This window comes from Eubalaena glacialis, chromosome 5 (genome assembly GCF_028564815.1).
Source record: "Eubalaena glacialis isolate mEubGla1 chromosome 5, mEubGla1.1.hap2.+ XY, whole genome shotgun sequence".
In the NCBI taxonomy this organism is placed as follows: domain Eukaryota; kingdom Metazoa; phylum Chordata; class Mammalia; order Artiodactyla; family Balaenidae; genus Eubalaena; species Eubalaena glacialis.
The window spans coordinates 20,741,716-20,813,804 of record NC_083720.1 but is presented as its reverse complement, the minus strand read 5'-3'; the positions used below and the strand labels follow the sequence as shown (position 1 = coordinate 20,813,804).

Sequence of the window (72,089 nt, the reverse complement as noted above, 5' to 3'; positions counted from 1 at the left end):
CAAACAAAGGAAATATTGTAGAAAAAAGCCTTTTAGTAGCAATCAAAGAACAGCCTCTGTAACTTGCTGTGTGACCCTGGGCAACCTGCTTCATCATTCTGAGACTGTCTTGTTACCTTTAAACTTAGGATGTTTGGATTAGCTGAGAGACCTCTTCTAGGATTAATTATCTATAGTGGTCTCTCTGTGGTTTTATGACTTGCTAGAAATTACTTGGTGTGGAGGGGTGAGATTGTTTCCACTCTGTTTCTGGGTTGTTGACAGGGTAAATTGTTCATTTCTCATCATTTGAGCCCATCTGCTTCATAACATTGCAGTTTTACAGCCCTTGTTTCAAGGCACCCACATTATCTATTTTGTAAATGTGGAGGATCACAGAATGTTTTTAATAAGTGAGGACTGAAACAGCAGGACCATTGCATAAGCTTCTTAGAACAGGCATGTGTTAAAGAAACTAATCACAGAAGCTCAAGTCATGACATTAAGCAGACCCAGAAGAGGGCCATTTACCTTTTATTTGCAAACAGACATTTTTCATTGGCCCTTGGTAGAGTATAAGGCTTGGATAACACATTTAAATGGTAAGGTTTACCAGCTCCCGATACATAGATTATTACTAACACACACTTTTTCTTCCATTATCAAATTAATAAATTTTCTATGGTTATTTTGTGATATAGGCAATGGGAAGTCATTGAATTTTTAGTTTCAAAATGTGTGTGCTTTCCAAGACTGTGTTATAGCTGTGTTTTTCCGGGACTCCATTCTGGTTTATAAGTAGGCAAAGGCAGTATAAGAGGAAACCTTAGTAAGACTAATGTCAACAACAACAAAAATTGAAGGCTAAGGTTTTCTTATCTGAAATCAGGTTTAGTTTCAATGCAATTTCCTCTTTTGATCCTGATGTCTGCAATGGTGTCAGCAACCTTGAGTTTATTTATGGCTCCTTGGTATAATCTAACTATGTGTGAAAGCCTGGTACCAGGCTTCCCTAAATGTCTGGGTGATAAAGGTCAGGCCAGAGCAGAATTATGGGGGGGAAGCAGCTACCTTTACTCTGTTCTGTTTGACCTAGCAATAAAACATCTAGCCAGAGTTGGAAGTGGGCTTCTACAAAAGATGAAAATTTAGAGGTGGATATATAGACATGTATTTTATAGATAGATACATACATACCTAAATAGGCATTCAAATATCGTATTTGAATTTGGGAAGAGATGGCTGAGGTCAAAGTTAGTAAAAATCAAAGGATTTCAATGTCCCCAAAGCAGCAGTTTTCAGTTGTATCTTTGAATCTGCTTTCGAGGCTAATGTCATAACCAAGGAAAGAAATGCAACAACATCGAGGTAGTTTCCACATTCTTAACTTTCTGGCACTTAGATTCTATACCTAGTAGAAAACTCAACTGACTCTCTTAAAATTTTGACTTAATATTTGTAAAATTTTCTTAAACAAGAGTCTTTACCTAAACTTGAAGATCAAATATTAAGTACAGTTGAAATAATACCTTTAAAGGTTGTTTTGTTTGGTAGCATCTTTCTTTTATCCATTGAAAATGATGAGAAGATACTTGTTGGGTTTCTGAATCCCATTTGTTCTGCTAAAACAACATTGCAGCCAAAAGACCCTAACGAAAGTTTCCCTGTGACAAGGCTAAACAATGAGCCAATAGGAATGAAAAACCAAAATAATAAGAAAATGATGTAAAAGCCCAGCTTTCTACTCTCCCCATAAGGATTTTAATTACACAGAAATCAACAGCTGTGAGAGACCTTCAAGATGGCGGAGGAGTAAGAAGTGGAGATCATCTTCCTCCCCACAAATACATCAGAAATACACGTACATGTGGAACAACTCCTACAGAACACCTACTGAACGCTGGCAGAAGACCTCAGACTTCCCAAAAGGCTTTTTTCTTTTGCCCTACTCACCACGTACCTGGGTAGGGCAAAAGAGAAGAGAAAAAACAAAGACAAAAGAATAGGGACAGGACCTGCACCTCTGGGAGGGAGCTGTGAAGGAGGAAAAGTTTCCACACACTAGGAAGCCCCTTCACTGGCAGAGAAGGGGGTGGTCTGGGGGGAAGCTTTGGAGCCACGGAGGAGAGCGCAGCAACAGGGGTGCGGAGGGCAAAGCGGAGAGATTCCCGCACAGAGGATCAGTGCCGACCAGCACTCGCCAGCCCGAGAGGCTTGTCTGCTCACCCGCCGGGGCGGGCGGGGGCGGGGAGCTGAGGCTCAGGCTTCGGAGGTCAGACCCCAGGGAGAGGACTGGTGTTGGCTGCGTGACCACAGCCTGAAGGGGGCTAGTGCGCCACAGCTAGCCGGGAGGCAGTCTGGGAAAAAGTCTGGACCTGCCTAAGAGGCAAGAGACCATTGTTTCAGGTGCGCGAGGAGAGGGGATTCAGAGAACCGCCTAAACAAGCTCCAGAGTCCAGCGCGAGCCGTGGCTATCAGCAGGGACACCGGAGATGGGCATGAGATACTAAGGCTGCTGCTGCAGCCGCCAAGAAGCCTGCGTGCAAGCACAGGTCACTATCCACACCTCCCCTCCCGGGAGCCTGTGCAGCCCGCCACAGCCAGGCTCCCGTGATCCAGGGACAACTTTCCCGGGAGAACACACGGCGCGCCTCAGGCTGTTGCAACGTCATGCCGGCCTCTGCCGCCGCAGGCTCGCCCCGCATCCGTACCCCTCCCTCCCCCCGGCCTGAGTGAGCCAGAGCCCCCAAATCAGCTGCTCCTTTAACCCCATCCTGTCTGAGCAAAGAACAGACGCCCTCAGGTGACCTACATGCAGAGTCGGGTCCAAATCCAAAGCTGAACCCCGGGAGCTGTGCAAACAAAGAAGAGAAAGGGAAATCTCTCCCAGCAGCCTCAGGAGCAGCAGAGTAAATCTCCACAGTCGACTTGATGTGCCTGCATCTGTGGAATACCTGAATAGACAACGAATCATCCCAAAATTGAGGCGGTGGACTTTGGGAGCAACTGTAGACTTGGGGTTTGCTTTCTGCATCTACTTTGTTTCTGTTTTTATGTTTATCGTAGTTTAGTATTTAGAGTTTATTATCATTGGTAGATTTCTTTATTGATTTGGTTGCTCTCTTCCTTTTTTTTTCTTTTATATATATAGATATATATATTTTTTCCTTTTTTCTTTTCTGTGAGTGTGTATATGTATGTTTCTTTGTGTGATTTTGTCTGTATAGCTTTGTTTTTACCATTTCCGCTAGGGTTCTCTCTGTCGATTTTATTTGTTTTTGTTTTTTAGTATACTTTTTAGTGCTAGTTATCATTGGTAGATTTGTTTTTTCGTTTCATTGCTCTCTTTTTTCTTTCTTTCTCTTTTTTATGACTTTTTAATTTTTTTTATTTTTAATAATTAGAAAATTTTTATTTTAATAACTTTCTTTTTTTCTCCCTTTTCTCCTGAACCGTGTGGCTGAAAGGGTCTAGGTGCCCTGGTGGGGTGTCAGGCCTGTGTCTCTGAGGTGGGAGAGCTGAGTTCAGGACATTGGTCCACCAGAGGCCTCCCAGCTCCACGTAATACCAAACAGCGAAAGCTCTCCCAGAGATCTCCATCTCAACGCTAAGAACCAACTCCACTCAATGACCAGCAAGCTACAGTGCTGGACACCCTATGCCAAACAACTAGCAAGACAGGAACACAACCCCACTCATTAGCAGAGAGGCTGCCTCAAATCATAATAAGGTCACAGACACCCCAAAACACACCATTAGACGTGGTCCTGCCCACCAGAAAGATAAGATCCAGCCCCATCCACCAAAACACAGGCACCAATTCCCTCCACCAGGAAGCCTACACAATGCACTGAACCAACCTTAGTCACTGGGGGCAGACATCAAAAACAACAGGAACTACGAACCTTCAGCCTGTGAAAAGGAGACCCCAAACACAGTAAGTTAAGCAAAATGAGAAGACAGAGAAACACACAGCAGATGAAGGAGCAAGGTAAAACCCACCAGACCAAACAAATGAAGAGGAAATAGGCAGTCTACCTGAAAAAGAATTCAGAATAATGATAGTAATGATCCAAAATCTTGGAAATAGAATGGAGAAAATACAAGAAATGTTTAACAAGGACCTAGAAGAACTAAAGAGCAAACAAACAGTGATGAACAACACAATAAATGAAATTAAAAATTCTCTAGAACAGATCAATAGCAGAATAACTGAGGCAGAAGAACGGATAAGTGACCTGGAAGATAAAGTAGTGGAAATAACTACTGCAGAGCAGAATAAAGAAAAAAGAATGAAAACAATTGAGGACTGTCTCAGAGACCTCTGGGACAATGTTAAATGCACCAACATTTGAATTATAGGGATCCCAGAAGAAGAAGAGAAAAAGAAAGGGTCTGAGAAAATATTGGAAGAGTGTATAATTGAAAACTTCCCTATTATGGGAAAGGAAATAGTCAATCAAGTCCAGGAAGTGCAGAGAGTCCCATACAGGATAAATCCAAGGAGAAACATGCCAAGACACATATTAATCAAACTATCAAAAATTAAATACAAAGAAAAAATATTAAAAGCAGTAAGGGAAAAACAACAAATAACATACAAGGGAATCCCCATAAGGTTAACAGCTGATCTTTCAGCAGAAACTCTGCAAGCCAGAAGGGAGTGGCAGGACATATTTAAAGTGATGAAAGGGAAAAACCTACAACCAAGATTACTCTACCCAGCAAGGATTTCATTCAGATTCGACAGAGAAATTAAAACCTTTACAGACAAGCAAAAGCTAAGAGAATTCAGCACCACCAAACCAGCTTTACAACAAATGCTAAAGGAACTTCTCTAGGCAGGAGACACAAGAGAAGGAAAAGTCCTACAATAACAAACCCAAAACAATTAAGAAAATGGTAATAGGAACATACATATCAATAACTACCTTAAATATAAATGGATTAAATGCTCCAACCAATAGACATAGACTGGCTGAATGGATACAAAAACAAGACCCATATATATGCTGTCTACAAGAGAGCCACTTCAGATCTAGAAACATATACAGACTGAAAGTGAGGGGATGGAAAAATATATTCCATGCAAATGGAAATCAAAAGAAAGCTGGAGTAGCAATTCTCATATCAGACAAAATAGACTTTAAAATAAAGGCTATTACAAGAGACAAAGAAGAACAATACATAATGATCAAGGGATCAATCCAAGAAGAAGATATAACATTGTAAATATTTATGCACCCAACATAGGAACACCTCAATACATAAGGCAAATACTAACAGCCATAAAAGGCCAAATCGACAGTGACACAATAACAGTAGGGGACTTTAACACCCCACTTTCACCAATGGACAGATCAACCAAAATGAAAATAAATAAGGAAACACAAGCTTTAAATGACACATTAAACAAGAGGGACTTAATTGATATTTATAGGATATTCCATCCAAAAACAACAGAATACACTTTCTTCTCAAGTGCTTATGGGACATTCTCCAGGATAGATCATATCTTGGGTCACAAATCAAGCCTTGGTAAATTTAAGAAAATTGAAATCGTATCAAGTATCTTTTCCAACCACAACGCTATGAGACTAGATATCAATTACAGGAAAAAATCTGTAAAAAATACAAACACGTGGAGGCTAAACAATACACTACTAAATAACCAAGAGATCACTGAAGAAATCAAAGAGGAAATAAAAAAATACCTAGAAAGAAATGATAATGAAAACACGACAACCCAAAACCGATGGGATGCAGCAAAAGCAGTTCTAAGAGGGAAGTTTATAGCAATACAATCTTACCTTAAGAAACAAGAAACATCTCAAATAAACAACCTAACCTTACACCTAAAGCAATTAGAGAAAGAAGAACAAAAAAACCCCAAGTTAGCAGAAGGAAAAAAATCATAAAGATCAGATCAGAAATAAATGAAAAAGAAGGAGACAATAGCAAAGATCAATAAAACTAAAAGCTGGTCTTTGAGAAGATAAACAAAATTGATAAACCATTAGCCAGACTCATCAAGAGAAAAAGGGAGAAGACTCAAATCAATAGAATTAGAAATGAAAAAGGAGAAGTAACAACTGACACTGCAGAAATACAAAGGATCACAAGAGATTACTACAAGCAACTATATGCCAATAAAATGGACAAGAACAAATGGCAAATTCTTAGAAAATGACAACCTTCCAAGACTGAGCCAGGAAGAAATAGAAAATATGAACAGACCAATCACAAGCACTGAAATTGAGACTGTGATTAAAAATCTTCCAACAAACAAAAGCCCAGGACCAGATGGCTTCACAGGCGAATTCTATCTAACATTTAGAGAAGAGCTAACACCTATCCTTCTCAAAGTCTTCCAAAATACAGCAGAGGGAGGAACACTCCCAAACTCATTCTATGAGGCCACCATCACCCTGATACCAAAACCAGACAAAGATGTCACAAAGAAAGAAAACTACAGGCCATTATCACTGATGCACAGAGATGCAAAAATCCTCAACAAAATACTAGCAAACAGAATCCAACAGCACATTTAAAGGATCATACACCATGATCAAGTGGGGTTTATCCAAGGAATGCAAGGATTCTTCAATATACACAAATCAATGTGATACACCATATTAACAAATTGAAGGAGAAAAACCATATGATCATCTCAATAGATGCAGAGAAAGCTTCTGACAAAATTCAACACCCATTTATGATTAAAACGCTCCAGAAAGTAGGCATAGAGGGAACTTACCTCAACATAATAAAGCCCATATATGACAAACCCACAGCCAACATCGTTCTCAATGGTGAAAAACTGAAACCATTTCCACTAAGATCAGGAACAAGACAAGGTTGTCCACTCTCACCACTATTATTCAACATAGTTTTGGAAGTTTTAGCCACAGCAATCAGAGAAGAAAAAGAAATAAAAGCAATCCAAATTGGAAAATAAGAAGTAAAGCTGTCACTGTTTGCAGATGACATGATACTGTACAGAGAATCCTAAAGATGCTACCAGAAATCTCCTAGAGCTAATCAATGCATTTGGTAAAGTAGCAGCATACAAAATTAATGCACAGAAATCTCTTGCATTCCTATACACTAATGATGAAAAATCTGAAAGAGAAATTAAGGAAACACTCCCATTTACCATTGCAACAAAAGGAATAAAATACCTAGGAATAAACCTACCTAAGGAGACAAAAGACCTGTATGCAGAAAACTATGACACTGTTGAAAGAAATTAAAGATGATACAAACAGATGGAGAGATATACCATGTTGTTGGATTGGAAGAATCAACATTGTGAAAATGACTATACTACCCAAAGCAATCTACAGATTCAATGCAATCTCTATCAAAATACCAATGGCCTTTTTCACAGAACTAGAACAAAAAATTTCACAATTTGTATGGAAACACAAAAGACTCCGAATAGCCAAAGCAATCTTGAGAAAGAAAAACGGAGCTGGAGGTATCAGGCTCCTGGACTTCAGACTATACTACAAAGCTACAGTAATCAAGACAGTATGGTACTGGCACAAAAACAGAAATATAGATCAATGGAATAGGATAGAAAGTCCAGAGATAAACCCACGCACATATGGTCACCTCATTTTTGATAAAGGAGGCAAGAATATACAATGGAGAAATGACAGCCTCTTCAGTAAGTGGTGCTGGGAAAACTGGACAGCTACATGTAAAAGAATGAAATTGGAACACTCCCTAACACCATACACAAAAATAAACTCAAAATGGATTAAAGACCTAAATGTAAGGCCAGACACTATAAAACTTTTAGAGGAAAACATAGGCAGAATGATCTATGACATAAATCACAACAAGATCCTTTTTGACCCACCTCCTAGAGAAATGGAAATAAAAACAAAAATAAACAAATGGGACCTAATGAAACTTAAAAGCTTTTGCACAGCAAAGGAAACCATAAACAAGATGAAATGACAACCCTCAGAATGGGAGAAAATATTTGCAAATGAAGCAACTGACAAAGGATTAATCTGCAAAACTTACAAGCAGCTCATGCAGCTCTATGTCAAAAAAACAAAAACCCAATCCAAAAATGGGCAGAAGACCTAAATAGACATTTCTCCAAAGAAGATGAAAGGATGCTGAACATCACTAATCATTAGAGAAATGCAAATCAAAACTACAATTAGGTATCATCTCACACCAGTCAGAATGGCCATCATCAAAAAATCTACAAACAATAAATGCTGGAGAGAGTGTGGAGAAAAGGGAACCCTCCTGTACTGTTGGTAGGAATGTAAATTGATACAGCCACTATGGAGAATAGTATGGAGGTTCCTTAAAAAACTAAAAGTAGAACTACCATATGACCCAGCAATCCCACTACTGGGCATATACCCTGAGAAAACCATAATTGAAAAACAGTCATGTACCACCATGTCCATTGAAGCTCTATTTAGAATAGCCAGGACATGGAAGCAACCTAAGTGTCCATCGAAGGATGACTGGATAAAGAAGATGTGGCACATATATACAATGGAATATTACTCAGCCATAAAAAGAAATGAAACTGAGTTATTTGTAGTGAGGTAGATGGACCTAGAGTCTGTCATACAGAGTGAAGTAAGTCAGAAAGAGAAAGCCAAATACCGTATGCTAACACATATATAGGGAATCTAAAAAAAAAACCAAAATGGTTCAGAAGAACCTAGGGGCAGGACAGAAATAAAGATGCAGATGTAGAGAATGGATTTGAGGACACGGGGAGTGGGAAGGGTAAGCTGGGACAAAGTGACCGAGTGGCATGGACATATATACACTACCAAACGTAAAATAGATAGCTAGTGGGAAGCAGCCATGTGGGAAGCATGCAGTCTTAGCCGGAGGTAACTCCTGGAGGAGACAGTATGTCTCTCACAAAAAGCAAAGCCCTTACCTTGGAATGCACTCTTTTTCTCAGGCCTGAGGAATGTAAAAGAGATTAGCAAAGCTATCTCAAGCCAGGAGACCTCAGGGAGCTGAGAGTCCTGGTTGTTCCTTATGGCTGGGGGCTGTGTGTGAGCCTGGTTAAGGGAAGATAATGTTCAAGGATAGTTGTTGTAAACTTGTTGACGTCCGTGGTAGTGACTGAACTGATACGATAAGCAATTCCATGGGATTATTGTCTAATAACGAGTTCCTCTTCTGTCTATATAAGATTCAGTAAATTCTAAATAAAGTACCTTGCAACCATCAGTTGTCTTGGTCCTTCTGACCCCATACTCACGGTGCTATTCAGTCCCTTACCCCTCTCCGTCGGGACCTGAAGACCCCTTGCGGTGGCTAGACCATTGCAAGCCGCATAGCACAGGGAGATCAGCTCGGTGCTTTGTGACCACCTAGAGGGGTAGGATAGGGAGGGTGGGCAGGAGACGCAAGAGGGAGGGGATATGGGGATACATGTATACATATAGCTGATTCACTTTGTTATAAAGCAGAAACTAACACACCATTGTAAAACAATTATACTCCAATAAAGATGTTAAAAAGAAAAAAAGAAAGATTAGGTCATGAGCCCACGTGACTGGGATTAGTGTCCTTTTAAAAGAGGCCTCAGAAAGTTAGCTCATCCCATGTGAGGACTCAGCAAGAAGTTGGCAGTCCGCAATCCTTAAGAGGGCTCCAGAACATAAGAGCCTCCAGAGTTGTGAGAAATCAATTCAAGTTGTTTATAAGCTACCAAGTATGATATTTTGTTATAGCAGCCCAGACAGACTAATGTTACCGAAACTGGGGTCTGGCTGCTCGCTGCTCAAAAGCCAATAAAGAGGCAAAGTTGGTGGAAAGGAAAGTTGCTTTAGTTCAGATGTCGGCAAGAGCTTTTATCGATGGAGGGAGGGGGCTATATACAGAAACAGCACAGTCAGCTCTGACAGTCATCAGAATCGTGGCAGCTTATGTCATGGCTACAGTCTGGTCATCATGCAATTAACTTCTTCCACCTGGTGGGGATTTCAGTATCTATACGACAGCTCACAGGATGTGGCTCGGAATATTATCTATAGCCCTTGAGGAGGAACAAAAAGGCCTTGACTATGCTTAATGACTAAACTGTCAATATTATTATTTAGTCTTGTTGGACTGTTTTCTTTTGTTTCTGCATTATGTCACTTCTCTGATTAAACTTCTTCGTTGGCTAAAGTTTTTCCGCTGACAAAAGGCAGGCTGAGGACGTGGGGGGCAAGGACCACAGGGTCCTGTTCCATTTCATAAACTAGGCAGAGGAACTCGGTTTTAGTTTCCATTTTTGTTTCAATTTTTCCCAGCTCTTTGAGGGAATGGGACGATGACCGCTCTGGCTAATTTCTGCTGAAATGGGGGGTAGTGCTGCCTAATTGGGGAATGGACACAGAGTTGGAGCAAATCTCAAGTTCCACGCTTAGTGTCAATATTTTCTATTCTGAAAACATTACCTCTCTCTTCGATTACTTTGTCATAGTACCTAGACAAACATTTGAAAATGAGTTGACCTATTACAATGAGAATAATAATCAAAATTCATCTTTGTATTGTTCTCTGAATTTTTTTTTTTCTTAATGGTTGAAGCAGGTGTACAACGTATGCTTAATAGGCCACAAACAGGATGTTTTCGTTAGCCTAAAGTTCAAATTAAATCATGTATAAGCCAGAATGACTTCCCCATACCTCAATATGTGAAAATTTCCTCCATCATTTTCCCCTTTTAATTGTAAATCTTTTCATAGAAAGCACTGATAATTAATATATTTTTCCAGCATTGCCAGAGTGGTTCAGTTTCCACTCAGTGGCTCCATTCCTGTCTGTCAGTACTAGGTCTACTTATTTGTTTCTATGTTTGCCTAGTCATCTATTTTGGGGGAAAACTAATCAGACATAACATACAAGTATAAAGAGGTATGCTGATAGGGAAACATTTTATAGGCTATACATTTTATCAGTTATACCCAATTGTCACACAGACTTTGTACATGTGCTTCAAGCAGTAAACTTAAAGCCAGCAGTGATACACATCATAAGTAGTTATACTCTGTGAAAACTTCAGTAGACAATTTTTTCATCTTGAACACTGGAGTCAAAAGTATGGTTAGAAGTAAAACAATAGCTTTCCATTAGAGTTCTTTAAATTTCTTACTAATATTTTTCTCTGAGATGCCTCAGGGGCCCTCTGGAAAACTCAGCTAGAGAAAGAAACTTACCATCTGTTATCAAAAGCATCTCAGTATTCCAGGAAAACTTTGTTTTCTTCCCATAGAGAGAAAACCAAATTCAATCTTGCATTAGTTTACTGTTAGTAACAAAATTCACTTACCTAATTAAATTCAATCTAATCTTAATCCTGACAACATACAAAATTCTTTTCTCAAAGTTCCTTTTTCACAAACATTTTATGCTTTCTGGATCCATATTAACTTGTCCCTATTTTCTCTATACATAAGTAACCAGACCTAGGACAAAATTATTCTCCTTCTTTTCCCCCTCAACAAAAATATCTCCAGTCTTTATATCTTCTCTCGCCGGCAAAACATGTCCTATTTGCTTTACATACGGAAATGCTTCCCTTATCATTTTTATGTAGTACAAATTTTAATCCTTGAAAACCTTAACAAAACCAAGAAACAAGTAATTGAACTGTCATACCAGCACTTTTTGATTGGCAAACTTAAGGACATATTTTAAACCTTTAAAAACGTACATTTTTCTCAGAGCACAATATCTCTTTTTAATGTGATACAAGATACATGTTTAATAAACCCAAACCCTCTTTCTTCTTCTTCTTCTTTTTTTTTTTTTTTTTCTGGCTTGACGTTCTAGTAATTAACCCAAGGTTGAAGTCTCAGGCAAAGTGGGTTGTGTTTGTATTTCAAGGACATGATGAGAGTTAACTTTAAGCTTTCTCCTAGGAATATTTTTATTCTCTCAGAGTCAGAATTCTGCAAAAAGTACTTTATCAAGCCAGCTTTCTATAACTGCATATGCAAAAAGAACCAGTTTTGGAGTTTCAAAAGAGTTTCAATTTAACCAATTTTCTCTGGAGTTGGAAAGATAATGTTGGTGGCCACACAATGCTTAAAAAAAATATCTTTCTTTTTCTTTAGTCATAGTTCCATAGCTAAAATCTTTCTCATGAACAGAAGCTGAATTTCTCATTTTACAAAATGCAACAAGAATACCAACCACACAAACGGAATACACATTCACACACCAGAAGACAGAACTGTCACAAATCCTCTAAGACAGTGGTACCCAACCTTTTTGGCACCAGGGACTGGTTTCCTGGAAGACAATTTTTCCGTGGGTGGGGCGGGGCGGGGGCAGGAGAGGGGGGTGTGGGTAAGGTTCAGGCTCCAGAACTTAAGAGCCTCCAGAATTGTGAGAAATCAATTTAAGGGTGGGGTGTGGGTGTGGTAAGGTTCAGGCGGTAACGCGAGCGATGGGGGGCAGCGGATGAAGCTTCGCTCACTTGCCCTACACTCGCCTCCTGCCGCGCAGCCCGGTTCCTAACAGGCTGCGGCCCGGCACTGGTCTGTGGCCCGGGGCTCGGGGACCCCTGCTCTAAGAGGAGTCCCAAACAAACACCTCCCCAACACAAATGGCCTTCAAGGTCAGACACACGTCAGAACCAATTGGCAAAATGCCCAAATAGCAGTTCAGGGCTCACAAATGGCCCTCAACGTCAGACACAGTCAGAACTAATTGGCAAAGTGCCCAAACGACACTCAGGGCTCAAAAGTGAAGTTTGCCCGGATGCACACCGGTGGACTTACTCGGTCTTGGAGCTCAGCACCTCGTCCAGATGCACGTTTCCGTTCCACCAAGGAAAAGTGTAAGAAGTTGGCAACCAGTGCCGAGCCAGGGAGAGACAGGGAGAATCCCGGAAACAAATGGTTTCTGCAGCTCCTACGAATGCCCCCCAAAAGCTCCCTCTCGGGGCCAGCTAGCCACGAGCAGCGGGCTCCTCGCGGCCATCCGGTCCAGGCGTGTCGTCATGGCTGCGCTCTACTCGGGAAGCCCCCGGGGAGCCAGCTGTCACGAGAGCGCGGCAGCCCCACGCCGGACTCAAAAGCTGTTCCTGAAAGTGGGGTCTGGCTGCTCGCTGCGCAAACGCCAATAAAGAGGCGAAGCTGGTGGAAAGGAAAGCTGCTGTAGTTCAGATGTCGGCAAGAGCCTTTATCGATGGAGGGAGGGTGCTACATACAGAAACAGCGCAGTCAGCTCTGACGGTCATCAGAATCGTGGCAGCTTATGTCATGGCTGCAGTCTGGTCATCATGTAGTTAACTGCTTCCACCTGGTGAGGGGTTTCAGTATCTATAAGACGGCTCCCAGGATGTGGCTCGGAATATTATCTCTAGCCCTTGAAGAGGAACTAAAGGCCCTTGACTATGCTTAATGACTAACGTATTATTATTTAGTCTTGTTGGACTGTTTTCCTTTGTTTCTGCATTTTCTCACTTCTCTGATTAAACTTCTTCTTTGGCTAAAGTTTCTCCACAGACAAAAGGCAGGCTGAGGACATGAGGGGCAAGGACCATAGGGTTCTGTTCTGTTTCACTAAGACAGAAACCAAGATCTGGGTGAGAGCTGTGTTTATTGCTACTGGGGTGTCACGGCTTCCACACTCTCTCATTGACAGAGCATAGAAATACATGTGTGTATACTAATCCATGTATATACATGTACTGATAAACTTTTCTATACATAACCATCTGTATTTATATTATTCTAAATATGAGTTTATACTGGCATCTCCAACTCTATTTCATCACCATCACATGGATCATTCTAGCCTCCTCTCCTTGTTTATCAGTAATCTCCCATTCCAACGGTGAAAAGCCAGCTTCCCCCATCTGCCATACATTTACCCAATTGTCCAATTCCAGTATATACTTATAGCAGTACCAGAATTGTTAATACTTACCCCCACGGGAAACAACTTTGTCAACTGGACTATAGTGCTCATGTAAGTTTCTTTTGCTCTTAGTTTTACAAATTCCATTTCATTTCCAAAGTTACTTAGGTCAGCAATTCCCTCCCCTCCCGCCCGCCCCCAGCAAAACCATCCCCTTCAGTGGTGTGGTTTCACATACATTTGTAATACAATTAGATCTTCTGGCCAAAATCTGTATTCCGTTTTGGGATCCCCTGGCCTCCTAGATGATTTCTTAAAATTTGCATACATTAAACTGTACAGTTAGAAAATAAAAAAGTGAAAATATATAAGCTAAGTGATCAACTCATGCAATTAAATGCAAAGAAAGCAGAAGGAGGAAAGCAATAGAGATAACATTAGAAATTAACAAAACATAAAACAAAGAAACAATTTAAAAGAGTAATAAAACCAAAAGCTGCTTTTTTTGAGAAAAATAAAACAATTGACAAGCTCTTGGCAAGATTTAAGAAAACAAGACACAAATAATTTAAAAATAATAAAGGAAATAAAATTAAAAGTATGTAAAATATTTAAAGAACACAATACTATGAATAAATTTGGAGCAGTGCATTTGAAAATTTAAGTAAAATGACAAATTTTAAAGAAAATATAAATTAAATTTTTGATTTAAGATAAAATAGAAAACTTGAGAGAATACTATCAGTAAATAAATAGAATAGTCACAACGCTCCAAAGGATAATAGAACCAGATGGTTCACAGGTGTGTTTTATCAAATATTCAAGAAATCAGTAACTCCTAATAGTATACAAATTGTTTCTGAGGATAGAGAGAGAAGGAAAGCTTTCCAATCAATTTTGTGAAGCAAAGAAAACCTTTATAAGAAAACCAGACAAAGGCAGTCTGAGAAAGAAAAATTAGAAGACATTCTCATTCTGGGACATGAAAGCATAAATCCAAGACAAATATTTTATGGTTATAGTCTATATATGGTTTTGTAAATAACTTTATATTCTCTGTGTATTTAGATAAAATATACATAATGTTTTGTAAATACATATAAAATCAGGACTTGTACAACAAACCAGATGTTGGCATTAACTTTGTATTTTGTCTTACCCAAAATGCAGATGCAATAATCATTTTTATTATATAGTCTTTAAAAATACTTTCCAATTCTTAGTTCAGTCCTCTATAGATCCCTTGAGAGTAGTTTCAGTTTACTTTTTATGGTTACTTCATTTAACCTGAATTTGTAATGAGCATGAAATGGGAATTTTAAAGGTATTTGCTCAAGCTCTTGTCAGAGAAGAGTGTCACGACATTTAACCCCGAGAGGATCCAGATACTGAACCAGTCTCTGCCCTCGTTGGTGCCTGCCATTCAGTCCCCTACCTGAACGCTCCAAAGAGCTGCCTGCAAAGGAGAAAGCCTCAAGGTGGCTTGAAGATGTGTGTCGTTTTCATCTCTGACAGAATTGTTTGGGAGCACTGGGTAAATAGATAAGAGACTTTCCTTCCTCACTATTCTCACCCCTCCCGGGAAACTGATTACGATCCAAGACACATGGAGACTGAAGAACTGCTTTGATTGAAAGGACTTGGTTCCTTGCTCTCATGGTATTAAGTGGGTGGGGTGGGGTAGAGGTTTATGAGGGTGATCATAAAAGAGAAGCCAGGGAATGACCTGCTTTTAACCCAACCTCTGCATCACGTGGACTCAGGGACAATTTCTACGTAGAATCTCAGCTTTCCTTGCCAATGTCAACTTGAGTAGTGTGGATCAGAAACACAGATCCTCCCAAGAGTGTTAAATATAAATGTTAATATAACAATCATGTCAACTGGGCTTTAGAAACATTTCCTTTGAACTTACATTTGAATATATTTGCCTGATTGTGGGTATCATGTGTGCATGAACCCCTAAGCAGTATCCCACATGGTGGGTGAGCACTCCCACAGAGACACCAACAAGGCTGAAGATGAAGACAAGGTCTGGAAGTAGTTGTGCTAAAAAAATGTATTCTGACACTTGTTCAGATAGGAAGGTGGACTGTATTCAGGACGGTTGCAATAGGTGTAGGGACTGCTGCAATGGGGTTTTGCAGCAAGGAGAGATTGGGCTTAACTCAGGATACAACAAAGAAAAGTAGGGATTTACAGCCAAAGAGCAGGGTGGGAGGAGGGGGTCAGCAGATGAAAAATTATGATGAGAGTATGGTGATTCTTGCTAAACTGACCTAATGGGATTCTTGCTGAAGGCAGGCTGGGGTGATATGATATTATCTGGGGGTGGGGGGGGTAGGGGATGAGAAATTTGGCCAGATGTCCAGAGTCATCAGATTCCAGGGTGGGGGATTCGGGCTAAGCTGACTTAGCAGGACCCTTGCTAAAACTGGGCTATGCAGGCCCTCCCAGGATGGACACTGGAGATCCAAGTCTAGGCAGCTCAGACCAGCCTGACTACAGGTCAAGGAGAGAGTCTGTCACTTGTTGGGAGAGGACGCCCGTATGCAACAATGTACACAGGAGAGGTCAGCGATGGTTCAGTCCTGAATTTGAGGATGGTTTAACATGTAACTGATGGAGACCATCATTGTGTGTTCATATGGATACACATTTTACATATCTGAGGAGAATGGGAAGAAAGGATGTTTGAAAAAGAATGGGATCAAGCTGACATGGAACGTGGGCCCAAATATCAAACTCAATGAAAAAAGCCAGTTGCAAAACTGTGTGTTTAGTATAATTCCATATTTGGTAAAAATGAATGGTAATAATAAATAGTAGTTTATATACAGGGAAGGAAAAAGTATTGGAATGTAAACAGAATTGTTAAAAATAGTTTTCATTGGGGAATAGAATTAGAGTGAAGGTTCAAGTTTCATGGTATAGGTTTGAGTAATTTTTTAGTTGTTGTAGTTTTCTTTTTATAAGAAACACTACCTTCGCAAACATACCTTACCTTAGGAAAAAAATATTTTTTAAATGGGGGAGGGGCTAAAGGGGCAACAGAGCCCTCGCCTCTCCTTAGCACTGTCTAGGAAAGAGTTCAACCAAAGAAGTCATATCAACTAACCCCCTGGCCCCAAAGGCGATGCTCGAATCCTGTCGTCAGCTGCTCTTTCCCCAGGCAGGACACAGAGTTCACCAGCTTTCAGCCTGCGACTCAGGCAGTGGCTGTGTGAGCTTCTTCAATGCCAGGTACATAGGAAAAATTTATATGGGAACAAAGGTATAAGAGAGCGAATCAGGAGAATGTCAATATCAAATACTCAGTGTGCCAACAAAGTAAGTCCTTAGTAGAATGAGCACAAGTCCAGCAAACTTTAAAAGTAAATCTGTGCCAGTGGGTTCCATGGGAAGTCAGAGGAGCTTTCCCAAAGGCAGGAAATGAGAATCACCCCTTCCAGCACTGGCTTTATCTATAACCCTGGATTTGACACTGAGTTGTACCCCTTATTAGCTGTGTGATATCGGGGAAGTTACTTAACCTCTCTGACCCTTGGTTTCTTCATCAGTAAAATGTGGAATAATAGTATCTACCTCATAAGACTGTTGTGTGGATTATCACAATATGCCTCAGCTCGGGGGCTGGCATATAAATGAAGGCCCAGTAAGTATCTGCAATTAAAAAACCTATAACAAAAGAAAGTAAATATGTACAAAGCAAAATCCCAAACAACCACAGACAACTCTATATGCTAAAACACAAAAGCATTAAATAAAGGTTTATTGGCATCATATTACAGACACATTTTATCTTATGCAAGCATTACAGCAAATTCTGTATAATGAGATATATAAGCAAATAGCAAGAAAGGTTGTTGTGATATAGTATAAGACATCATTAAATGGAGAAATCCTACACAGTAAAAGGAACTTAGTGATCCTTTGTGAATTATTTCTCTTTTGTCTCTAGGTCTTCATATTTATCCACGTCAAAGATAATTTGTTGACAAATGTCCAGGCCAACCTTTGAATATGTTTTAAATTTTCCCCATTTTAATCAATTGTCTCCTCATGTATTCTACTCTGTAAGTTCATTAATAAGCACTAGAGCTCACACCACACAAATGGAAATAGAAAGATGCATACATTTGGAGTCAGATGTATCCATTTTTTATTCAATTTGTGACCTTGAGCACATTATGTAATTTCTTTGTTCTTTGGGATCTTTGTTTGTTCAATGAGACTGCAATAATGTCTTCATCTCAGAGTTGTTATGGGGATTAAATAATTGTATCTCACATGCCTGGCACTCAGTATGTGCTTAAAGGTTGTTAGTTTCCCTGCTTTACCAAAAGGAATCTTAAGAGATCATCACCCTTCTCATTTTACAAATGAGAAAGCTCAAGACCACAGACGTTAAAAAAACCACACATCCTGAGTCCCATTTCTACACTCTTTCCACTGCTGTCCTTTCTCTTATTAGCTTGTTTATCTTCAATAGAGAAGAGAAAACTCAGTGGAATCAAAAAGTATTGTTTTCTTTTTTTTTAATATAGGTAAGCCACCAAGAGACTTTTAAAGGAGGTATAAGTTTTATGAAAGGTAATAAGTAGTCTAAGAATCGTTTTAAATCCTCAGAGATACTAAAAACAGAAGTTCTGTTCTTCCAAGATTTCCATAGCAGAACATAAGTATTCTGTATGCTTTGGCACCAAAAACTCCAGCACTGAGTATTTATCTGCACATTTGAACTCAGGCCTTCGGAATGCTTGCCCATGGAATCCGCAAAGGAATTGGAGTTCAGTATTCAGAGCAGTGACGTTTGCTCAGCACACAGCTGTATTTGAAGCCCAGCTCTCTTCCATTAGTCAACGGAACTTGCACAAAATGCAAGTAATTTAAATGGAAGTGCTGGGATCTTACCCTGCTTTCATAGCTTTGTCATCTTTTTCCATACCTGAAGATCACCTTTGGATAAGCCAATAGAACCCGTGATCATGTTCATGATGGAAAAAGTCAAAACTGGGCAACCTGTAATTTAGACCTTGGCCTCTTTATTTGAGGAAGAATGGCAAGCTTTATTTGGCAGGAAGGAGATATTCAATACTACCATTAAAAAGAGCTAAAAGAGTATGTTATTTCTTTAAAAACATGTTTTTAAAATGACATTTTACCATAGTAAAATTGGTTGAATTTTATTTGGTTATTTTAAAAATATTTGTACCTTTATTTGTCTCTCTCAGTTGTTTCACTTGCCTCTTTGCTGGTCTCAAGTAAAGTTCTTACTACATCCAGAAGCACCAGGAAACTTTAAATGTCACTAAGGCTACTTGTGGCTGCTCTGATACTTGGAAACACAACCATTGGAAATGGGCCATATTTGTGACTACACCAGTTGCTCTTAGCAAATTGCTCACACAGCAAACTATATCTGTGGTTATAACGCTTAAATGGTTCAGCCACAATCCAGGTATTTTAACCATATGGATCCACAGAAGGGCACAAAATTGGTCAGTCAAATGCAGAGGCCTATGTGACATCTCTGTGGCTTTTGAGGGTAACAAACTGCTTCCAAAAACTGCTTGTTGATTTGGCATTGGGGAAATTTTCCAACCTGCATGGTAAAAGTAGCAATATGTTAATTTTATTTAATAGGTAAGAGTTCATTTTATAGGAAGGGATGAGACTGAACAGTCAAACTTCTAACCCTGCTATGTATTAATGTACTTGGTTCCGTTTATTACAAATAATTTTTCTCAGAAGCAAAATCCTGTCAGAATTATAATTAAATATGGACATTTGGGAGTCTTGTCAAGTGTATCTTAAAACAACTGTTTATATAATTCTGTGCTGCCTTATTTACACAATGTAGAAAGATTATACCAAGGGCTAACCATAGACAAGAAATGGATATTTGCTCCTTTCCAAATTATGACAATCTGATTGGATATTAATATTGGCAAGTATTTACACAAGCAGAGAGAGACTGGAAACATTTTGAAATTGCTTCTTAAAGCTCACTTTCTGACAATAGCACTGGACTCAAAAACAAAGCAATGCATTCATCACTTCTCTTAGTTGTAAGATGGTTATTATTATTATTTTTTTTACTGTTCTGTCTGGATCTCATCACCCATAACAAGAACCCATCTGCTGTGACTTCTTTGTTTTACACCTTAGTCTCAATTCATAAAATTATTTCAAATTCTGAAGTCTTGGGACATGTCCACATCCTGGGAGCCTGCTTGACATGCCCCTGCTTCAAAGTTTCTAGACTCTAAGTTTCTAACAAGTTTCCAGAAAACCTTACACTTTTCTGAAAATTCTCCCCTGTGGGGCAATGGGATGACAAGTTACATTCATTCTTCTCTCTGTTTTCTAAGGGGTCCTTTACTAGGATGCAATGTCCCTCCCGGCACTACTCTCTTCCCCCTCTAACACTTGATGCCACACTATCTTCATTAGAATCTGAATAATGACAATATAGCAACATAACTACCCCTAAGGCCTTGCACTCTTCCATCTTGGAACCAGTTATTTTTCTGTGACGGCGATCAATAGCCTTCTATATATTTTATACTTTGAAAGGATATTGTAAAATATCTTTGAAAGAGGTATAAGGGTGGATATGAAAAGCCATTCTAAGTAATTTCATCTCGAAACTTTGATTACTAAGTTTATTTCTCAAAGGTTGAGGAAGGGGAATGCAAACAAACAGAAATGAAGGAAATCTCACCCAGATACATGATCAACCATTCCTAGCAAATAGCGGGATGCAATTTTAATACAGTGGATGGTGATCTATTAAATTTTCCAGGGTCAGGTTGTGTGTAGAACAGAATCCAAAACCTTAATAAAATTAAGCTGTATTAGATCTCTCACTTCCCTTGATCTCTCAGACCACTTTGAGAAAGAAATTAGATAAAACTATACTTTCCTCCATGCTCCATTTCCTCTCTCTGTTCTCCTCTCTCCCATTTCCCACCTTCACAACAACAACAAAGACCCAAATCCCAAGGTACTGCATATTCTTCTGGCCAAAACTCTCGGGAAAAAACACAATGCTGAGTGTGCCCTGATTTCTCCCAGGTCCTGCGGACAACTTCAAACAGAGGACAGCTGAAATCTGGCTGCAGTCACTTTGCTTGGTCCTCGGGGAAGGACCCAAAGGCAAGTTCCCAGCTGACTTTATCTCTATTGCACCATATCTAAGTGGGGAAGGAAGTGGCTGGAGAGCTCCAAATGACCTTGTTCTTCAAGTCAGATGCTGGTTTTTGTTTTGAAGCCAGCCAGTGAAGAGAGACAAAGGTGCATGGTCTGGGTGAGCGGCTGCATGCCTTCTGGAGTGAAGAAGTGTTTAAAATGAACTCCTGGAGTGAACATTAAACTGGGAGTACAGGAATCTGGGTTCTAGTCTTAGCTGAGCCTCAATTTCCTCATCTATAAATTGATATAGTTGAACTAGATGATCTCTAAGAGGCGTTAGTAATGTGTTGGAAGAGATTCCTATTGGTTTCAGGTCCAACAAATTCCTTGAACTGTATTCAAAATGTGTGTGTGTGTGTGTGTGTGTTTTCAGTGGTGTCTGGACCTCCCAAACTATTAAAAACCATTAAAACTGATTTCAAACTCTAAAGTTCATCTAAGTGATTTTTTATTTGAAGTCGCTTCATTTGGCTTTTCAGGATACAAAAATCATAACTTTTCCAACTGCATTCTGAGTAACTAAAATAAGCAATGCATATCTCCTTTCCAGCACTAATCCTCTGATACATGTTTAAAAAATTAATCTAGACATTGATTATAACTTAACCAAGAAAATCATCTGCTATAAACTTTTATAGATTCTGAATAGTTTTAGATTAAAATAATTGACTAACGAACTTAACAGCCTCAGTTTGTGTGTACATGCAAACCTAGATTAGAATACTTTCTGTCTCTAAAAATAATCATAAATTTTTTTTCTTACAAGTTTGAAGTCGTCAGTTATAGGTTACACACACAGTCTTAACGAAATTTGAAATGGTCTTTAAGAATGAGTTGCTTTGAAGTCATATATAAGACAAAAATTTTATTTCCTTTTGGAAAATAATCCATAAGTGACTTCTTTTCCCTAAGAATTGGTGATTTATATTCTAGTAAGGATTTTGGAGTCTAAGCAATTCTATTGCTTATTTGTTTCGACTATGAGAACTGACTTTTTATTTCTCTGGTATTCAATTTCCTTTTGCACCTGAAAAATAAAGATAGTGAACTCAAATAAAATGTCCTTAGAGATTCTTCCCTCCTCAATGATACTATGGCTATACTTGGTATTCTAAATACCCTGTTCTCAATATAGCTATCCCGGAGCTTAATGGAGAAAAGGTGGTGCTTTCATATTAGCTTTCTAGTTCTTTTGTTAATTAAGAACAAATTTTTCTTTCTTGTCCTCAGTTCACCTGAATGCTCCTAAAATCTAAACACATTAGTAAATAAGAGAGCTTTATTTTTAATAGGTTTCTCTCTTCCTTTATGAGTGATAGAAGTTTTACAATGTGTGTTTAATTTTCCCATAATTTTTAAAAGGCAAATTTCACTGGGACCATGCAAGAATTCTCTGGTATATCCAGACTACATAGAAACTACCATCCCAGTTGGCTAAAAAATAAAAGCTTGGTTAAATTGACTTGGCCTGGCTCCCAGCGTTTCCCAGGCATTATCAATATCTGAGAGTTAAGTCCATCACCTTCAGAAGCTGCAATAACTCTTTGATTCACTGTAGTCCCGTTTAGCCCATTGCTCTGTAATAATATATTTGTGAGTAATACGAGAAAGTTGATTCTCCTTCCAAAGGCACCGTATTTATAACTTAGGATAAGAAGGTCTCTGGGATACTGTCAATTCTAAAGTTCTCCTTCCAAGTTGGTTGGTTATGTGGCCACTGGGGACATGCTCTTTCTTCCTTTTAAAAAATTATTTCAGGTGTCATAATGCTTCATACAGATATGATAAATTTTGTTTTGATATCTTAACACTGATGAATTGGATGACACATTTTTAGGGGGGATATTTTCTCCTACGGAGGTCTTTTCATAAGGACCACCACTTATACTCCCCAAGCCATAGTGACTTTATACTCCATAAGAATGCTACTCATGTACGCCCACCTATATGAAAGGTGGTGCCAGCACATAGGGGAAATGTAGTGGTTAAGGAATTACATCTGCCCCACTTGTAGTTACAGAAACACTTTCTAATTTAGAATCATAGAATTCTACAAAAGACAACGTCTCATGATAGAAGGTATCCTATAATATCATCTTATCCAAATCTATCACCACCTAATTTTATAAATGGGAAAGAGGAACAAGGGGAGGTAACAGATTTTCCTAAAGCCACATAGCCTAGTTGACTGTAAATCCCAGACTCTTCTGAATCCTCCAGTGTTTTCATGACACATCATGTATAGAACCTGTGGAGAATGAAACTATCTAAAACTGCCCTCTGTAAAGAGTTTTTGATAAATGAAGGTTTTTTTTATTATTTGCCTAAATTTTATCTTACACCTAAATTACTTTTTGAAGATTCATGAAAAATCAAAGCTAAAAGTAACAGACTGTTAATGTTACAAAACAGCAGCTTCCATATTTTTCTCATTACTAATTACAGTCCTAATTCGTGGTTGCTTAGTTGCTCCCAGTAGAAATCAAAACAATTATTCTGCTAATATTCAAGCAGCTGGAAAATATTTGGCATATCCCAATTTTGTACTTAAAATAGATGCTTATTTTTAAAATAGAGGTAATATATTTTAGGTTAAGGACGATTTGTTGAATACTTATCGAGCTACAGTATTTTGAGGCTTGTCTTATTCTAAGTCCATTGGTGCGCTCTCAATTCTCACAACAGCTAGCTCCTATTCAATGTCAAAATACAAATTTCAATAACTGTCTCTAAGGCCACAGTAACTTTAGAGAGATGCAGCATGCCTTTTAACTATTAAAAAAAGGGTCAAACCTGGTGCAAAATTACATAAAGGCGCAGTTTGGGGGACAGAATAGAAATTGAATACACCAAGGTAGCTGCTTGGGAAAATTAACAGTATATAATCTAATATCTTTAATTTTATATACATGAATATAATGTATGTCAACTTTGTACATGAGATACATACAGTATTTAAACATTTTACTCAACAGATAAGAATTTACAATAGCAATAGAACTGACTAAAGGGCTGTCCACTTAATATACTTAGATTAGATCCGTACTTTAACAGGAAAAGAATTTAATAGTTTACAATCATAGAAACACTGACATTTAAAACGAGACTTTATAAAATAATTTATATATATCCTAGCATCTATTGAGAGGAATAATTTGCATTTGTGGATGTGTGCAATGAATGGCATATTCAAAATTTTTAGGTGATAAAATAATTTAGAAGCAGTTCATGCAGTGGTCAAAGCAAGGGATGGCAGTTCCTTCAAGATGTCCTTTCTCTTTGACATCAGTGGATATCAGATGCACACTAGGTACCATTGGGGCACACTAGACCAAGTCTCCTCCAACAGTTACTTATATAAACATCAATATACACCAGTTGATATCCTTTCTTCCATAGTACAAGTACAGGTCACAACTTCTCTCAGCTGTGGGAGTAGTCAGTTTATACTTAAAGTGATTTAATGTCTCTCCTGGAGTTCTAAGTGATATATCTCTATACAAGGTAACTAACAGAACTTCCTGGTTTTCACAACTTTACTCTGATACTTCACAGAGTGCCCCCCATGTCCTGTGACATAAACATCCAGCAGGTAAGATTTTCCAGGCTGAAGACCTTTAATTGTTTCTGTGGTCACTGCTTTTTGCAGGTTTTGACTGTGGAAATATTTACAGAGGACCTTCTCTGATTTCTTCCTTGTATCTGGTCCAAGGCATTGGTTTTGCTCTCTTTTCTTCTGGTCTTCACTGTAATTATCATCCACTTCCTTTTTGTAGATGCAAAACTTGTTCCTTTCCTGGGTGCCTAGCCAAGCCACGGTGGCCGAAGAACAGGTACGGAGCTTGTCGAAGGCTTTGATGCGTGTGTCTTCAGGAAGAGAGGGAAATGACTGCTTATTGGGTCTGGTGGTAGCTAGTATTTTCAACATAGCCGCTCCCTTCTTGTTTCCTTTCAGTCGAATGAGATATTTGGCTTTAGGCTTTCCTCTCAGCTGAAACTGCCGAATGCCTTCCACACTCTGAGACAGAAGAAGTTTCCCATCTCTTCTCACTTGGATTTGGACAGCGTCCAGACAAGAGTGAATAAAGAAGGTGACTTTTTGGTGAGACGAGACCGGAGCAAACCGTAGAAACTTTGCCCCCTTCCTTTTAACAAACACATCCGTAACTTTCCCATCTTTCAGCCCAATTGTCTTCTGTTTCGCTTCTTCCTTGGTCCTGGCAAAGGTGCCCACGTAAGCAGTGCTCATGTTGCTGTCGCTGTTGGCCACGAAGACGTCGAAGTAGTACTGCGTGTCGGGTTTCAGATCCGAGACGGTGAAGATGTTCTTGTTTCCCATGCAGATTTTCTGAATGTCGGCCTTGGGCCTCGAGTAGGCATGCCGCCCCAGTTTCGGAGACGGCTTTGTCAGGAAGCTGCGCTCTTTAGCTGAAGCATCCGAAGCAAATCCGAAGTGGGCAAAGTCAAAAGGGCTGAAGTCCAGACCGGGCTTTGGTGCCATCATGAAAGCGTCGTCCGCACTCAGCTTCGCTTCCACTGCGCAGAGACTTTTGAAATTGTGCTCCTTGTTGATGACCACACAGTACTGAATGGGCTGTTTCAGCAAAGAGGCCGTGGGGCTCGGTTTCCAAGCCAAAGTGACCGTGGTGCATCCCAGGGAGGTAACGTCGACTCTTGGGTCGTAAGGTAATTCAGGGTAGGGCTGGTCAGACTCTGGAGTTGTGGTGGCATATACTTTGAAATGTGTGTCTTTCTCTGTTGAAAGAAGCTCCAACTGATATAAACCAGATGGAGAACTAGAAGATATGAAATATTCCACGTCGTTGCCTTTGTAGGAGAATAACTCTGTGCCTTCCACATTAATGATATGCTGCTTCTGCTGATCTAGAGGCTCTGGATCCCCTAAAAGACACAAGAGAAGCACAGCCTACACGTCAGGGCATGTGCTGTGGCTTGCCAACCTTAGCTCGTGTTCTTAAGACAATTTAATTGAGTTTTTCTCAATTATTATAAAAGGAATACATGTTCCCAGTAGAAAACTGGGAGATAGAGAACAAGATTAAAAACAATCACCCATTCATACAAGATCCAGATAATCCTTTATTAATAGTTTGGTCTATTTCTATCCGTCTTCCTTCTACACATGTGTATGCAGTTGGTATTATTTTCTCTTATTTTTCTCTGCAACTTTATAACATTTATTATCATGCATATACGTACCTAGAGAAACCTCCATTTTTCTCACTTAATATCATATCATAAAAATAAAACTGTTGGTTAATTTTTGACCATTATAATAATGCTGTTATATATGTAAGGCTTTTCTGATTTTACATTATTTCTTCAGGATAGATTCCAGCTGGTAGAATTTTTAGGTCAAAGACTGCAAACCTCTTAGAGACTAATCCCTACTGTCAATCTGCTTACCAGAAGGATTCTATCAGTTTGCACTTGGATGGCTAGCCATTTCACTAATTTCACTTTTGTTAGTAGGACTGGACAATCTCATTAAAATATAGAATATAAAGCACCAGTAAGAGGACCTAATTTTCAATGTGTAGAACACGTGCTCAGGAGGAATATAGGGAAAGTACTGAAACTAAAATAATGTTTTCCATTTTTTGTTACTATTAATATCAGATATCACACAGATATCAGTGTTAGAAGACCCAGAGAAGGACTGTGTAGCTAGAGTGGGAATGGATCTTTTCCAGCTGATCACTGCAGGTTGAGAGTGAGGTATGTAGAATCTCATATTCCTAAACCACGCAATTAACACAATCATCATGTGACTATTCATTCTATCTCAGTCTCATCACTTCCCATGTGCCCTTTCAATATTTTCCTAATTACAGTGTTCCCACATCACTGTAAGTATCCAGCTTGCTAACATCCTGTCATGGCACCAATCTCAAGCCTTCACTTTAAGCTAGGATGCCTTTGCCCCTTAAAAGGAGGCAGCATCAACCCAGGGCCTCATACAGACTCTACTCTTTTCTTTGTATCTGTTATTTGCTTTCCATCATCTGCATCTTCTTTAAATGCCTGACCTATTCCTCCTGACTTTCTTCTCATCCTGGACTTTCAGTGGTGCTCAATGCCCCTTTGTTCTCTCTTTGTGGCTACCCTTTATTCCCCGGAGATCAGAGGCTCTTCTCCTTGGGTGCATATTAGATTCACCTGGAGGGGAACTTTTACCATCCCAATGTCCAGACCCCACCCCAGGGCAATTAAATCACAACCTCTGAGGTAGGATGCAGTCGTCAGTAGCATATACAGCCCCCAATGGTGAGTCCAATGGTTAGGCAAGACTGCAAACCACAGCCAGGGAAGCTGATCCTCACCTCTTGCCTTTCCTCACTCCTTCAGACCACACACCTGTCTCTCTCAACCTTTTATTTCACCAAATCACCGCCATCTGATGTCATCCTCCATTTCCCTCATCTCCATCCCCAAATCTCCAGCTCCCCCCATGCATCCATGCTGGTTTTTCTTACTAAGAGAAGGCTGTCCGTCTCATAAGCCTTTCAGCTATCCATCCAGAGGTCTGGGGCCAGATCTGCCGCGCCGCTTACCTGAGCCTTCTCCGCTCGCCTCCTCTGGCAGCTCCTGGAGGCTCAAGGTCCACGCTAGGGGAGCATCGCAGGGAGTCACTGTGACTGACAATGGGGTGTTGTCTTCTTCAACCACAAAGAAATACCTGGGTGAAAGTGGACCACTTCAGACCGAGGTAATTCATCCTAACACTTACAACCAAGATTACTGGGGAAAATCGCTTGGTTTAATTTGTATTCATTTAACAGAAAATCAAACTGGCTATCTGACACAAATCATGATATTTTCAGCAGTAACCGTGGAAGTCCAATAGCCCAAGGTTCTGCGACCAGATTTACCATCGACACAGTCTGAAATAATTGAAAGACATTGAACCAAAACATGGAGTTTGGGTGTTGCTCGAGTTAAGAATCAACACTTACCAGTTTGGGGGTGTTATTTAACACCAGTGCAAAGTAGGTCACAACCAAGAGGAATTTCCAGGTACGTTGCCCTACAGGTACTGCATTTTCCATAAATTTGGCGATAAATTTATAAGTTACCCCAAGGGCACTCTAAAGCACCAACCATTCCAAAAGATCATTTTCACAGCAATGTCCTTCTAAAATGCATGTTGGTCTCTGGCAAAATAACACTGTATTCATGTTTTTACAATCTTGACTTTTGTTCACAGTTTTACTATTCCACATCCTTTTGGAGAGAGGTATCTAATGACCATTTGAGAAATATTTTTAAAAGGCAAAGATAACTGTGTCAGTCAGTGGAAAGACACATTTCTCTATCAATAAGATTTTCTGTTGAATTAATAACCTAGTGATTTTAAAACATTTTAAAAGAACAAAACATTCTCCTCTATGCTTTCCCCTTAGATTTTTAAAATGATGTCTCAAAAGAACTTTTAAGTAGAATAAAAATATTGCCTATGTATAACAATGCTATATAGTCTTACTCTGAATAATTTAGATGATTCCGTTTATCTTTCAAAGCCCATAATCTTGCAAGGGAGGAAACAGTGGTTTCCTCACTGGTTTCATGGCAAAAAATAAGCAAGTTTCACCTCCTAGAGATTGCACCTCCTGGGTACCTCTTTGCCTCTCGATTCTCTCTATATCCACCCCAACACCCTCTCCAAACTGACCACCGTGGCCACCAGCTCCATCAGTCTCCTCTGCAGTTCTTCTCACCTCCCCGACCTCTAACCCATGGGGTGAACCAAGGGCCCGTGCTAGGGCACTCTTTTCTACCCGTGCTCATTCCCTGTGTGATCTCACCCAGGCTCACAGCTTTCACCTCTTCTATTTTAATGACTCCCCAATTTAAATTGTCAGCCTGAACTCTTAGCTAAATTTTAGAGACAACTATCTTCTCGCCATCTTCCTTTAGATGTTACTGAAAATTTCAAACTTAAGATGTCTAATCCAAACTTCTCATTCTCTCGCCAAACCAACTGCTCCTGCAGTCTTCCTCTACTCAGTAAATGACAGCCCTAACCTTCCAGTTGCTCAGGACAAATGTTTTAGAGTCATTCTTGACTTTTTCTTACTCTTCCACTCCACATACACTGAAGCAGCAGTCATTTTTTTTTTGGCTTCATCTTTAAAATATACCGAGTCCATCACTTTGTTCCGCTTTCCCTGTTACCACCAGATCAAGCCACCATTTTTTCTTGTCTGAGCATTGCAACAGCCTTCTGACTGGTCTTGTTTCCACTTTGACCCCCTTAGTTTATTTACCTCCTTCCAGGAGGAGATATCCATGTACACCTAAGTCTGAACACACTCGCTGCAAACCCTCCAGGAGCTTCTTGTCTCATTCAGAACTTGCAATGATTTGCGTCCCCAATCAAATCTCTAAACTTGTCTCCTCTATTCTCTCCCTTCTTTACTCAGCTCCTTGCTCTCTGTGTAATGACTATGGCACACTCTTGCCTCCGGGCCTCTGAACTTGCCATTCCTCCAGCTGAGATGCTCCTCCTCCAGCTGTTGACCTTATGTGCTCAGTCACTGCGTCAACTCTCTTCTCTAGAGTCGGTCACCATCTCGCCATAGACTGACTCTGACCCCTTATGTAAGATATCATCTTCCTACCCGTGAAGCTCTTCTACTCCTCTTCATTTTTCTTCAAAGCACTTATCACTACCTGATGTATTATATATACCTTTGTTTATATTTTATTTTCCCACCTCCCCCAACTAGAATGAAAGCTACAAGAGGGCAGGGCATTTGGTTCATTGATGAAGACTTAGAGACTAAAATAATTATTAATAAATATTTGTTTAATTAATTAATGAATAAGTTTAGCTTTTCACTTCTGAGGAAAAGTCCTTAATTGTTCAGAGAGTCTACAACTTCCCCAGCAGTGGGGCCTCCGCCTACCTCACTGTCATGTCATTATCCCTTTTGCTTTCTGTGCTCGAACCACGTAGGGCTTCTTTGAGCCATATCATGATGTCATATCAAGTGGGATGTTGTTTGCTCTGCCTGAAATACACCCTTAGTCCTTACTAATATTTGTAAATAAATAAATAAATAATTTTTAAATTGAAATATAGTTGATGTACATGCCCTTACTAATATTTAAATGTCACTTCTTCAGGGATGCCTTCTCTTACTGTTCTGTCTCAGGTTCTCTCACATACTCCGAGTGTCCTATACTTTTCACTTTGGGCACCTATTGCAATTTGTGACTATACATTTATATTATTATTCGATTAATGTCATTTTCCCAACAAAGGCCCACTTAGGGTTCATTTTCCACGTCATTTTATTCTCAGCATTTAGCACAGATTTCTGCATGTAGAAGGTACTTGATAAACTCTTCTTAATGAATGCATTACTAAGTGAATAAACAGAACCCAAGAATCATAACACCTACCTTATTCTAGCCTTAGGATACCTACACTTGGTCTGTTTCTACCTGAAGATACTGAATCTGAAAGGAAATATATGTGCTTTCCCCCCTTCACTACTCCAAGATGAATTAGGAGCTGGAGGGTGGAAATAGGGCTGTGGAAGGACAAATAAAGTGAAGACCCTATAAAAGCAAAAAAGCTTGTTTGGAATATAGTAAAGTTAGACAATCATCCAAACAAAATAACTAGATGATTGCACTCTTTACTGTATGGAAATTTTATGGACTTAAGCATCCCTAAAGACAGGTGTCAGATGGTTTAATTTTCAAATTCAGTCAACTTTTGGAGAGTAGAATTTTGTTCCTTTGGCCAGGTTGCATAGGTGATATTAACCACATAAACATGACTGAACCTATGAACATTACAAAGAACTAGGTAAGACAAAATAATTTATTTAGCATCGTGTAATTTTAAAAGTATTCAAAACTTTTTAGTTTTGTTCGTTTTTTGTTTTTATGTGGGTAGCAGAGCTAACCAGTGCTGAAATCAATGTGCATGTTCATCTATTATCTTCTGTTCTCATTTCAATCAAGAAAGTAGTTTATTTCCCAAAGTATGCAACTGTGTGTTAGTAACTTTAATACCGGCCATAAGCAACCAATAACAGAGAAAACAATGCTTGCATTCCACAGGGTAATCATTATACATAGAAAACATCAGAGAGTCCCTCTAAGTCAACATTTTCATATGGAAGCACTTATGATTAGGGATAAAAGACAATCTGAATAAACTTTAACAATTTGACAAACATTTATTGTCTACCATGCACAGTGCACTGGTGGAAGGCAGCTGCAATCAGAGATGATAGGGCACGATCTATGAGCGCCAGGTATTTACTGGCTAGTGAGGGAGATAGAAATGTGATAAATATGCTCCAAATTATAAGGCCAGAGTTGAGGGATAAACACTCCATGAACCATTTAGATTTTGGAATTTATGTATAAACATAAGAATAATTAATGAATTTGTTTTCTTTTGCTATTCTCTGCTTCCAAACTTTATCTGGAATTTCATCTTTAGTTGTAGTATCAACAATGTCTATGTGTGTTCTCCCATCACATATTTTACCCCTAGAAATGACTGTGGCCACAACTCTTTATTTAACTATTGTTAACATTGCATCCAAATGTAGATATCAAAGTCTCCAATCATGATTTGTGGGTGGGAAAAAAACCCAAAAGAATGAACAAAAGAAAGAAATAAAAACAGAAGGAGGAAAGGAGCATGTGTTGTTTTGAAATGTCTTATAATAAAAACATGTTACTTCAAAGGAAAAAAAATGTAATTTTAAGACAGCGCTTAGAACCAAAACTTATTTAATTCTTAAGAGACTGGAAGATCAAAGATAAACCATTTATTTGATTAAGTGAAATGATTACATAATGAGGAATGCTGTATTTTAAAGAACACTGCAAAGCAGTGCACAAGTACATTTGGGAAATCAAAGTAATTTTTAAAGAAAAATTTGGATTCACTCAAAAGTTTCAAGAGACAAAAGAATATGACAAGCAAAATGGTTCGGCATGAATTCAGCTGATATTTAAGACTAATTTGAATCGTTAAAACTGCCTCCTCTACCCTTCCTTGTTTTCACGGACTAAGTCTCTGTAAATACTAAGACATCAAGTTCCTTTAGTGTAATCATCCTTGCATTTTGTGCCTTCACTCTTATGAATGTCATTGAAAGAGTCATAATTATTTTATATATTACTGACAAATCAGTTCCTAATCTATTACATTCATTCAAACAAATAATTTCATTCAGATGGTGCTGAAATGATACCCAAACAATAGGTCACACCCGTCAAAATATGAAAACTGATTATCTACTCTCACACAGACTGACCGGATGGTAACATGTCTGTGCCATTCAGTGGAAGAGGAGCACCACGTTCCATTCTTATTGTCAATTAAAACTGAAGTGACAAGAGAAAGATGACAATAATTTGATACACCTCAATCTTTGGAAAATGGATTATTGATGATATGACATAGTTTTATCCTTTGGAATGCCAAGGTGCCCTAGGTTAAAAGGAGAAACTGTTTTTGAAATATGATAAAGAGAAGTTTGGGTACTGCAAAGTAAGTAACTTTAAATATAATTAGTTTATATGACTGATTGATTGATTTATATGATATGTTGATATATGTAAGTTTTAAAGGCCAAAATACTTAGAAGCATTATGTGAGTTCAATATGTTGATGTTGGAGTGAAGATAAGCGAGAGGCCAGTTTTTATCTCTGTTTTGTTTGATGCTTTCAGAACCAATCATATTGATCAAAGAAATATTATCCTTACAAGCCAATGCAAACCCTTGAAGAATCATATGTGTTCAATTAATTTCATTAATCCTGTAGAGTCATTCTTAGAAATTTCCTACCATCCTGAAGAAAAGAAAATGATCATTGCAAAATGTTAGACATGTAAGGACTTCTCTCTCCACCCAAAAGATCACAATCAGCGAGAATCAAAGAGATGTCTAATGACTAGATGTTGCACTGCCATTTTATTTTCTTACTTAGAGAAAAATAGGCAATGCTATCCAGAGGTTGATTGAAAATTACCTAAACTAAGTCTAAAAGGTCACTTTCTTTTTCACAGACACCCTTTCTGAGCTTATTGATAAAGGAAATACTGCAGGGAGAATACCTTTTAGGTGTGTCTCTAAAGAGATAACTGCTAATTTCAGCTCCATCTGGAATTACTGACGAATCATGAAAAAATGCCTTGTCCCGAATTTGCATCTGAAAGAGCTCCTCATCTCGAGTGGGTAGCTTCTGGGTCCTGGAGCTGAGTGGTAACAGCAGCCACAGCATACACCAGTGGAGAGGCACCATCCTGGGGCAACAAAAAGAATTGCTTACATTAATTTTACAGGCAAAACACTTGGGCAACTTGCGAACTTTCTGAAGGGTTCACACTATTTGGTTTTGACAGAAAGAGCTGTATTATGTATTTTGGATACATGCACATGAGCTTCAAGGCGACTTTCCAGTTCTTTTTTTTTCAAAGTATTTCAACAAGTTGATAATGAATTCACCAGAATTTCAGATATTAAAAAGATTTTGAAACAAAAGGACTCTTGGTGCATTAACTTCCTTGGGTATTCAGAGAGAAAAGGCCCCCCTTCGTTATGGCAGAAGCCAATATGGTCATTGTAGGCATCTCCATACAAATGTCTCAAAGCTTGAACCATAACATAAGTCACAGAGACCCACTGAGAGCCAGAAAATTACCACTACACAGTTACTTTTCTTCTTCCTTAAAATTTGACTAAGGATCATAAAAAGAATTATTCTGCAAATCAGATTTTCATAAATCAGAGATTATAAAGTTTAACTTTCTTATAGGATAAGCAATTTGTCCAAAATCCCGAGGTGAGTTATTTGCCAGTGTCTAATATTACAGATTTACCAGACTCTTCAACACAACACTTATATATAAACTTTTACCATATTAAAAAGTGGGCTTGGATTCCCATTTCAAATCAAGAAAGACCACTGGGGACTTCCCTGGTGGTCCGGTGCTTAAGACTCCGCGCTTCCAATGCAGGGGGTGAGGGTTCCATCCCTGGTCGGGGAACTAAAATCCCACATGCCCTGCGGCACAGCCAAAAAAAAAAAAAAAAGACCATTGGAAAGTTCTATACTTAGGTCATTTGTCTTAACCTCCAGCAGAGTTATATATTTACCACTCCAGTTTTCATTGAGTTACATTTTGACATTTATCACTGACTTTCATAAAAAATCCTATAAGCAATCATGGATCATTCTCTAGGGCACCTTGCTGTAGGGATGTTTTCAAGGACACCATCTTCTACATGTTTCCCTTTCCCAACAGGAAGCCGCAGGTAGGCGAGTTCTTTTCACCTTAAGTGCTAATGAAAGGCTTTGCTTCCTTTGAGAAGCTGGTGCCTGTTTTCCTCACAGAAAAAACTAGGTAAGGAGTTGTTTTCCCTTATCTCTTTGACAACATACATCAGGGAATTCAAGCATTAGGGAAATATAGTGTTTTTACATTGAAGTACTTTAAATAGTGAGAAAGTCAAATGCAAATATTTGCGATAATTTGAAATGAAGAGAATGCCAGTTTTATTTCTAAATAGTCATTGCTATAGCTATGAGGTCACCTCTACTTAAACCATCACTTGACTTTAGTTTTTCTTTGAGTGCTACCAAAAATAGATTCATACAACTGAAAATATTTTTTTGAAGGGAATAAGCTTTTCTTTTTTCTATGAGAGTTGGAGAAGTAATTTTTCCCAGTGAGCTTGCTCAGAAAGTTCCTTTAACTTACTTTTTCAAAATTTGCTTTCTGCCATGTGCTCTGCAATTTTCCATATAAATATCTGCAGTAATTAGGAGTTACTATGTGCAAAACACGGTGCTAAGTTGCATTTAATATTCACAGTAACCTTGTGAAGTAGGTGCTATTCTTATATAAGTATAAACCTCCTTTAACATAAGCAGAGAAAGGATATAAACCCAAGTGAATCTGACTGCAGAGCCCAAACATTTATTTCCCATCCTTGTTTCTCAATTGTATTGCCATTGAATGAGAATTTGACTGAGAGCTAAGAAACTTGACTTTTTAGTTTCAGCTCCTAACTAGAAATGTAATCTTAGGCAATTCACTTAAAATTCTGGACCTCAATTTTATGACGGGTTTGGATGGATGACCTCTAAACTCTGAAAACAAATGATGATTCTGAGACTGAACACTAAAATCTTCTTCCCAAATAGCTAGCAGTTTAGGAATAAGACCAGGCCTCTTTGAGTTTCATTGAATAACCTGTCCCTCAGATATCCAGGTGATTGTCAAAGTGGAATCCAAGGAAAGTTGGGGATATAAACAAGAGCTCATGGGAGTTACTAACAGCAAACAAAGGTTATATCTACAAAAGATGGCTGGGGGGATCAAAAATCAAAGCTCAGTGAACCTATTCAAAACAAATAGGGGGTGCTTCCCTGGTGGCGCAGTGGTTAGGAATCCGCCTGCCAGTAAAGGGGTCATGGTTCGATCCCTGGTCCGGGAAGATCCCACATGCCGTGGAGCAACTAAGCCCGTGGGCCACAGCTGCTGAGCCTGTGCTGTAGAGCCCGCGAGCCACAACTACTGAAGCCCGCGCTCTGCAGCGGGAGAGGCCACCGCAGTGAGGGGCCCGCGCGCCGCAACGAAGAGTAGCCCCCACTCACTCACCACAACTAGAGAAAGCCTGTGCGCAGCAGAGAGGACCCAACACAGCCAAAAATAAAATAAATAAATAAATGTATAAAAAAACAAATAGGGACATGGTGGAGTAAACTGAATGGGACCTCCACTCACGACCCTCAGTCCCTCTCCTCTGATGCCCTTCATCCTGTAGCTAACAGAAACGGAAAATCTGAATAGAATTTGATATGCCACCCCTATAAAGAAATACTTATTATTTCAGCATAATAAAACACATTCAGTTTACTTAGTAGTAGCATCTCTGAAAGTTTGCCTCCTGAGAGCAGAAGACGCCAGATAATAAAATATGTCTCTTCAGAAATGGTTAGAATTTGGCTTTCCATATTTATTAGGAACTTAGAGCAAACATGCCATGGCAGCACTTGAGTGTGAGATACTTGGGTGTATTTGCCCTAGAACCACTCGAGGGCAGCCTTCTCTCATTAGCCCCGTATTTGCCCTCAAAGCTGTCAATTGCACAGTACCACTGCACAGCTGAACAGGACAAGCTGCCCAATGCCCCTGGGTATTTGGGATATTTAGGTCAGCCCCAGAGTTAGAGAGCTAGCAAGTTATGACTGGTGGGAATTTTCCCAGCATCCTCAGCTGCCTGTGGGAGGAACTTTCTCTTTATTAAATCAGCTAATAATAAGAGATGAATTTTGAGTTAATAACAATATTAATAAATTTGTTGTGTATGTGCTGCATGCCGGGCACCCTTCTAAGTGCTTCATATCTATTATCTCATGAATGCCAGCAACAAGCCTATGATGTAGGCCCTATTATTTATCTCATCTCATCTCAAAAATGATCAAACTGAGGCTTGGACACGTAAGAACACATAGTGAATACAATATGATGTAAGAAATATAAACTATCAGGAGTGAATACAGTATGATATGAGAAATATAAACTATCAGGAGTGAATACAGTACGATATGAGAAATATAAACTATCAGGAGTGTGGTAAATATGATTATTATATATTCCCCCACGTCAGCTACTTAGCTATGTAATATTTAGTAAAGTGAACAACTTCAGATGATAGGATTATGCAGAGTTAAGTGTTAAAAAGACAATTCTCCATGGGTTTCTGTGCTTGTTTGTGCATATGTGGGGAGAAGAAGAACTGACTGCCTTTGTTCCAGATTATCTTTTCAAGGATGTTTGTATAGTAAACAGCCTTGGAAGATAAAGCTTGGAAGATAAAGCAGGCATGATTACTACCCATTATAAAAATCTGGGTTCCCTAAGCTCAGGGCTGCTCTCTTATAATAAACCCCACTATATGGGCTGATGCCATCAGGCCCTCTTTGCATCATCCTACGAGAATTGGGGGGGGGGGTCAGGCAGTGGGAGAAAATGCTGCTGCTGTGGATCTGTGGCTTCTGCTATTGTTCTGTGTAATAAAGTCCTTTGTCTCTGACCCAGGAGTCTCATGCCATCTAGCATCCATGAAACTACGGCAGGCTAACTTGTTAGCTTGCAAGGAGGGTAAAATCTCATACTCTTCACAGTTATTGACACTAAGATTTTACTTGTTAAATTATTTTACTGGCTTATTGACTTTACTGGCTCAGGTAGACATTTTTATTTAGATAATCACCAACAGGGAATAGACTAAACTATCTTTTGCTTTCTTTAAAAAAAAAAAATCATATATCCTCAGCTAAAATTCTATCAGGTCACACTTTCTGTTTCTGAAACAATTTTAGCCATTTAAATTGCCACATCAACTATGGACAAAACAGATACTTTTCAGAAAAGTGTTTAAAATTAGTATGATCCCTTTTCTTTTTACTGTATCTACAGGAGAAGCTGGGTGTTAACTGAACTTATTGTGGTAACCATCTCACAACGTATGTAAATCAAACCATCAGGACGTATGCCTTAAACTTATACAGTGATGTATGCCAATTATTTTTCAATAAAACTGGAAAAAATTAATATGATTGCCCAAACACAGGACTTTATATTCTATAGGAGTATTGTTTTCAAAATGTTATCTAATAACATTCATGTATTGCTGGGGAAAAACATACTCAGTTTTTAGGGAAACCTAATAATTTGTTCAATTTGATCAGGTTACAGGCAGCATTTTTTTAACAAGATGTACTTAAAAGAAGCATTGAATATAGCTAATCAAAAAACTATTATGCAGACATATTGTGCATGTTTTCACAATTTATATTCACTTATTCAAATTTAAAGCTTTATGTAAGTATTGTTTAAAGGATGGAATTTTACAGATTTTTTTCCCTACCAAAAAACATGTTCTCTCTTAGACATTCAGCTTAAGAATTAGTCACTTTTAAATAAACAACTGAAAATACATTCTGCTTAAGAATAAGCCTTGGGTAATCCAGTCTATAAGAACAGACTTTTCTTCTAAGATTACAAAAGTGCCCTCTAATGGCATAACTTTTCCTCTCATTTCTTTTTGTTACTTCTAGGTATCTAGAGCTTATCTAGGTTTAAAATTTAAAGTAAATAACATTTCTTAGACTTTCTCATTCAGCATTATTACTTCTGTCATGGGCATCTTGTGGATAACCTAGGAAATGTGTCTGCACAGCAAGAAATCTTGCTATCTTTCAACAGTCAAGGGTCTAGTTCCAACAGAAGTAGAAAGTTGCTAGGATGGTCCCAAATATTTTTATTTTGCTAGGCAGATCAATCAACTTGGTTGCACAATGATTTTCAGCCCAGAAAAACTAGGTGGTGTTATCCTATTACTGAGAAGATTGACTTTGACTGTTTCGATTGAAAAGTTCTGGTGAATCATGTTCATAGATGCTAATCTAAAACTCTGAGATTGTTCATATTGTCAGAGGCCTTCCCCATATTTGAACATTCCTTCCCATCCTACCAAAACTGAAGTGAGAAAAGAAAAATGACCTAATGATTTGATATACCTCAAACTTTAATCTAGATTATTGGTAATCTAGATTATCGGAGATATGAGGTAGTTTTATCCTTTGGAATGCCAATGTGTCCTAGATTAAAAGGAGAAATTGTTTTGAAATATAATTGTCCAATGAGATTAACAATGTATTCTATACCTGGAAAGGTAGAGAGAGGTTTGGGCACTGAAAAGTAAATAACTTTAAATATTATTAAAGTTTATTAGTTTAACTAATAAACTAAACTATTATTAGTTTAGACTACACACACACACACACACACACACACAGATATTTAAATTCAAGTTATTTAGACACACTGTATGGATCCAATTATGATGTTAAAGGTACATGAGCAATGGTTCTAAAAGAACCTTTTATATATACAATTTTATTTTTATATTTGCTGCCCCCTCTCTGGCGAGCGAGTGAACACTACAGCTCCAGGAGGGTGGAGGGGGGGCTGCTTTTGAATGTTTGAGGACTGTGATGACTGGAGCTGCTTCTCCCATTCGTCTCCTTCCCTGCTGGGCTCTCTGCTGCCCTACCCCACAGAGAGAACGTGGAGGAGTGTGGACCGCAGTGGGTGAATTGAAGACCAGTTTTAAACAAAATGCCAATGTAGAGATATAAAGCATTTGTATTGTCCCAAAATGGGTAGGGAGTAGAGCAGCTAATGGGTAACTGAAAACACATAAATAATTCTAAGACTTTATTTTCAGCATTAACTTGACCTTTTTTTAAAAAAATTTATTTGTTTAATTTATTTTTATTTTTGGCTGTGTTGGGTCTTCATTGCTGCGCGTGGGCTTTCTCTAGTTGCGGCGAGCGGGGGCTACTCTTCATTGTAGTGCACGGGCTTCTCATTGCGGTGGCTTCTCTTGTTGCGGAGCACGGGCTCTAGGTGCACGGGCTTCAGTAGCTGTGGCACTTGGGCTCAGTAGTTGTGGCTCACGGGCTTAGTTGCTCTGCAGCACGTGGGATCTTCCCGGACCAGTGCTCGAACCCGTGTCCCCTGCATTGGCAGGTGGATTCTTAACCACTGCGCCACTAGGGAAGCCCAAACTTTTTATTCTACATGGCTTTTAAACAGTCAAACTGACCTGGAACATTCTTTTCCCACAAACCTGTGGAAACGCTTGAGAATTGTAAAATGGTCAAATGGTAAGCAAGAAAAAAAATTAAAGGGGCCTGGAATAATTTATCAGTGTACCAACTAACCACCCAGGATGACCTCTATCACCACAAAAAAACCACAATAGGCCTAAAAGCAAATAAAACTTTCCCCAGGGAGTCAGCAGCAGCTCTACTACCGTCATTTTGCAAAATTTATCTTCAGTTACATAGTCAACTTATCATCTTGGTTAATCCACTGATTCACTTAGTGAAAATAAAAATTTATTATTTGAAACTGTGTAAACAATGATAGTAAGTAAATAAATCTGGTTAATTTTTTTTTACTTTGAAATATGTATTAAATGAATTTAACCACAAATCCTAATTGAGAATCTTGTCTTAAGTGTAGGGAATATTTCAAACCATTAAAATGCTTGCCTTTAATATTTATAGACTGCTGTTTAGTTACATTATTTCACTAATCTAAGAAATTTTCAAGGCTGGTAAATAAAACGTTCTTTATGGTTTTCATGGAACTTCCAAGGCTCTCTGAATAGAAGATGTCATATAAATTAAGGCATTGCAACCTTTCTCAGTTCTGTAGGTTCCTCAGAACAGCAGCCAACAGCTCTACCTACCTGTGAGTAATATGATCAAAGCAAATTCCTCCATCCCTTTACCACCAACCACCAAGATCCTGCAAATTCCTTGTAGGACATGTGAACGTATTTGTAAAAAGTGTCATCAAGCTCCTATAGACATTACATGGTATAAAACTTAATAAGATCAGATTCATCAGGATAAACAGGCCACACATAGCATACAATTAAAAAGAAAATTCATAGAGTCATTAAGATGCACTTAAAAACTATCCAATGCGCCCAATCATGTGTAGGCCACAAACATGAAATAAACTTACAATGACCAGAAAGAAGGATGGGGCATTCTTGAGAATGCTTGAGAATGAATTTACTTGAGACAAATGCATCTGGAATAAATAAAATCTAATGTTTAATTACAGAGAGTGGAAAGTGCATTATTATAATTTAATGAGGATAATTTCAAGGAATGGTCTGCCCCAGAGATTTCTGTTATTTTCTTTTCCTTTTTAAGTGCAAATATTTAGTCTTTTAACTTCTATTTTTAAACTCAAGGGCATTTGTTTTTGTTTGAATCATCCATGCCACATCTGATAATAAATCTGGAGCATCTGATCTAGCTGTAAAGAAAAAAAAAAAATGTAGCCTTGGTCAGGGGGATGGCCCCCGTGCCTGCCAGGACGTGATCTGTGAGCAAGGAGACAGGTGGGGGGGGCGTGGGGTCTGTCTGTGCACTTGACGCAGTAGAATGCCCAGCCTGGACCTATAGATTCCCTCAAGGCAGAAGAAAATGAAAAAAGCTGGATTCCCAGAAGTCGTTTTGTTCTGCCGTCTTCTGCAAACGGTGAAAATGTTAACTGAAATTAGTTGGTTCTTCCTATAAATATACAAATAGCCTCTACTATGGTTGCAAATTTGAGAGAAATAGAGCATTCTGTGGTTTGGTATGTTTCCATAGTTGAAAAGGGTGAAAGAAGCAGGTAGAAGTCAAGAGCTTCTGGTCTGCGCTAAGGAGTGGTTTCCTGCCCGTGCTGGGTGAGCTGCAATATTTCTAACGCCTGTAGCCCAACAGAGCAGAGCCAGCATTGGGCACAGAACACATAGGCTAAAGCTCTCTGAATGCAGGCTGTCATTGCAGAGTGGAATGATTATTAAGGGTTTTAGAGTTCATTATGTCAATAATCTATGGATTAGGGACCTTCACAGGCATTTCAGCTGCAATGATTCCAACCTCCTCTACTACTTCTCTAAATGATTGCCAACTTTCATTCTGGAAGGAAATTAAATTAGTATGAAAAAGCAATGTAAAATTAAAACATGCCAAAGATCTGAATAAAGTTTCCATTCTGTCATCCCCTTCCCTCTGATCCTCATGGTGTGCAGTTCACAGCAGGGCCAAGGCTAGGGCACTCTAATTTTAAAAGATGGCCAAGGCTATATAATAAGAACAGCTTGAAAGAGGATAAGGTTTTAAAGGAAGTGACCCTGTATTCCTACCATAATTAATGCCAATGGAAAGAATAATGAACAATAGAAATGGCCAAAATAAATGTACTACAGATAGAGAGTAGTCTTTGATTCAGGAAGCCAGACTCATTTTACTAAAGGAAGGGGTAGATCTCCTAAAATGCATCTGTTAGTTAGGTGATTCGAAGATACGATAAATTCAAAAGCAATTTAGAAGATAATGCAAAATAAAGCTGGAACAAGATACTGAATATCCCCCTCCTATCCAAATTTCCTCTGTAGGTGCAACTGAGATACCTGGGCTCATTTCCACTGTCTTAGGAGAAGCTAATGATTCCTGGAATAATGAAAGCCCCTAAGGGAGGAGGAATATGCTCGGTTGCTTTTCTTACTTTAGTTTGGCAACTAAGCCTTATTTCCTGTTGATCTGCAACAAAATGGAAATGACTTCCTGTGCAATGTTCTCCAAAGCAGTTAATAAACAACACACGCCATCCTCAACAGAAACCTAGCTAAGATGGAACATGGCAATGTACCAGCAGCATCTAACAGCAGCACATATCAGCCTCAAAAGTGAATTGTCATGGTCAGCAGAGTCCCTGCTGTGTGAAACACGCTAAAAATACACTGAGAGTACAACAATATTGAATACACATCCATACCGTCCCACTGTTTACCATCGAGTCGAGCGGACATTAATCATGCATAAAAGTGCCCTCCAATGTAAGCTAACACATACCAAGAGGAAAAGGGTAGCTGAGATAATAAGTGCTTAACAGAGTTGGAGTGAAGAATCACCAAGAGCTGGTGAGGGCAGAATGGGACTCAGAGTGAAAGTAGGATGAAGGGAGAAGAATGAACTAGATTTGGGGAAGGGAGATGGAGGTGGGGAGGTCAGGGAGTTGAGGCAGAGAAGTAGAACTGCATCAGTAAACAAATGTCAATTGAGCCCCCTCCATGTGCTGGACACAGAACGGTGTGCCAGTAACACAAGACATCCTCTCCTCTTGAGGTATTTATGGTCTAGTAAGAAGTAAGGAAGGAAATATTCTTAGGCAGAGGTAAAGAGAGATCAGCAGGGAACTGCATTCTGAAGAGGGTCCTTAAAATTTCACATCATGTCCCTAAGATCACAGAGAAAGACTCCAGAGGCAAGGACAAATATTTCCTCAAGACAAGCTACTTTTTCGAAGATCACTGTTCTTTTCCACACAAAGTCTCCCGCCACCCCCAAGGTCAAGAAGCATGGTTCAGTGGAAAAATCACAGACTGAGAGTCAAGACGCTTCCACTGTAGGCAGGAGAACTATTCATGTTGATGGCTTGTTGGCCCAGGTGTTCTCCAGGGTACCCTGTAGCTGTGAGCCCCTGAGTCTAGGGTTAGTTCAGCCTGTCTCTTACAAAAGCTGGTAGCACAGGGCAAAAACTAAGTTCCTCAAGGACACAATGCAACTTGGGTTCCTCTGTATCTAATTCTAAGATAAGAAATAACAGGTTTAGGACAGAAGTAAAGAAAAATCAACCTACCTTTATGGAAACATGTACATCCATTTCATGTATTGAATGGTTACTGTTGTAGGTTAACCTTGAGAAAGGGTTTCCACAACCATGGTAACACCACAGAAGAATATTAATGTGAAATTCTACTGGCAAGTAAACCCAATTCTACTTTCTTGGAAATAATCATTAAAACACTGGAGGTGAGTTGTTGTAGACCTCCTGGAGGTTGGGACTATAGTATATCAATTATAGATTTGATATTTTTACAGTTATTTTATTCAAGAAGGGAACTTTTCAGTAAGATACTCCATAGATTTCTTAGGATACCAAAAACTAAATATGGTCAAAAGAGCTAAAAATCAAGAGAATAAGAATTTTCCAAGCACTGACTCCATATTCTAAACTGAACTGCGTGATATAAGGGCTCAAAAGAAATATCCTAGGAATTTATAATCTACTCATAAAGACAAAGGTTACACAACCCAGACACCAGAGTCCAATCATGTCCGTATCACTCATTCACTATTTTGTTACTTAACATATATGTAATGAGTCCTTGCTACATGCAAGGCCCTCTTCTGGGGACAGGGATGATCTCATGAATCCATGTTCTCATGGGGGTGATAGCAAGACACAGATGCATAAGTAAGAAAGCACTATTGGCTGGTAGTCATTGCTATGCAGAGAATTAAAAGAAGCCTGTGTGAAAGATAGTGTGGTGAGGGCCACTCTAGATGGTATATTTAGAGAAGATTTCTTGGAGAAAATGACATTTACTCTGAGATATGAAGGAAAGGAAGCAGTGAAACAAATGGCAGGGAAAAGAGCATTCCTGCAGAGAAACAGCAGGTGCAAAGGCCCTGAGTTGGCAGTAGGCCTGGGGTACTACGGAGAGGAAAGGCTATCAGTGTGGAACAGAGTGGGTGAAGGGGAGAGTGGAGGTCAAAGGGCAGATCACACACAGCCGTGCAAACCATATGAAGGAGTTAGGATTCTATCCTGAGTGTGATGGAAAGCCCTTTAAGCAGGCCAGGACCATGATCTGGTCCATGGTTTTTCGGTGTAACTCTGTCTACTGTGTAGAAAATGGATTTTAGGGAAGGGATCATTGTCAAAGCAAAAACCAAGCTCATCTCTGTAAAAGCAAGAAGATCAGATGAAGGCAAGGCTACTACAGTTGTCCACGGTAGACATGCTGATGGCTTAAAGCTCGTGGCAGAGATGGACAGTAGTGAAGAGATTGGGAATATGTTTTACAGGCAGGGTCACCAGAACGTGCAGGTGAGTTGGAGGTAAGAAGTGAGGAAAAGAGAGGAATCAAAGATAACACCTTGATTATAGGAACACAGGTACAATAAAACAACAAAACATAAGTAATGAAGAGATGGAAGAAAACAGAGGGAAATGAGATTAGTCAAGCAGAATTTCCAGCTGGCATCAAATAATTTTTGAGTTGCTGGCCATCTTGATGCAGTTTTTCAAAGCTAATTCTTATACCGGATAAAGTATTAGAAAAGAGGAGAAAAGAGGAAAGGTGTTCTCTTCGTGTTATGAGAAACATAAAGGCGCGCAGGCCAAGGTGGGAAGTAGCAGGAGTTCAGTTGTCAGGGTGGGAAATGGGATCTGCTGGATACAGGGAAGGTGGTGAGACATACTGGGGAAAGGCAACACACACACACACACACACACACACCAGTAGTTGCTTCAAAGGAAAGGATGCATGAGGTCAACTAATTTGTCAAAAGTTCTGGTAAGGGGTTGTTTGTGGTAAGTGAGCAGGAAACTAAGAGAGACAGATACAGAAGTTATGAAGAAAATTTGACAAGAAACCACTGCCATTTGGCATATATGATCAGACCCCTTTATAAGCTATGTCCCAATGGAGAGGCTAGATAAAACTTACGAACTTTCTGATGAACCCACACCTGCCAAATGTCACATAGTGGAGGCTACCAGGCATTTTTCTGGCGAACAGCACCACGAGAGGAATCCCAAGACAGGGGGATAATATGAGTTGGAGGTTGACTACACAGGCGTGGGCAAGGGAGAGGCAGGCCGTGAGCGCACCAACAGGCAGGAAAAAGCAGCAGAGAAAGCAAAGATGTGACCTCGGCAGGGTCATTAGGACAGACGCCAAGCTCCGAAAGATAAGAGTCTAAGGGAGAAAAATTAGCAATCATTTCAGATATTTTGTAATACACAAATTAAGTGTTCACTAAATATTGATTGACCGATGGGCCAAACTGAATAATCACTACATCTTCTGAAATGAGATCATTACTGGTTTTGTGTGTTAGTGACAGCAAGGATAAAACTAAAAGACAAAAGCAAAATACTGTAGCAGGAACAAAAGATTCTAAAAAGTGATCAATCTCTTCACTCATCCATCAGCAACAACCTTGACTATTTATGTCCTTTCCATCTATCTCAGGGCAGACATACTACCTTCTCAAAGGAACTTCAAAATCTAAAAGGCTTTTTTAGTTCTATTCACCCTACTAACAAAATCAGGTACTTAAATTACTCAAGTTCAAAGATATTCCTGTTCTCAGGACAAATCTGGTTTTAAAACTTGCTTTGGGGGCTTCCTTGGTGGCACAGTGGTTAAGAATCCGCCTGCCAATGCAGGGGACACGGGTTCGAGCCCTAGTCCGGGAAGATCCCACATGCTGCGGAGCAACTAAGCCCATGAGCCACAACTACAGAGCCTGCGCTCTAGAGCCCACGAGCCACAACTACTGAGCCCACACGCCGCAACTACTGAAGCCCACACGCCTAGAGCCTGTGCTCCGCAACAAGAGAAGCCCGCATGCCACAATGATGAGTAGCCTCCGCTCACCGCAACTAGAGAAAGCCCGCGCGCTGCAACAAAGACCCAACGCAGCCAAAAATAAATAAATAAAATAAATAAATTAAAAAAAAAAAAACTTGCTTTGGTAATTCTGCCAGCTATGTCTGCTGAACACATGGGCTGCATCTTCCATAAGTTTTGATCAAAGAAATGTTTAATAACCAAGCTTCTAGTGATGTAATAAAAAGCGATACTCATCCACAAGGCAATGACAACAGAAACTTTTTTTAGGACAGCAAGCATGATGGAATTGCAGATCTCATTGGCTGATTCAACAAACAGTTTTGGGCACTTACTCTGTACCAGGCACTGCTTGAGATCTAGAAATACAGTAGTGACCAAGATGTGTGCACGAGGTTCTCATGTTTGCCAAGCTTACACTTCGGCGGGTAAGGGAGAGATGATGGATAAGTAAATAACTACACATACTGATTCCAGAGAACAGTAGCACTATGACGAAAGTGAAACCGGTGACGAGGCTGGAGGGGAGCCACAGAGAGGGCCGAGCTGGGGGGACAGAGCGATTCTAGGCTGAGTGGTCAGGGAAGACCTCTCGGAGGAAGTGACATTTCAGCAGGGGCTTGAATGGAGAAAATAAGCCATGGCGAGACACAGAATGTTGGGACTAGAAGGGACCTTTTACAGATGAGGAAACTGAGGAAGACAGAGGGGAAGGACCTATTTCATCTCCTGGGCTTCACACCCGGGAATCTGCCTCACCGGTGCATTAACTGCGACCCTTAGCAACCAAGAGGCTTTGCCTCCACACTGGCAAGCCTTGGGGACCAGAAGACAGGCACTGAGGCCCGTGACAATCACATCAGGTGGGGGACAACTGGCCAATGTTAAACCCAGGGGGTGCGAGGAAGGGTGACACCAAATATTTTTAAGGCCCCTTAGCAGATAAAAGAGGGATTAGAAGCCCTCTGGCTAGGCCAGCAAGTCCCAGTGGTTGCCATGGCATTAGAGGGAAGGAGACTGGGACTCAGTAAAATAAGGATTTCTCTGATAAAGCCATTAAACTGAAGGGCGCAGGCACAGTTTAAAAAGTAGGAGGTGTTCTGACAGAGGAAGGATGCTGCCTGACTTTCCCCAGGGAGATTCTTAATAGGATTGCAGCAGTGTGGTGTTTACTTAGATGGTTTGTTATCTGAGCTCTCTCTGTACACTGTCAGTAAATGAGCTAGTGTTTATTAAGTGCCTATTGTAAGTTCCCTGGGGACATCAGAGGCGGATAAGGCAGAATCACAGCCCTCCGGTGAAACCAGAGACTTTGATTCTTCTGTACTTGATCTCACTTGAATTATAGCTATTTTTATATTTTTTCTTGTCCCTAAAAAAAAGCTCTTCACGAGGCTTACATAACATGAGTTTACTCAAGAAAGTGCCCCTTAGACAAAGATTACTTTTTTACTCTTTAGATCCCCTGCATAGACTTTTTTAGTTCTTGCACAAAATAGGCACTAAATAAATATTTGCTTAATTATACTGTTTTCAAGAAGCTTATAGGAAAGAGTAAGGTAATCAGAAATGTCTCACATCAGAAAAATCCCTAAATGTTCTGAACTGTGCAAGGCAGTTGGGGGTGTTTATTGGCCAAACCCTCAAGGCTGATTGCTAGCTCCAGACCCATTTTCCTTCCTTTCCCAGGCATCTAACCCTCAACGGTGTGGAGCGTCTCAGGGTTGGCCTCGCCAAGCCAGGCTCAGGAGTCAGGCTCGAATCTGAATCTGGGTTCCTTCCTCTGTCGGGACCCCTGCGTACCACTGCCACCGTGGGCAGATGAAGTAAGCGGGAACTGCTCTGAGCCTTGGTTTCCATGTTTGTTGTCTGAAATGGCACAGTAGCTCCTGGTGAGGCTGCTGAAGGGCTACCTTGAAATCAGTGCACGTTAGTATTACCTCAGCAGCCCGGTCCTGCCAGCTGCTAAACTAGAACCTCAACGTTATCTGATTTTTTTGATCCCCGTGTCCCATTACCCGTCAAGTCCTGACAATCTCCCTGCTGCATCTTCTCTCAAAGTTGCTCTCTCTTCTCTATCCAAATGGCCAACGCCTCAAATTGTCCACTTACTGCATCTCCCCTGACTGTTCTCACACTCATTTCCTGCATCTTTGCTCAATCGTTCCGCACAGCACTGTACTGTCCCCTTTATAAATGGAATCTGTTTCACTCTTCTGCTTAAAAAAAAAAAGTCAGAGGCTTCCCATGAAGTACAGAATGAAGGTCATGCATGTGAGGTCCTTTAGGTCCCTCCTCACTCTACAAACTCACTTCCTACAACTTCCCCGCACGCTGCTCACATCCCCAGCACACGGAGGAGCTGCCACCTCCTTTGCCAGGATGCCACTGCCCCCTCTCTGGTGGCAAAGTCCCACTCATTCTTCAAGACTCCAGCATCTACAGCCACAGAGAAAATTTAGTTGTGCACTAAATGTTCCATGCTCATACTTCTATTGCAAACCATTCTGAATTCTTTGTACATAATCTTGAGACCCCCCCCACCACCACCCAGGGTGGCAAGGACACATGCTCTCTCTCTACAACAGTGATATGCTGATCACGGAACCCAGCCCCTAGCAGATGCCCATGATGTTTCGTGAGTGTGTAACGAGTAAAGGGAAATGAAAATAATAAAATTGACTGTTGTTGCTGATTTATGGAATCTGCTTCACAAGAGATAATACAAGCTAAATAGGAAATAAGTTACGGATGCTTTTGACAATTTTATGGGCACTAAACTTATAATAGTTACTGTGTGAAACCTAAAAAGTTGGGAAGAATATCTTTAATCTTTTGAGGTGGACATCACAGACATCTGCTGGTGTGGCTGCCACAGACAGATGGTGTGTGCTAGGCAGTGCAGGGACTTCATATAAGGATGCATTTCTTTTGTCCTTAAGAACACAAGAATGTCCTGGTAAGAATAACATAGCGCATTACTCAGGAGGGCCTCTGTTTTCTGTATACATGTAAAATATGTTTGGTTGGGATACATTCTGATCAGAGAATAGGAGTGGTACAGACTAGTGCTTCTCAAACCTCATTATGCACACAAATCACCCAGCCTCCCTGGTAAAATGCAGATCCTGATTCCAAAGGTCTGGGGTGGGCCCTGAGACTCATCCTTTCCAACAAGCTCCCTGGAGATGCAGGTGCTGATAGTTCAGGGACCGTACTTTGAGTAGCTCTGACTCTTCCAATCCTATTATCCGGTAAGAGCAGCACTATGGTTTTCATCTCCAAGATTTTCATTGTTTGAACTTTCTGATTTCTAATTTTCATTCATTACCAAAGTTTAACATTTTAAACATCTATTTAGGGAGAAGCATGGGTGAAATAGAGGTTGTCCACATCCTCTCTTCCTCTTACCTCGAGAACTATTATTATATCCACACAATTTCACAGCTTTCTCTTTACCTCCTTTAAATTAAAAAAAAGAATGACAGGCAGGTTTATTCCCTTTGGGGAATATGTCTAGGTTTATCTTAAAGCCCAATAATGGACTAGTGGACCATTTACCATTTGGGAAATTGTGAGAAGATTCAAAGTTATACCAAAGTTTCTAATTTGTTCATATAGTGATACATACTGGAGTTGGCAAATACAGTCTTAGTAAATAAATGCTATCAAGAAGAAATTATTTATTATTACCATAGAATAATAAATACCATAGACTAGGAAGGGGCGTGGTTCCATGGACCCAATCCCATATTTTCCCAAATATCTGATGGTCCTGAAGCTTTAATCCTTCCTCTCCCCTGGCAGTTGTTTTGATATGACAGCATTAAAGCCTGTCTGCTACCAAAGAGGATTTGAAGGGGCCTCCAGTGCCAAAGCCCAGGACAAGATCAAAACAGCGATTTAGAAATAACTGTACTCACGATAATGTAATCAAAAGAGAGATGAGTGAGATAGATATACCAGGGACCTTAAAGAGTCAAAATGGTTTAACCCTAGATTATTCTTATTTCCAGAAAAAGGGGGGGGCACACGAGTATGTTGTTCTTGTAAAAAGAAATAAGTTAAAGTTTTCAAACTGTTTGGCCTTAAAATCCAAGGCCAAAATCAAACTATAAACTTAGAGCCATGTCTTTGGAGAGATGAGATAATATTCTCCAAGGACACTGGTTCCTGACAATTTAGTAATTTAGAGATTCTCTCCTGTCTTTCTCTGTCTCACCCTCCTGTCTCCTGTCTCAGTGTCTCAGGTGACTATTCCCACATCTTGGGTTCCTATCAATTCAGAATTGAATGTTTTTACAAAAACTTGAATTTAGTTTTTGGTTTGTTCTTTATTCTTATCCATTTCTCCCCCTGTCATGTAATTTTTATGTATGTATTAATTTATTTATGCAAGTTTGGGGACAGTTAAAAGGCTGCCAAAATTTCTATTTAAAATAGAAAACAATCACTGGACTTAGAGTAAGAAGATCTGGGTTGGAGAAGTTCTGACCAAACAATTATCGGCTTTTGTTCTTTGAGCAAGTCTTAATCTCTTTGAGTCTCAGTTTCCTCATCTACAAAATGAAGACAATTATTCCCAGGATTGTTATAAGATTAAAAAATCGTAGACATGAATGATCTTTTTAAAGTAAAGAAGGCTCTATTTATTTACAAATACTATAATCCAGCTACCCAACTAGTTGCAAAATTTTATTCAATGGCAAAAGATACAGGTTTTGACTTACTCTTAAAACAAGATATGAGATATGAGATATGAGAAGGATTTTCAGCATCAGATTATTCTACCTTTATTTACCTAATCTATCAGGTAAAAGGTTAGGTTCCTATTTAATAAGAGACTGACTAGAAACACGGAGGAAAGGCCAAGATGTTGGGTTTTTGAAAACAACCACACAGACAGTAGAAACTCTTAATATTCGTTTTGTTATCTTTGATATGCCTTATCTGAGGACATCAGTATTGTTTAATAAAAACAAAGCTGGATTAAAACTGATTCAAATGTGAGTGTGCGCTGGCTTTTTAGGCACTAGATCCAGCAAAGGATTTAAGATGCATGTGCTGAGATTAGAGAGTCGAGGATTAGGCTCAGTTCCTGCGACGTTCTGCATTATTATTTCTGGATTAAGAGATGATTGAAGAACAGGACAGTCAAAAGGCAGACGTTGTGGACTGATCTCACAGTCACTTTTAATAAAGAGTTTATAGCAAATTATGATGAAATAATACAAACATATAAGCCTGCAACAATTAGGGAGATGACAAACCACAAAATACTGACCCAATATGGGTATTCAGACCCACAATTATTTCATTCCTTTCCTCCCCGAAAAGTAAGATGTATAGGTAGGTGTGTTTTTTATTCTTATTAAAAACTTTTTAAGGGAAACATTGAGGAAAGGCTGCAGCTGGTGAGTGTTGGGGGTCAACAGTGTTCAGTGCTCATTACAAGACAGAACCTGCCAAGAGAAAAAGATGTTTCCAAACTGCCTCTTTGTGGTCGTTGCTTTGTAAGTGTGAATAAACTTTAAATGTAGAGACTTTTTTTCAATTATAGACTGAATCTGGTGGCTGAAGTGTTAATATGGGGGTGTGTATAAATACTTTCATTGTCTGAACTTACTTATTCCTCATTGTGTTTTAAAGGGCTTTAAACTTTTTGGATATTTGGAATATCCTATCATATATGTCTATAATAGCTCTCATTATTCCATTGAAAAATAAAATTTCATCCAAGTTTTTGGGAAATCACTGTTTAAAAAAGTCTTAGCACTGAACTGACTTGAAATCTTACCTCTCAAAAATGTCACATTATTAATGGAATAATAAAATAACTGTAGTGCTGAATTACTATTAATTACTACTAATTTCAAAAGGGATTCTGTAGCTTATTGATTTTTCAGTACTATACCTGCCATATATACTTGGAATATGTTTCAAAATCATAGGTTATATGACTCTAATACACTTATAACTCATTTTTTAATCCTTAATTTTCTTATTAGACTCCATTTTCTGAGGAAAATGTTTTATTGTTTCCTTTTCCAGACAACTTGTCTCTAAAGTATGTTAAAGACTTTGTCTGTTATACACACACACATATACACAGACACTCACATACATACACATCAGATGCAACAAATAGTGTATCTTAGGGCATTTTAACACCCAGGGTTGGATGGCTGGTCAGTGAGACTATAAGAGGAGAGCTGAAGAAAGGAAAAGAGATTTGCCTTCAAGAATTGATTCCATGGCTATATGTAGACTTAATAAAGCAAAGTGATGAACTAGTTTGCCTTTTGTGATTGCGGTAGAATCTGTGCAAACAGAGGTTGGGAATGTGGGGAGGCGGGGCAGGTTTACACCAGAACTTACATATATGGTCAGAAATCGATACCCCATTTCACTTTCAAAAATTCCCCTTATTAAAAAAAAAGTCTTTAACCTTCTAGAAGGACAGGTGTGGGGCATTGTTTTTCTATTTATCCTTGCTGGACCTTTGTGTTATTTTCAACTAGAATGTGTTTATTCTCAAAGAAAAGTAGTTTAGGCATGACCTTAAATAATGATTTAAAACTGGAAAACGTAATCATTTTCCCCTAAAAGATTCCCTAATAAGTTAACTATTATCAAAACAAACAAACAAACATGTAGCACATAAGCAGCCTACGATTAAAGTCTTGTGGATTTAGACTAAATTAATGATATTTTTGAATCATTATATTGTAAAAAAATTCTAAGCAAATTGTGTCCTTGCAAATTAATTTGGCAATTAATCTAAATTTAAAAATTTTAGACATTTCCATCAATTTTCCTTCTGAAATCAAAGAGTTATCACTTTATTTTAAAAGTGTGTGTTTTGGTAAGTCTTTTATCCGAAACTGAGTCTCAGATTTCTCAGGAGAAGGAGGATATAATAACTTCCTCACTGAGTTCCTGTGAAGATGAAAGAAAACGATGGATGCGGAAGCACCTTGTAGAGAGTCAAGGGCTATAATATTATTAATAAATAGAATCCTTTCCATTCACGCTGTGAAATCCAAAGCACAGAAACAACTTTAACACAGTTAATAACTAACTATACTGAAAAACAATAAAATTTCAAATAAAAAATTTCAATATACATTTTTATGAGAGCATTAAGGTTAGATAACATTTTTTAACTCTTAAAATACTGAAATTTCAGAATTCAGTATATACGGGAGAATATACTGGATATATATATCCAGTATATTCAGTATATTCAGAATATAATGGGAGTATAATATCTAATTATTGATAACAGAGGACTTATGAAATGTTTGTACAAATAACTAAGAATACTCTTGAAGATAATGGCGGCTAATTTAATCGAGGGCTCTTTCAGCTACCTGCCCACCTCCTTTCAAGACCTCTGGCTCTGTAATGGGTTGTCTCCAAATCTCTTAGAATTCTGATTAAAATATATAGATATATTTCATTTACATAAAATAACTTAAGGCATTCTATACTGGAATGAGTATCATAATTAATTATAGCGGATGAAATTGTATATTTCAACATTTTTTTCTAGTTAATCTGTGGCGAGGGCTGACTTCCCATAAAAGCTGATTAGAATGTTATTTTCACTTTGTCTTTTTATGTCATAGAAGCTGTCACCTCTGCCATGTTGTTTTTATTGTTCAATGACCATCTGATATGCTGAGTAAGAGTGACTTTTTCAAAAGATATATTAAAAATAATATTAACAAAACATTTTCCTTCTTTATACATAAAAGTAAATATAAATAAAGCATCTAATATTTTCTCCTTTCATCATGAGACACCGACACCGTGTGTTCTGTAATGAGGGGAAAAGGACACTCTCTTGTAGGGAATTTTGCTCTACAAGACTGACACTATTAGAAGCTGGATAACTATTCAGTATAATTTTGGAGGCAATGGGAAACCTTTACCTCAATTGTTTAAAGAAGTATCCTGTCTCTTTCATTTTAGTTAAAGACACGTTTTTAAATCAAATATTCACTGGACCTAACCTTGCAAAAATAATCTCAAATGTCCTTTCCAATTCCTTGACATTAAGATTCTGTCTTAAATTCACACCAAAGGAGAATGAAGGTGACTTACATGATTTGTGGGCCACAATGCAAGATTTCTTGTTCGTAAATTAAGAATTTCAAGATGACAACAGCAGAGTACCCAGCTGAGCATGGGGGTTCCTCCTGACTGCAGCCCATGAAGCTGGCCCTGAGTATAACTTATACTAGAGTATAAGAAACTGAGAGGAAGAGACCATAGAACAGGTACATACTAAGGTACATACTAAGGGTAGGTTGTCTACAGAAGGAGAGGCTAAGAGAGCCCAAGATATACATCATTCCTCTCTAAAATTCTGTCTAAAACGAGCCTCATTTCAATCTGGCTTTATCTAGCCATTAACATCTTTGGAAGATGTTGGCCAATTGCAGCTTACCCTGTTTCCCATCTTGGGGATATTTTCATATTTCTAGGGGACACTGAAAAACAAAATTACTTTAAAAATGAAAAATCATCTTTTTTCAGGTGGTGTTTTAGTACCATGAGAGACCATACTGACATTTGGGGCAGGGTCCCAATACCTCTCAGGCCATCTCTCAGGAGACCCGTCCGTTGGTTCATCTACTAGTACCGTTAATCCTGCTACTGCAATTGTTAGAGTGTTAAATTTGTATCTCCTATTTAAGAGGCAGTTTTATTTTACCATTAAAAAGTAATATATTTTCATAGCAATTTTTTTAAAGATTTTTTTTGATGTGCTACATTTCTAAAGTCTTTATTGAATTTGTTACAATGTTGCTTCTGTTTTGGTTTTTTGGCCGCGAGGCATGTGGGATCTTAGCTCCCCAACTAGGGAACGAACCTGCACCCCCCTGCATTGCAAGGCGAAGTCTTAACCACTGGACCGCCAGGGAAGTCCCTCATAGCAATTTTAGCAAATTTTGAAGGATCAGCCCTAGAACTGAGACTTGGAGAGCCCCAGAGGTAAGTGATTGCTGTCTCTTCTCAGTTTGCCAGGTGTTTTAGCCAGCACTGCTGTTTCTGATCTCTGTCACCACTGTTGGCAACAAATATCTCTTCAATTACAGGATCCAGTTACTTCTGAATCAATCTCTATTTGAAGCTTTTGATAATATCAGTGAATTTTAGTGAATGCTGTAATTTAATATGAAATTACAACATTTACTGAGTGCTATCAACATATGAACAATATTTAGATTTAAATCATGATAGATATACTAGTATTTATTATTTACCTTTAAATGTATTTTAAACAAGATAACTAAGAAGGATCAAGTACATTTATGTTCGTGTATGTGTGTGTGTGTGTGTTTGGTATGACTCTGATAATTTAATCAGAAACACATTTTATTACTGGAATAAAATGCATAATGTTACACTTGGCAAGGCCTATGGGCTTAGAGTACATATGACCTGAACAAAAGAGAGTAATCAAAGCCATCTCCTAGGTTCACATGCATTGCTAGGGTTTACTTTTCACGGCGATGTGCTATAAACTGTAACCATCTATACTCCAAGAGGCACCTATATTGGAGAAATTCATCCTAAATAAATCAAGCCCTTTTACATTAGATTTTTCCCTTTTAAACATAATATCTCCAAGTAACTACCACAATGTTTATCATCTTGTCAACTGTCTAGATATGGTATTATCTATCTTTGCATATAAACACTTGTTCATAGTTTCTATAACTTTAAAAATAATCATGGTAATTTCAAAAAGAAGGTGTCACACCTCACAGATCTTTCTAATTATGGGCTCAGTTTTTACTAATTATTTTAGAAAATGATCAATTTCAGTCTTTTATTTTATTTAGATCTGTGTATATAAGGACGTTGCCTCAGCGAACAAGATGTAGTTATGATAATCTTTTGTTGTTGGTAAAACACCCATTTGAATATAGCCCATATTTTTTGGCTATGTCTTTAGATTGTGGAATATATGCTCTTTGATCACACAGCTGGAAGAAGAGGGCGTTTACCTTGATCTCATGTTAGGGAGAAGAAACACTAACAGACAAAAAACTTACGTAGTCACCATTTACTTCAGTCGGTCTCCACTACTTGTGCTATTGTCTGAAATCATTCCAACTAGAAAACAGACACGAGTGCGTAACTTGATTTTTTTGTTATTTGGTTATTATATATAAAATCTCCACACTACAGAGGCAGTGTCTAAGAGTTCCACTCAAATGAGCTGATTTTCAATCATGTGTAATCATGTTTTTTGTTGTGTTCCTCCCAAACTTTATATAACCCCGTTACTTCTAAAAATGTTTTCTCTTTTCTCATAACTATATAAAAGACAGCAAATTCTTTCAAAAGAATAATTTAAAGAGATATTTGATAAGTTAACCATATGCATTCTGCCACATTTTTCTTTTTCAAAGAAAAGATTCATTTCAGAGTTTTTACAAGTGAAACTAAAAATAAATACTTCAGAGAAATATATGAAACATTAAATATATGTCATGTTCAAATTTGCTACAGGAAAAAATTAACAAATGAAAACCAAAAACTATTCACCAACTTACTAAAATAAATCAGTTTCCAAAGGATCCGGAACTTATTGAAGGAGTAATAACATGTAATTTTGGAAGTTTCTATACTTATAAACTTGAGGTCTGCAGACTTTAAAGTTAAGTTTAAATCAAATCTAGCTTGGTGAGTTCTTTAAAAAATTGACATTGTAACAGGACCCAATATCCAGCTGTTCTGTGGTCAAATCTGTTTCTTCATCCCAAAGGGAAAAGTCTGCAGAAACATATTTCTAGTTTGCTTTTATTCCATACTGATCAAATGCTTCACTCTTACTTTTTAAAATGCAAAGCAAGCAATGCGTTTTTTATTTGGGGTGAATTAAAATTATATATTTCACATGTTCCAAATATTTCAAAAGACTAAAATGTGTGGATTTGTTGGTTTGCAGTTTTTGGTAAAATACCAAAATGAAGGGGAAAGGTGCAGATATAGCATCTTTGGGTTTAAGAAGCGTGTTTAGGAAATAAGCAGCCACGAAACCACCTGCTTCCTGTACTGGCTTGGGCATTGGTGGGATATAGAACAGCAAATCTCAGGTGTCATCTCAGAAGTGGCAATAGATACATAAGTCTGTAGGCACATCCAAACAAACACAGATTCACACTAAAAGGGTGCTGGTTTTCCCAGCAATATAACTGAATTTATGGTCAATATACCACTGTGTGATTCAATAAAATATTAGCAATTCTGTTTTTCCATGTTATACTATACGATTCTCTTTTTTTTTTCTTTAGCCACAATAACAACAGCAGTATTTACTTTTCTTCCTAGGTAGAAATTAACATGTGGAAACATAACTGCGTGTATCCTAGGTGTCAATTTGCATTGTAATACAGTGGGAAAATAAAGCAGAATTTAGCCTAAATTCAGGATTTAAATTGCAAAGTATTTTTAAATGGGGTATTTAAATACTGGAGGACTTTAATTTTAAAATCAGTCTTCAGAGCACAGACTTGGTGTGACTGACTATTCAACTGTAACTTTTAAAGCTATTGCTTCTGCTAAATGATTGTGAACCAATGGGGAAGAATAAATAACATTCTTCAGAATAATCGTTCCAAAATAAATATTTAGAGGTATTCGATATCATTGCAAGGTCAAATGAATAATCTGAATGATTCTTGCAGGTTACGCTTGCCTTTGACCCAGTACAGAAGATCATAGGAAATGCCTTCTTTCTGGTGACTGTCTGATGGCAACTGACCCTGGCAAGTTTCATTCATTACAAGGCTGCTACTATGGATGCGCTGGTGCCCAAAGCAACACCTGACAAGAAGACAACGAACAAGTAAGTGTCAGAGAACCCTGCTTGGTTACTAGAATCAACCACATAACCATTGGGAAGACTAAGGAAGAGGGATTAAAATAATTTCAATCAATGCAAATTATGTGGAATCACACTACTCCCATACTATCTGTTAATTCAAGCATAACCGTTCCATTTCCAATATCTACTCATCCATAATAGCAAAATGCAAAATAAGTTCTGTCCTAACAATGACAACAAAAACACAATCGGTTTTAAAATAAAAATTCTGACCTCTAGATAAACTGAATAGAAAAATGAACATAGGAAGATAACAGACAGTTTACACTTTATTTCTACCTTTCCCCCCTTTATTTCAAATAATTTGTTGGAGCTTTACAACACATTTCCCCCACTATCACACAGAGAGCCTGGTCAGTAAATCCAAGTGAGGAAACTAAAATCTGAATCACCAGGCTCATGAAGCCAACTGAAAAAGTTGCTGCATTAAGTTATCTGAAGACTGACCCGCTGTGGCTACTTCGAAAGTAGCATTCCCTCAGCATGCTATTATTCTTTACTCTTTAACATTCATACTTTACCACACGGATGGTCAATAAACCCAGGACAAATAAACTGAGGGCAGGGGCTTCCCTCATTCTAGAAGGGTATTTTTCAATTATATATTTTGTTACATTTTAAAGAGATAAAAGCTGTATCTGCAAGTGATTAAAAGATGTTTTATATTCATGGTTTCATTTCTGCTGAAATAAATGCGTAATTTAAACCACACATAATTCATAGCAATTTAGGCCCATTACAGAGTTCTAGCTTCTTTTTTTATGATAGCTACTAATTAAAACAGAGTGTTATTGTCACGCTGAGCCTGTGACTTCGACATACAGGTTAATGAATAAAACAGCCTGACATAAAAATGAAAACAATAATACAGACAAAGCTGCAAGCTGTTATGTTCCCAGTGTGTGGTAAAGATTAAGTAGATTCACTGAAGTTAAGAACTGTGCAGAGAAAAAAACTTGTAATTTCTTTTTTTTTCTTTTAAGGAATTAGTGAAGGATTTTTGAGAGAAATCTGAAATAGTATTAATTTCTCTAACTTCTGGGCCCCTCATTCCCAGCTCCCCCTCCAAGAATTTAAACTCATCAGAGTCACTTTTAAAGGATAAATGATGCGATAGTTTAATATAATCCTGAATATAGGTTTAGATTGAAAATGGGAATTGGGACCATAATTAATTATGTTGCCAAGTTTTTTGAACTTTAAGGAGACAGATTGAGGCAAATGAGGACATTTATAAGACTGCAACCTTATAAAAGTTCATGGGTTAAAACTTTGGTAAAACGACAGTATCTTTTTGACATTGATTAATTCCATGTGCAGAATGAGTGTGAGGAATTAATACCCTTTTGGTGTTTTCACTTTCTGAAACCACTGTAATAAGAGACTGACATAAAATTAAAACCAAATATAAACATAGTCTTCAGCCAGGGTTACGGCCTTATTATCACTCTTAATAAACAATAATGAGTAATAATAAATACTGATCGCCCTCAGTACCCTCTGCTCTGCACGCATATTTGCTCTCGCATCCATCCATCACGTCTTTCAGGATAATAAAACAATTCAATCCCATCAAATCCTCAAAACCGCTCCCTCGGGAGGGATGTTTTATCTCTACTTCTGCGAGCCCAGGGAGGATTTTACTTGTTTGAAGGGGGCGGAGAATGGAGCGGGGTCCTATTTATTTCCATTGACGACTCCCCTGGTTCTCACAGGCGCTCAGGGATCGGGTGGGAGGAAGAGAGGAGGAGGTGCGGAGATTCCCTCCTTCAGAAAAGAAAAAGGGTTCAGGAAGCGAGGCAGGAGGAGGAGGGGTGGAGGGGGGAGGAGAGGGTAGCGTGTTCGGAGAGATCGGCAACGAAATGAAGATATACACATACGTATTTTGCGTGATGTAGCGGGATCGAGGGATGAGGAATAAACATTTACAACCCAACTAAGTTGCTAAAAAGAACTTTGTTAAAAACACACAAACAAACCAACCCAGAAACATTTTCTCAGGTTCATTTCCCGCTCAAGGTCTTGGTGGTTTCAGGGAACTACTTTTACCGAGCAGGAGATGGACAGCGCCCCGAAGGGGACCGGGAGAGGAACCGCGACCTGACCCGAAGGACAGCTCAGCGGCAGCGCCGAGGTGCCCGCGGTGAGCTCCAGGGGCCTTGGCGAACCGCGCCGAGCGCGGGCTGGGGGCTGCGGGGAATTCTCCCGCCTCGACCTCTGGGGGCGGGAGTGTGCAGCGAGGAAGGGGTCCGAAGGGCGCACGAGGAAACGAAACCGCACCCCAAATTCAGCAGTTTGCGAAGCGCCCCCAAGAGAACAGCTGGGACCTAGAGCCAATCGTTCGGATTCCTGAGGGTCGGAGCTGCCCCGCCTGCAGTCCTGAAGGTAGCGCCAGACTCCCGCATAGACGGTGCTACGGCCGGATGCCCTGTCGCTCCAGCTGGGGCGGGAAGGAGCGTCCCCTCGGTGGCCGCTCTGCTTTCCCGGTAAAAGTAGGATCGGGTCCCAGGCCACCCCGCTGAGCTCCAGGAAGTTTCTCTAACGATGCTCGCCTACCACGCAGAGGACAAACGAGGAGCCAGAGCGGTGGGGGGTCCGCCGGGCGAGGCCGGCAGAGATCCCAGCGCCCCCGGGGGCTGCGCGGCTCCGGACCGCCCGCCAGGAACCTGCGCCCGCCCCGCCGGCGGGCGAGCCCCGCGCGCTGTCCTGACTTCTCGCTTCTCGCCTCACACGCAGACGCGCCCTGCGAGACCCCAGCCCCGCAGGCTTTCTCCAGCGGCCGGCGGAGGGCATGAACCAGGGGAGGGAGGCAGCAGCCCTCCCGGCGGGCGGGCAAAGAAAGTGTCCAGGCCGAGTCGGGGATAAGGGCTCGGGGGCGGCTCCCCGGACTCCGCCGCCCCCTGGGCACCGGACCCCGTGCCCCTGGCCTATGCACTCTCTGCGTCTCCTCCCAGCACTGCTGGGGCCGCCCAGCCACGAAGCCAGCCTGGAGAACTGAGGGAGACCTGCTCCACGCCCCTCACGCCCTCGGCTCCTCGGGAGCCGGCGCCCTCGCCCAGCTGTGACCGAGAACCTAGCGGGGCCCCAGCAAGTGAGGAGACGCGCGCCTCCACCCCCATCCCAGACGAGCCCTCGGGTGCGAACGCTTCTTGCGCCAGGTCTCGGGTGGCGGGCTAAGGCGTCGGACGTCGGGGGTTTGCTTTTCTCTCGCAACTTACCTTAAAGAAATGTTTTCCTGGGGGGAAGAGGAAATATCCCTTCCCGAGGTGTGATGGGGCCACGTCCCCGGCTCCGGCCAAGATGCTAAGCACCAGTACACAGGAACCAAAGGGACTTGGGGGAGGTGGGTGGAGGAGGAGGCGGATAAAGGAGAAAAATGAAATGGGCCGAAGTGTCTCAACTTTGCGGCCGGCGCTGCAAACTTCAAAGGCGGGCGAGGGCTGGCGGCGCGCGGCCGCCGAAGTTGCTGCGAAGTGGCGCGGGGAGAAGCGCGGAACTGGGGGGATCCCGGGGCAGAGCGAGGGAGCGGCGGAAGGTCCTTTTAAAAGGCAGGGAGCGTGCGGGGGCCGGGCGGCGGGAGGATGCTGCCGCTGAGCGGGGAGCCGGCGCGGGCTCCGCGGGCGGCCCCTCTGGGCACCGGCTCCAGGCTGGAGCGCCGCGCGGGGAGAGCTGGGCGCACGGGGCGGCGGCGTGTGAGCGGCTCGGTTCGCTCCGCTCTCTCGCGGCTCGGAGCTGGGAGTGTGTGATCTCTCCCGAGTGTCACTGCTGAAGCCCGGAGCCGCTCCCCCTCCCGCCCCACCGCTGCCCGCCCGCCCCCTCCCTCTGCCCGCTGCCTCCCGCTCCGTTCCTCCCTCCCTCCCGCTGCGCGCCACCGCGCGCGCGCGCGTACACACACACGCACACACACACCCTCCCCCCCTCCCAAACGGACCCTCGCGGGCGGCATCGCGGGGGGCGTAGTCCCCTCCTTACCTCCCAGCCAGCCGCGGGGAAGCAGAGGGAGGCCCACCGAGACCCCCTCAAAGCTACGAAACCCAGAGAGACGCATAACGGGACCATCGCCCTGTCTGGGAGACCTGGGTGCACAATAAGGGGGAACTCGGGTTGATTTGAGGGCGGGGTGGGGAGACGAGCTACATGGAGAAGGTTGGAGGCGGAAGCAGAGTGTGCAAACTGTGCATTCCTGGCCCACTTTTCACCCGGCCGCCTGCCTACCACAGCCTTCAGCCGGGGAGCGCTTGCCCCTCGGCGCGCTCCGAGCCTCCTCGGGTTTGAAACTCAGCAGCTGTTTTAACAATTGAAAAGCGGCCCTGCAGGACCAGAGAGACTGAGCGGAGTGTGTGAAGCCATTAAGGCTGACTAGGTAATTATGATAAGAAGTTACCTAATTTGCAACCTGGCCTGGGCGCAGGAAAACGCTGCGGGAGGGCGGGGGGCGGGACTAAGTGATTTAGTGACCTCACTTCGGCAACTTCGAACCTAGTTTTCGGCTAACCTGGTTTGTAGACCCTTGCACGTTAAGTTCTCAGAACATATAGTTTATTACGATATAGTGTCAGGAATGAAAGCAGGAAAAATACTTGCCCGCTTCTCGTTGCCACAGAAAAATGAAGATAAGATGAAAATCAACCTTACCGAGGTAATATTCTTGTTAAATACCTGGTCACAGAGGGCAGCCCAATGCAGCTCCTTAAGTTCTGTGGCTCCTGGATGAGAACACTGCAGTAGGTGGATTTATGAAACCGATTTACTCCACAAAATCGCTTTATAAAAGCCTTAGAATTTTTAAGCGCTAAAAGGGACGTTGAGATCACTGTGCAAACGTTTTTAGCAGATGAGACAATGAGGTAGGAAAAAGGGATCTCTGGATCTCTGCTCAGAAGATCTGGAAGAGTGGCTTCTGCACTTCTGAGATATGGCCCCAAACAGATCATTGGAGAACTCATTAGCAAACATTTATTAAGCACCTGCTGTGTACCATACATGTCTTGGTGCCAAGATTTCAAGGTAAGACATAGTGCTGGGCCTTTAAGAAGTTTATAGCCTGGTGGGGAGACAGAGGCATCAATGAAAATGTGATTAATGCTATAATACGTGTTTGTACCTGTTCCTGTAGGAGCATGGAAAGGCAAGCAGCTAATTCCCCTTTAGAAGTTACTCTTGGTAGAGATTTTAGTGTAGAGTTCTGAAGGATGAGGAAGAGAATGCCAGGCAAACAAGGATGGGGGAGGAAAGGGCTTCCACAAACAGAGAGAAGCAAGTGAAAAGGTTAGGAAAGTGTCAAAGTACACGGTGTGTCCTGGGAACTGGGAGGAGTTAGAAGTGGCTGAATTGCAGCTGAAGCAAGCAAGGCCAGGCCACGCCACACACTACAGGCCCAGAGAGCCAGAACTTTCTGGAGGTGATGCATGCTTGGGAAACTATTAAGGGTTTTAAGCAAGGACAGAGTTTAAGGTTTTCAAATGTCATCAAATACGAGTTTTGGAAAGTTACCTCTGGAATCATGGTGGAAGACAAATAGATAACAGTGAAGAGGTTATTTCCAGAGGAAAAAGTAGGCTCTAACTAAGGCAGTGAAAGTACCAGTTGGAAGATCGGGACAGCTCTAGAGATATTTAGGAAATAGTATAGCAGGACCTAGTGGTTGATTGCACATGGAGGCTAATGGAGAGGAGGAGTAGTCTAGACTGCCTCCCAGGTTTCTGGCTGGGGCAAGCAGGCAGGGGACGGTGCCATTTGTCAAGAGAAACAATGTATAGAGGGGAGGAATTTTAGGAGGAATGGGATGAGTTCTGTCTTAAACTTGTTGAGTAGGGGGTGCATTTGGGACACCTGAGTGCAGTACCTTGTAAGCAGCCAGAAACAAAGTTCCTAGGAGAGAAGATCCAAGCTGGAGGATCCATCAGGAATTATCAGCATTCAGATATTTCTTGAAGCCAGAGAGAGGGGGAAGGCAGCCAGGGAGAGGGGGAAGGCAGCCAGGGAGAGAAGACTTAGGAAGGAACATGGCAGAACACCAATGTTCTAGGGCTGGAGGAGCCTTTGAAAGAAACAGCTGGAGACCAGAGAGGGAAGAGGAGACCAAGGAGGGAGCAGCATTGATGAAGCTGAGGAAGGAAAGGACTGGTGACCAAGGTGGAAGGTGGCAGGGTGAACAATACAACCAGGCTAAAAAGCATCTGCTACTCTTTTCAGAATGTCTCAGTGATCTTGACCCAAGCAATTGTAGTTTCTGTTGTATGTGTGTAATGGATCCAGATAATAGCAGGTAGAGAAGGTGAGATCATGGGGACAGAGAACATAGCTCATTTCCCTAGTACTTTGGCCCTGAAGGGAAGGAGAGAGATGATGAGAAAAGCATTTTTGTAGTTGTACTTTTGTTTGTTTTCCTTATTTGATATACCTGGTCTTAATTGCACAATGCTGAAGGAAAAGCAGGTGGAGAGAGAAAGGCAGAGAAGTCTATGAAGTTCTCTGAGGATCTTTTCCCGCCTCAGTACAGTGGTGGCACCAATATCTACCTGGTGAATCTCACAGTGTTGATGGGAGTTCAGATAAACCAGGCATTAAGATAGTGCTTTAAAATTGCCATTGGGAAGAAACTGAGTCCAAAAGGCGTTAAAGTGACTTATTAAATCAGCCAATTAATGACAGACTGAGTAGTCTATGGGGAAAGTTCTATAAAAACTCTGTGAAAGGTATTTTTATGAAAGTTCCCCCAAATATCCCTGATTTTGAACATCAGGATTTGCATATATCAATATAGCTGTCTTCTCAAAAAATGTGCCATTGGTAAAGCCAATGGCATTGTGTGTATTTATATTTATATATGTGCAGATCCTCAGTGTGTTTTGAGAGACTTGGGAGATGTGCCATATTAGTTAGAACATGCATTATTTAGTCAGACAGACTTGTATTTAATTCTAAACCCTGATAATTATTTGCTGTGGGACAAATAGGTTAATCTCACTGAGCTTCAGTGTTGTTTTTTCCAATATAGAAATGGAACAAATTATAGCTGACTTACAGATGTTTTGTGAGGATTAGGTACTATACTGTATTCGTGTTTGGCAGATATTTGATTACTTATATTTCAATTTACTTTTTTTTTAATATAAATTTATTTATTTATTTCTGGCTGCATTGGGTGTTTGTTGCTGCACGCGGGCTTTCTTTAGTTGCAGCGAGCGGGGGCTACTCTTCGTTGTGGTGTGCGGGCTTCTCATTGTGGTGGCTTCTCTTGTTGGAGAGCACGGGCTCTAGGCACGTGGGCTCAGTAGTTGTGGCTCACGGGCTTAACTGCTCCACGGCATGTGGGATCTTCCTGGACCAGGGCTCAAACCCGTGTCCCCTGCATTGGCAGGCAGATTCTTAACCACTGTGCCACCATGGAAGCCCTCAATTTACCTTTCAACTATGAAACTCATAAATATTCAGTCAATTGAGAAAAAATTAAAAGTCCAAGACTATTATAAACTTAAGAGTGTAATTTAAGTCTATTTAAGAGGAGTCCTAGTTCAAACCCTTGTCTTAATGCAGCAGTCCTCAAAGTGTGGTCCACAGAACCGTGGAGGGGTGGGGCATGAGACCCTTTCAGGGAGATCTGTAAGGCCAAGGTACTATCATATTAACTCGAAGATGGTAATTTGCCTTTTTTACTGTGTTGACATTTGCAGTAATATCAATAGTACAAAAGCAATAGCGGGTAAAACTGCTAACATCTTAGCATGAATCAAGGCAGCGGCACCAAACCGTACTAGTAGTTACTGTCATCTCCACTGCTACAAATGTCAGTTTCTCCTAAGAATGCCTTTGATGAAGCAGTAAAATTATTCATTTTATTAAATTTTAACCCTTTGTCTTTTTTTTTTTTAAAGAGCTCCTGACTTATTTATTTATTTATTTTAGTTTTTTTGGCTGCGTTGGGTCTTCGTTTCTGTGCGAGGGCTTTCTCTAGTTGCGGCAAGCGGGGGCCACTCTTCATCGCGGTGCGCGGGCCTCTCACTATCGTGGCCTCTCTTGTTGCGGAGCACAAGCTCCAGACGCGCAGGCTCAGTAGTTGTGGCTCACGGGCCCAGTTGCTCCGCGGCATGTGGGATCTTCCCAGACCAGGGCTCGAACCCGTGTCTCCTGCATTGGCAGGCAGATTCTCAACCACTGCGCCACCAGGGAAGCCCGACTTTCTCTTTTTAATATTCTGTAGAGCAAAGTGAGAGACACACGTAAAACTTTTCTTCTGCATACAGTGTTTGTCCTGAATTAAGACCCTTGTGTAATTGAGTTGTGAGCTAAACTAGTTGTTGTTTTTTTTCATGAAACATATTTTTACTTGAAAGAAAAACTGACAGACAAACTATGGTTATTCACACTTGATATTTGGCAGACATTTTTTTTCAAAACAAATTAAGTGAGCCTGTCACTTCAAGGTAAGCAACTGGCAGTATTTATTTTCAATGAAAAATTTGAGCTTTCAAGGAAAAAAAAATATAGAAATTAGAAAACTTGTATCTGCTACCATGAGCTTGACAGCTTCCCAAAACATAAACTCTTTCTAATAGGATTGTGGCCTTTTTAATTAATGTGGTTTTTTGATATTGTACAATGAAACGTCTTGACATTTGGAAATCTGCATACACAGTGCACCAGTATTTTCCAAATGACCAATAATGTGTGATGTTCTAAAATCATGCATTAGTTACAGATCCATTCAAAGCCCAAGACAGACCAGTGAATTTTAATATAAGAGTATGAAACGTTAACTTAATGTTAATGATGTGGTTTCACATTCCATATTGCAATTATAAAGTTTAAGAAACTACCACTTGTTGAGTTTTCGTATAGCACCAAAGAAAAATATCCAGAATTATTTGAAAAAGTTAGTAAACTGTTACTTCATTTTCCAACTACATATCTGTGTGAAACCAGATTTGCTTCAAACAAAACAGCATATCGCAACAGATTGAATACGGAAGCGATAGGAGAATCCAGCTGTCTTCTACTAAGCCAAACATTAAAGAGACTTGCAAAAAAAATAAAACAATGCCACTTTTCTCACTAGATTATTTTCTTTGGAAAATATAGTTATTTTCAGAAAAACATGATGCTATTTATGTTAACATAGTAGATATGCTATAGTTATTTTAAAATTAATAAATTTAAAAAATTTTCTGTTTTAATTCCTAATATATTGAATACTGATAGAAATAATCCACATAAACAAAAACTGCCTGGGATTCTCAACGATTCTAAGATCCTCAGTGATTCTTAGTGGTTCTTGAGAACCACTGCCTTATGGAACAGGCCTAATCATGAAAATAGATTGAAAGATCATCAAAGCCTTATCATAGTATCTGCCTAATGATTGGCCAACACCTCACATGCATTTATTTGTCCAACATATTTCTTATTTTACACAAATATAAATAGACCCTTCTATACATATACTTAACTCTATAGAGTGTTGTAGTGGACATTTCTACACTGGGGACTGGAACAAAAGAACTGGTGGAAACCATCATACAAATACAGGTTTGGGTAAAACAGTATCACGCCATGCCTGGGAATTCTACTGAATCAGTTCCAGGCATTCTTTTGTTTGTTGGCTCAGTTTCAATCCCTTCCCTACTCCACTCTCTCCATGGCAGAGGCTGTTACACAATTCTTGAAGTAGTACTCTAAATTCCCTTCAAAATTAATGATTACCTCTAATTTGATGACTCTTACACACAGAACCAGTGTTAAGTGGAAACCTTAAGCCTGAGTTACCCCTCATTCTTCATGAGGGCATTTATTCACTTAATAAATACTTGTTGAGCACCTACTATATTTCTGGCACTATGCTAGCTGCTGGGAAGAAAAGGATAAGCAGGGCACTTGCTCTCAGGAATCTAGTCTAGTGGAGAATTAGGTAATTACCATGTGATGTAATAAGTGAGTAGTGGGGTGCTGTGCAAATCCATGAGAAAGTGGAGTGGAATGTCAGGGGAAGGTTCTTGGAAAAAGTAACATCTAAAAAATAGAGACCCAGAGAATGTGTCAGTCATCTTGGGTTAAATGATGGTGGGGTGGAGTCAATGAGGGTTTGAAGGAAGAGGGAACAGCATAGACTATGACATATTCAGAAAATGTTACCAGGAAACCCACTACTATAGGAAATTACCTTAATTTTAAAGGTATAGATAAGATCAACATATTTTTCTTGAGTTTTAGTTTGTGTGAGAACTAGAATGGGATATTTAAAAACCATTATAGTACATTTAAATACATTTAATTTAAATCAGAATTACCATTATCTTACAAAAGAAACACTGGATTAAAAAAAATGAAAAATTTTATTAGAAACCTCAAATGCAATTTTGCATGGCTTTCCAAAGATTAACTTAGTGCATCGAAAAAGAATGTTTTTATTGTTACTTTGTTCAAGGCACTGAACTCAATGCTAAAGAGATAAAAAAAAAATCTAAAGCATAGTGTTTGCCGAGGAAAAGTCTGTAAGATGAGTTCAGACATATTTTCTTTCCTTCCTTTAGACATTCAATAAATATTTATTGAGTGCCTATTGCCTGACTGATCCTGAGGATGTATTATTAAAAAGACAGATGTCACCCCTGCCCTCAGAGAGCATATAGCACAATAGTGACAAGTCAGTTGGCTTTCAAATATTGGTCACAACATCAGACACCAAGTGATAGTTCCAAGGGAGTAGTAAAAATGGCAGGATATAACTTTTTCACCATTGGGAAAAGTTTGAATTAAGGGAGAGGAGACTGAGAGCATCAAAGCCACAGAAGTGTCATTGGGAGAGGTTCAGAGGAAGGAAATACCAAGATGCATTAAGAGGCAGAAAATAGACTAGTTTAGCTGGGATGGGTTTGGTAATGGAATTAATGGAATTAATATAGAGAAAGAAATCGGATATATAGGTTGGGTAGATTGGAGTGACCATGTTATGAGGCTTGGGCTTCATTCCTCTTGGCAAGGAGTATAACCTAAACAAATAAAACATTAAAGCAAGCATTGTTTGCCATACTTAAGAAGGATACTCCTGGTTTGTAAAAGAGGCATTCTTTTGATTATAATAAATAGGTTCCTCTTACATAAAATCCCCTATTGTTTCACTTCAAAGTACAGTCTTCCTTGGTATCCTTGGGGGATTGGTTCCAGGACTTGCTGTGGATATTGAAATCCTCCGATGCTCAAGTCCCATAGTCAGCCTTTCATATCCGTGATTCCTCATCCGTTGATTCAACCAACCTAGGTTCATGTGGTGCTGTAGTATTTATTAAAAAAAATCCACAATCCACGTATAAGTGGACCTGCACAGTTAAAACTCATGTTGTTCAAGGGTCAACTGTATATATCTGCTCATTCATTGCATTTCTTGTGAACAATTTTGCTAGTTGATATATTACACTTTATCAGTTATGTGATAGAAAAACTAAAGTATTTTTTAATGTCAATCCAGAAAAACATTTCCTGAGTGCATCCTATGTTCTAGAAGAAGGAATCCACTGGTGACATTGAGTCTCAGCCTGTGGTATTCCACTACTATACTTTGATCCAGGCTGGTTGACCAAATCGACATGGATCGCCATTTTCAGTAGGCTGCACTGTGTCAATTATGTAGAGAGAGCAGACCATGCAAGACAAGCTAACAGCACTGTAGTGAGGGTACTGAAGATATGTGCACACCCACAAAAAGAGACGTGAAAACACTGGGCCAGTCTGGAGCAGAAAAAGGGCTGAAAGGAATAGGGGTGGGGAGGTATTCTTAGATATAACAGGGAGTCCAGGATTATGTGATTAATATGTTCCTATAATTTGGGATAATTTAAAAACTGCTTTATTTTCTACCTCGCATGGCTTGTTTAGACACAGTTAAAAAGAAAATTCTTTCATATAGGAAGATTGGCCCAAGCGCCTGATAGCTACATGCCAGTGATGTCATACTACCTTAAGGCCACTCAGACACAAAGCCCGGTTATTTTATTTTATATTTTTTAGATTTATCAATTATATTTATATCAAAGAATCAGCTTTTATTTTCTTTGATTTTTCTCCAGAGCCCTCTATTTTCTTCTTTTTTTTTAACATCTTTATTGGAGTATAATTGGTTTACAATGTTGTGTTAGTTTCTGCTGTATAACAAAGTGAATCAGCTATATGTATACATATATCCCCATATCCCCTCCCTCTTGTGTCTCCCTCCCACCCCTCTAGGTGGTCACAAAGCCCAGTTATTTTTTAAATGTTGTGAAGCTGAATGGCATCGATAAAGTGGAAGGAACACAGGCTTCTGAATCAGAGGTCTTGCATACAGTTTCCTACATTGCCCCTTAACGACTTGGAGACTGTGTGACTTGGAAAGTTGTTTAATCTCTCTCAAGCTCTGTTTTATCATCTGTAAAATGGGAATAATAAAATTTCCCTGAGAGGAATTTTATTGTCAGAATTAAACAGTTTTGAATATGTAAAGTGCCAGATATATAAATAGGCACTAAATAACTGCCCATTCTTATTCCCTGGCTTCAACTTGCCTGAAAACGCATAAAACATTTGCCCCTGCCTAATCAGAAGACCATTTGTAAGTGAAAAAAAATGAAATGAATGGAATCATCGAGAACCTGGTCATTAGGATGACCAAAATGAGCAATTTCAGGTTTATAAAATGTGCTATATCTAATACTCCTCCCTTTACAAATTTTATCTAGTTTAATCCTTAAAACAAAGACTGAAAAACATAATTTTCCACATTTCACTGATGAGGAAACTGAGGTTTAGGGACACAAGTGACCTGAACCTCATTCTGTCTGACCCCGAATCCTCTGCTCTTAACCAGCTCCCCAGGCTGCCTAGGTATATTGCTTGGAACCTCTCTATCAACTGTTTTCACATATTCATTTCTCTTTTTGGTTCTGTCATGTTAATAGACAATAATAAAAAAAAGATTTTACCACAGAATTTGAGTTGGTGGCTCCTTGGCACTCTGTAAGAGCAAATATAATCACACATACTGTTTTCACAAAGTGTATGAATTCATCAATTCTAGCAACAAACTTCTCAGGTCACAAGTCTGGAAGATTAAACCAGAGGGAAGTGGAATAGTCCAACCTGATTTAGCTACCTGAGTCTTTTACTTGAAAACCATTTAAACCCCATCCAGTTGACACAGTATGGGTCCTTCCCTAATGGTACTTGACAAACTGGCTTGTCCATGAAAAACAGTGTGGCTAGGAGGGCTAACATAATTTTTAAAACTCTTCACATGTGCAGCTCATAAAAAGCAGACATGACTGTATATACCTTTGATTCAACCAGTTTCCATTACAAGGAACTTGTTAACCCTAGAGGTCAGTTACTTAAAAAAAAAAAAAGAAAAAGGCATCCCCTCATTAACCTTTTGTCTGTCTAATCCCTGTTATTAATTAGGTGGTTTCTACACACCTCTACTGTTACTGCTCACTAGTCCCCACAAGAGCCAGCATCAGTAGGTATTGTTATGATGCCCGTTTTAGAGATGAGGCTACTGAGGCTGTCAGAACTTGTCCTGTTTCTTGCCAAGAAGATATTTGAAAAAGCAGGCAGTGCTTTTGGCTATGACACCCTCTTCGCCCCCTTTTGGAATGGATTCAAGGTAGTCCCTTACAAATGTGGGGAATGAACTAAAGAATTCAAGAACAAGCCAAGTTCAGTCACATCAACATCCATTTTAACTATTTCTTAGTAGTGTGGCATATTAAAAAGTTCCCTTTGAGAAAATAAAACTTTTCTTGGATAGAATAACAATGTTAAAAAATCTGTTAAGTTTCTCAGTGTGCATTAACAGACTCAAACATATTAAATTCCTTATTGGATTAGACCAGTTAACACTGGATTTTGTCACATTTCTACTTTTAAATGCCACATCTAGGAAACAAATGTGTTTTTTTTTAAACATCTTTATTGGAGTATAATTGCTTTACAATGGTGTGTTACTTTCTGCTTTATAACAAAGTGAATCAGCTATACATACACATGTGTCCCCACATCTCCTCCCTCTTGAGTCTCCCTCCCACCTTCCCTATCCCACCCC

At 39.8% G+C, this 72,089-nt stretch overlaps 1 protein-coding gene across 1 annotated transcript; it reads right to left on the bottom strand.

Moving 5' to 3' along the window:
• Positions 1 to 23,479: 23,479 nt before the first annotated feature.
• On the bottom strand, positions 23,480 to 61,732 carry NDNF (neuron derived neurotrophic factor). The gene is made up of 4 exons (XM_061192021.1): positions 61,237 to 61,732; positions 33,153 to 33,341; positions 27,612 to 27,736; positions 23,480 to 25,938 (listed from the first exon to the last, which is right to left on the bottom strand). The coding sequence occupies exons 2-4, from the start codon at positions 33,338 to 33,340 to the stop codon at positions 24,545 to 24,547; spliced, it is 1,707 nt and encodes a 568-aa protein (XP_061048004.1). The 5' UTR covers position 33,341; positions 61,237 to 61,732; the 3' UTR covers positions 23,480 to 24,544.
• Positions 61,733 to 72,089: the final 10,357 nt, after the last annotated feature.

Excerpts from the sequence above, each read along its gene's own strand:
- NDNF (XM_061192021.1), bottom strand. The coding sequence starts at position 33,340 with ATGGTGCCTCTCCACTGGTGTATGCTGTGGCTGCTGTTACCACTCAGC. Across the intron at positions 27,737-33,152 it reads TTTAGAGACACACCTAAAAG|GTATTTCTTTGTGGTTGAAG; the intron begins GTATTCTCCCTG and ends ACTTTCACCCAG. Across the intron at positions 25,939-27,611 it reads GGCGAGCGGAGAAGGCTCAG|GGGATCCAGAGCCTCTAGAT; the intron begins GTAAGCGGCGCG and ends TGTGTCTTTTAG.